Here is a 72089-nt window from a genome sequence, read left to right as displayed (position 1 = left end):
GCCTGGCCCAACGGCTTCTTTCCACACAAAGTATGGCCTCTCGGAGAGAGGGTAAGATTGGTATGTCCCCTTAGGCTACTTTTATGATCATATGCGGCAGGGTGTTGAGTCTCTACCTGGGTCGGTTAGGAATTTCCACCAAGATCTGAGTGCTCGGCAGCCAGCTAGAAGAAGTCTGGATACTATCAGAACCCCTGATCTGGAAGGGGTGGACTTACGCGATCTTGTCTTATCTCATGGAATATTGCAGGGTACGATTCAAACGTTTCAGATCGGGCATGGGTCAGATGTCTGGCTCATTACGATTTTATCATGCTTCAAGAAACTTGGTCGGATGGGCAGGCAGCTTGGGATGGTTACCATAGGTTTGCAGTCCTGGCAGTCTGGCCCCACAGAGGTCACCCCATAGGTGGTTTTGGTTACCCTAATTCGATTTTCCAAAATAGCGAGAGCATTTCAAATAAACTGTAACCATCAGGGCATACGGATTGTTTGGGTATTCCTCCCCAACAATTCTAATGTTCTCTTGGTCAGCTTTTATAATGCTGTCTGGGATGTGGGATGCCAAATCAGGTTCCTTTTCTCAGTTCTTCGGGTATTGAAGGGTAGAATGGAGGAGATGGGGCTGTAATTCTGTGCTGTTGTGTCAGGAGATTTTAATGCTAAGATAGGACGATATAGCACAGTGCTAAACCCCTTTGAGTTTGAGTGCGAGGATTACCCATCTGAGGGAGCTCTGGAACCTAGGGGCATGGTCTTGATTAAGGGCTCAAGGAATATGGGCCTCTTGAATATTTGTGATTTTAAAGTGGTGGGTTCTGAGCAGCCCCCTGCTTTTGTGGGTAGAGGAGCTGGTTCTACTATTGATTATATTTTTGTGTCCCCTTCTCTAAAAGATTTGGGCCAGATGTATGAAAATTGGGGTCTGCGAATCGCAAAATGCGATTATTAAGAAATCGCTATTTCCGAGTCGCAATTAGCCATGTAACAAAATTGCGATTCGGAATTAGCGATTTCTTAAAAATCGCTATTTGTGGTTTGCGAGGCCCATATACCGAATCACAATTTGCATTCTCGCAATTTGCGATTTTTTGGCGATTCGGTAAAAAATCGCAAAATGCGAGAAAGTTCGAGAATGCACACCTGGAGGAGCCTGATGACTCACCAGCAGGAAATGAGTCATCCCAGGCTGTTTCAGGTGCCACACCCAAACCAGCATCCTGAGTGAGAGCAGCCCAGCCACATAGAGCACTGTGAAGGAGCAGCATCACCTGAGCCAGAATGGAGCCCCAAGGTACATCACAGGAGAAGCAGGAGAGGAAGCGCAAACTCAAGTTCAGTGAACAGGAGCTGGAGGTACTGACAGAAGAGGTTGTGAGGAGCCATGACCGCCTGTTTGGGGTAAATCATCACTCCAGGTCCCGTAGAGCGAGAAAAGAAGGCTATGGCTTGAGATCCAGGGTAAAATCTGCGCCATTGGAGTGGCACAGCGCTCCATTGAGGAGATTAAGAAACAGTGGTACGACCTGCGGTCCCGGGTAAATGAGAGGGTGGCAAGGAGACTTGCAGAGGCCAGGGGCACAGGTGGTGGACCACCAACCGAACCACCTGCCACACCACTGGAGGACCTGGTGGAATCGACACTCCTCCCGGAAGCAGTGACAGGGGTCACAGATATCGACACCTCCGCTAAACCGAGTACCAGCCAAGGTAAGTGCAATGTTGTTGTGTGAACCCAATATGTGCATGCATAAAAGCCCCTTAGGATTTAGCATGTAATGTGAAGTAGTGTGTGAAGTAGTCCATTCCACATCTTAGAAGCAGCACAACAATGCATTATGGGATTTGCAGTCCACAAACTAGTACAGACAGTAACATGACAATGTAAGGAAGCATAGTGACGCCCAAGGTAACACAACACACACACCACCATGTAGAGCAGTACCTGTACCTTTATTGCCATTTTCAGACAGAGAATGTAACATACAGAACTGACATGCTGCATATTGTTGTTGCAGGTGGGCCTGGTCCAGCAGCCACTCAAATTCCTTGTGTAGGGGAGACGGACACCCAGCAGCCCTCTGACACCAACACCAGTGGGCCCCTCAACATCTCCACAGTGCGCCGCAGGCCCAGGCCACTGCCACTGCCAGACCTGAGTGGCGACTCGGATGTGCAGCAGGAGGGGCCAAGCACACCATCTGCACCAGATAGGCACAGCCACATACCGGAGGACAGGAGTCATGCACCACAATGCAGAAGTGCCACAGTGTCCCAGCAGCAACCGCATGAGGCAGGTCAAGGTCCACCCTCGTTCGGGGGACTTGAGGCTGCTATGTTGCAGCAACAGCGCCTGCAAAACAGGAGAATAATGAGTTTGGACCGGAACCTGAGAGTCCACAATAGACATATGATGGGCCTGCATCGGCGACTTGACACCCTGAACAGCAACATCACCCAGCTGCGTGAGGGACAGTTGCAGGCCTCTCAGGACACTAGGGAGCTTACCAGTGCAGTGCGTGACCTGTGTGAGAAGCAGCGCCACGAAAGGGTGAGCTGACGCAGACATGAGCACCGCTTCAGGACAAGGTTTGCAAACTACTGCAGGTCCTCAAACAGGATGGCGAACTCTACAGCACTCATCGCCCGTCGCGCTGTGGCGGCCCAGATGGAGGCTGCACACACCAGCAGGGATGTGGTCCAGGGCCTTGAACAAATCACTAATGTGATTGAACTAGTCATGGGACAGAGATCTGCCACTCGCCAGTGAGGTAGCCTTGGGGGACACTGAGGACAGTTCGAGCCTTAGTAGTGTGGCAGTACCTGCATCAGACATCAGACGGCGCAGTGCCAGGTGCAGCACTGCCACTGAGGGTGACATTCAGGGTGCCAGTGAGTCAACTGGGCACCCCAGTGGTATGCGTGGGAGGAGGAAGTGACTCTTGCCGCAGTGACACCAGTGTTCCCACTATGATGTAATAGTGTGGGACTCAGTTCTTTTTATTATTTTTAGTATTTGAATTTACTTGTTTACTTCAATTTTCACCATTCATTACCTGACGTAAGGTAATAAATTTCTATCATTACAGGTACAGTTGTCAGTGGAGTTTTGTCATTCATACTCACATCTGAAATGGTTGTGTGTGATGTCAGCACGCCTTTGCCTTCCCTCTGCTGCACTGTTCCTGTCTGCTGGCTGTAGAGGTGGTATGGGATCGTCATCCTCATCTGATTCAGTGTCATTGATTTCTATAGGTATGCCCCTGGTTGTAGATATATTGTGCAAGATTGCACAAGTAGCCACTATTCTACATGTGGTTTCTGGACTGTACTGCCCCTCCACTCTTGTGGAGACAAAGAAGCGACTCTTCAGGAGGCCAAATGTGCGCTCCACCACGTTGCGGGTTGCTCTGTGTGCTGCATTGTATCTCCGTTCTGCTGGTGTTGTGGGATTGAGGTAGAGCGTCATCATGTAGGTGCGCACTGCGTAGGCACTGTCTCCTGGAAAGGACAGAAGGTGTGATGAGTACCTCAGCCATCTGACATGGATTTGTTATCTATGCGCCAGTGTAAAGAGTGACATTACCTAGTAGATATCCTTCACCAAACTCCCCAGATAGCAGTCTTGTGTGAATGCCACTGTGACGAAAGATGTATGAATCATGTGTGCTCCCTGGGCACCTGGCCACGAGATCAGTTATGATATAGGAGGCATTGCATATCACCTGTATATTCATGGAATGTTGGTGTTTACGGTTGCGGTACACATACTCTGTGACTGATGGAGGACATATTGCCACATGTGTGCCATCTATGGCACCTAGGACGTGGGGGAACTGTGCTATCTGATAAAACTCAATTTTTGTCTGCTGTATTTCCTGTGGGGTGTGGGGGAATCGGATGTACTGTTGGAGTTTGCTTAGCATGGCGTTGATAAATGCATTGAAAAATCTGGAGAGGGTGCTCTGTGACACCCCCCCAGCCGCTGCCATGACCCCTTGATAGCTCCCTGAGGCGAGTAGGTGTAAGGAGCATAATACCTGCACATGGTGGGTATGCTGTGGGTCCTTAGTGTTCTGAGCTGCAGTATGGGTTGTAGCTCAGCTATCAGATCAAGAATCATGGCTGAGTTCAACCTATACCTCTCATAAATTTCCTCCTCTGTCAGGTCAAAAAGTGTAATGTGCACTCTGAAAATGCGCTCCTGTCTCCTCCTCCCACTCCTCAAACCTGCCAGGATCCTCATCCTCCTCGCCATGACGTAGAGTGCAGCCATTGTGGAACAGAGTGTGAGGCATTCTGGGCCTCTTTATATAGGTTGGACCTGGTTACCACCTGCTTTCACTTAGTGGTATTTTGCATGTGCAAAATGCCATTCTATGAATAATCGCTAATTGCGATTTTTTGATACATCTATTTGCGATTGGGATTTTGCGATTCGCATTTTGCACCTCGCAATTTCCTACTGGAAATACCGAATCACAAAATGCAACTCGCAAAACAAGGTCGCAAATCAAAAATTCGCGAAATTTGCGATTTCTTATTTTTGGTCTGCGATTGCCTTTCATGCATCGCAGACTACGTTTTTGCACTCGCAAACGGCCGAATTTACCGATTCGCACAGTTTGCGAGTGCAAAAATATTTCATACATCTGGCCCTTTGTGTTAGGAGGAGAAGTGTTAGAGAACTATCTTAGTGATCATAATCCCCTCACAGTCTATCTTAATTTTTCAGAGTCCCTAAGTGAACTAAGATCGAGTGGGCCTGCAGTGGTGAGGATAAAAGACCAGGGCAGGAGAGCGGGGTGGAAACAAGTAAATATCCAGCAAGCAGTAGAAAGGGTGGTGGGGGACAATCTAAATTTGTTTACGGGTACACTTCTAGTTGAAACCTCCGGTCCGAAGGAAGTAATTGCCGCAATGCTGAGAGTGAACAGAGCTTTTAAGGACTGTTTGTTCTCAGCTGTCCAATCCCCTGGTAAGCATGTGAGTGGTTGGTTCAGCAAAGACTGCTACGATGCTAAGAAAACCCTGAGGAGGGCTCTTAAAGCCCACCCCAGAGATATGGACCATATTAGAGATGTGAGGGTTAAGTATAAAAGTGCTCTGAGGGCAAGAAAGCTCAATCTCAAGGAAATTGCCTGGGGGAAATTGGAACATGCAGTAGAGCTTAAGAACCCTGGCCTGCTTTGGAAGGTGGTAAACCGGGGTCTTCTTGAAACTGAAACTTCAGAGGGTCTGGGCTGTAACATCGCTTGTCATGTCATGTGAATCATTTTTGCAAACTTTTCCAGGGGAGTCCCTTAAGAGACAACTGGGACAGACAATTCAATGTTTCTCCCAATTTAGCAATCAAGTTCACTCTCCATGAGGTTAGGGAGGTGCTCTGTGGCAGCGCTAGCAATAGAGCTCCGGGCCCGGACTTAATTCCCATGGATCTTTATAAATCTTTCCCCTTACGGGCGCCTATTCTGTTAAATGTTCTTAATGCAGAAGTTACTGTGGGAATCCCTACCACTTGGAGATCGGCCTGCATTATTCCTGTCTTTAAAAAGGGGGACCAAATGATCCCAAATCCTATTGTCCCATTTCCCTTCTTGATTCCTCTGCTAAAATCTTGGGCCGGATCATCGTTAGGTGCATTGAGGCTTGGATGGCTGAAAATGAAATTTTGTGCCGGGCACAGTACGGTTTTAGGGAAGGGCTTGGCACTCAGGAACAGTGTCTAAACCTGTTGATGGTGATTGGAAAATATACATTAGCCAGGAAAGGGACTTTATATCTTGCCTTTATGGACCTTAGTTGTTCCTTTGATAAGGTAAATCGGGCCAAGCTTTGGGAGAGACTAAATCAGTTAGGCATGGATCCCCACATTGTGGAGTTGCTTCAATACCTCCACGTAGGAACTAATGCTAATGTAAGGGTGGGGATTAATGTGGATTGTTCGGATACTTTTGAGTTAAATAGGGGGGTGCGCCAGGGATGTGTCCTGGCTCCTACTCTTTTCCTTTTGTATACCAAAGGATTGTTCGACTTTTTAGTGGAACGTTGTAGGGATGCTCCCGAAATCAATGTTAAAAGTGTCCCTGCATTGATCTGTGCGGATGATATGGTGCTTATAGCCCGCACTATGAATGGCCTACATGATGCAGTCAGAGCCTATGATTCCTTTATGTCAGCACTTGATTAGAGATTAATTGTAAAAAATCCCATTTTATGGTCTTTGGGAAGCCTCTTAGTAGGGTGGGGGTCCTGAAGATAAAAGGACAAGTAATTAACAAGGTTCAGGATTTCTCCTATTTGGGGGTTGTTTTTGATGATGAAACCATATATTTCTAGAAGAGGGGTTCTTTTTAATGCTGTAGTTGATGCCACGTTTGACTTTGCTGCAAGGGTGGGAAATAAACATATCAAGCCCCTGAAGTCTATAGGTATAAGGGCCTTCCAGTTCTCCTGTATGGTGCTGCTCTTTGGGGGTATGCGGACACCAGGGCCCCTGTAGTTGCGGAAAATCATTTTTGTAGAAGTCTATTGGGAGTTGGCCAAAACACTTCTAGTTTTTGCTTACACACCGAATTAGCTCTTGAGTTTGTACAAGATACCATGCAGCTTGCTCCGTTCTTGCTATGGATCTCTATTTGGGATAATGAATGTGCCTCCTTTAACAGAGAGATCTTGCGGGACTGTTGGCCTGTGATCAGATGAAGGATATTCCTTGGCTGATGTACATAAGAAAGGTAGCCTATATGTTGGGGCATCCGATATGTTTGAGGCTCCTGAGGGTCTGACTAGCTGTGATAAACATTGGGCCAAAGCTAATTTCCTGAAAATTCTGGGGGTGAAAAGAGAGGAGGAGGCCCTAAGGAAGCAATCAGTAAGGGAGTTTACTATGACAAAGATGGGGGTGGGCCCTGAGCCCTATCTCTTAAAGATAAGGAATGTGAGGGAAAGGTGTCTCATTACGTAATTTCGTCTGGGGGTTGTGAGAAGCAACCTATGTTTTCCGCTAGGTCAGTACAATGAAAAATCTATTAGACCTTGCCCCTGCGATGGTGTGTCTCTGCAGTCTCTGGTTAATTTTACCTTGTTCAGTGATTTGTATGCACCTTTTAGGTGCTGTTTTTTACTCCCCCTGCTGAGGCCGAAGGATTTTGTGCAATATCGCCCAGCTTTTTTGTGGCTGCGCATGGCTTCTGATGTTATTGGTGTGGCGTCGGTTAGGGTCCTTTTTGAAGGGTGCTATTACCTGGCGGAATAGGTTGGAGTATTTTTTAAAGTTTTAAAAATGTTTTAACTTGACAGTTTCACCATCTTTTTAAATGATTTTTATAGTATTTAAATACTGGTTGATTGGCACCAGGTTTTATGTATTGTATTGTTTATTTATCTTAATGGTTGATTATCTTCATACTGAATAAAGCATTGATGATGATGATGATGATGATGATGGAGTTGGTAAGTGGGGTGGGAATATTTGTGAAGAGGTATGGAAAGCAGAGGAGGACCACCATCATAATAATGTTGATATGTCCAGCCATCGATATTGGCAGACAAATCCAGCGGTCTATTTGTGAGGTGAGTTTGTCGATGGATGGTCAGTAATTTAAATGGATAATTTGTTCCTTATCCTGGTTTGACAAATATGCCCAAATATTCAACACTGATGGCACACAATTTCAATGGAAATGAAGAGTGGACTTGGGTTGATGCATCTGTGAGGGGGAATAGGTCAGACTTTTCCCAGTTTACCTGTAACCTGGAGCGGGAACTGAATCAGACAATCTCATGTAGGACAGGGTCCAGGTTGTCTGTGGGGTGGCGGATAAACAGTTAAATGTTGTATGCATATAAGGAAATAAGCATCAGGCCATGTCTGAACTGTAGCCTTCTATGTGGATGTTTTTCCTGGAGGTGGGGCACCAGTGGGTCCATGGCTATAATGAAAAGCAACGGGGACAGTGGGCATTCCTGTCTGGTGCCCCTGATGATTGGGAAGGAGGGGGATATGGTGCAATTGATCATAATCCAGGCAGAGGCTGTAGAATACAAAAGCTTAATCAAGGAGGTGAAGCCATGGGGCACTCCAGGTTTATGGAGAAGTGTCAGTAGAAAAGGCCACTCCAAGGAGTAAAATGCTTTTCCCGCGTCAATGTGAGTTACTGCCGTCAGGCTGGAGTAGCATATTCTCGTGGAAACAGCAAATAATGTGCAGAGGTTGATATGGTGCCATTGATTCTAATCCAACCAGTGGGTGAGAAATACAGAACCTTAAACAAGGAGGTGAAGCCATGGGGCACTCCCAGTTCATGGAGAGTTGCCAGTAAAAAAGGCCACTCCAAGGAGTTACACACTTTTTCAGCATCAAGGAGAATTACTGCCGCCAGGATGGAGTGGGATATTCGGTTGAGAACGGCAAATAATGTGCTGATGTTGATGAATGTAGAGCGATATGGGTCAAAGCCTGATTGGGCAGGGGATTTTATGCTACCCATTAGTAAGAAGAGGCGGGTGGCCAATAGTTTAGCTAATATCTTACCGTCAAAGTTCACTAGGGATAAAGGATGGTTGGATCCACATAATCTATGGTCTTTGTCAGGTTTGGGAAGCAATGTAATCACTGCCTTATGCATAGTTGGAGGCAGGAGTCCAGTCTCCAGCACCTTGGTGTACACCGCCAGTAAGTGTGGAACCACAATATTCATGGCATCTATTGTGAGGATGAATTCTTCGCATGTGAACAGTGCACAGAGGAACTGTTGATGTGCAGAGGTGAGCCAGACCATGGCTACTTCCTCTAAATAGCTTGTCATTGCAGTATTGTTGCCACTGTGTCTAGAGGTGTATAGGTGAGTGCAATAGGAAAGAACTTCTTTCAGATGCCTTCTGTGTCTGTAGTTCGTGACCTGTTTGTTGTGCCTAATTCTGGTATATATGATACGGAGTGGGTAGGCTTAAGGAGACATGCAAGGGTGAGCCCCAGGAGTTCACCCTCTCCATAGCGGCAAGCGCATGCCTATTTTCCTAGATAATTCATCTTGTGATCAGCCAGTTCTCTGAACTCCTCCTTAAGGGAGGCCCAGTTACTTAGGTCGGGTTTGGTGTTCTGTTGTATGTTACTTCAATCCATTTCCTGTAGTACCTTCTCCACCCGGGCCAAACTGTTGCATATGTCTTCAGCACCCCCATTTGTTTTCAATACAGATACCACTCGGGTATGCCATGAATGCCTTTCATAGGGTAGCCTGTGAGGTGACCAAGACTTTATTGAGCTCAAAATGTTCTGTGATCGCAGAGCAGAGCTCTGATTGGAACAGTGTGTCCTGTAGCTTCATTATGGGAAATTGCTAGTAGGGTTCAAGGATGCCAGACTGTGGTATCCTGCAATCCATTTTGACTGGTCAATGGTTCGACAGGATGCTCTTCAAATGTGTGATTGTACTGGGCCATGAGGATGTAGGGGCAGATACTAACCAGTAATCTATGCTCGTCCATGTATTGTGTGGTGCTGAGTAGAAGGTGAATGCTGGTGCGGTCTGCCAAGGGTTGCTCAGTTGGTAAGTGTTAGACTTGGCATCCTTGGCATGGTCTCCTCTAACGTTTTGCCTCTGCTTCCCAGGTTGTTGATGTGTGCTGGACTTCATTAGCAGGAGGGTACTTCCCAGGGAACGTAGGTGGAGTGCAATAGAGCATGAAGCTTTTGCTGTGGTCTGGACACTGAAAAAGCTAACACCCTACTTGTTTGACACTCACTTACGGGTTCAGACTGACCACAGGCCCCTCAGATGGTTAATGCAGATGAGGGGTCAGAATCCAAAAGTGATGAGCTGGTCCATTTCCCTACAGGGGCTAGACTTTACAGTGGAACACCGACATAGCACAGAACACGCCAATGCTGGTGGTCTGTCCAGCTTCTTCTGCTTTAGTGATGAGAACTCCCATGAGGTTGGGTAGTTGCTCCCCACTTTCAGCTGGGGGGAACATGTGTTAGGCTTGGCATCCTTGGAGTGGTCTTCCCTAACTTTTTGCCTCTGTTTCCCAGGTTTTTGATGTGTGCTGGACTTTGTTTTTGCTGTTTTGGGCACTTTACCACTGCTATCCAGTGCTAAAGTGCAAGTGCTCCTATGTAAAATGTATGTGTAATTGGCTTTCCATGCTTGGCATATTTCATTTAATTGTAAGTCCCTACTACAGTGCACTAGACATGCCCAGGGCCTGTAAATCAAATACTACTAGTGGGCCTGCAGCACTGGTTGTGCCACCCACATTAGTAGCACTGTAAACATGGCTCAGACCTTCCACTGCAGTGCCCGTGAGTGCAGTTTTAACTGCCAATTCGACTTGGAAAGTGTACTCACTTGCCAGGCCTAAAACCTTACCTTTTCTTACATGGAAGACACCCCTGAGGTAGGCCCTAGGTTGCCCCATGGGCAGGGTAAAGAGTATGTTTAAGGTAGGACACATAATAATGTGTTTTATATGTCATCACAGTGCAATACTGCCAAATTCGGTTTTCACTTTTGCAAGGCATATCTCTCTCATAGGTTAACATGGGGGCTGACTTTAAATATGATTAAAGCGTAGATTCCCTTTGGGAGCAGATAGACATGTGGAGTTTGGGGCTCTGAACTCACAATTTAAAAATACATATTTTAGAAAAGTTGGTTTTGAGATTGTGTGTTTGAAAATGCCACCTTTTGAAAGTAGGCATTTTCTTGCTTAAACCATTCTGTGACTCTGCCTGTTTGCAGATTCCCTATCTGGATTAGTTTGACAGTTGGGCTGTTTGCACCTCTCTCTAGACAGTGACACAAAGGGAGTTTGGGTGAAGCCTGCATATCCTGATGAGCCATTTGTGCTAGGAGGGAGGGGAGGAGTGGTCACTCACACCTGAAAGGGCTGTGCCTGCCCTCAGACAATGCAGTCACCAACCCTCTAGTGTGTGCCTTGTGCCTGGCCTGGGCAAGGCAGGATTTCACAAACAAGAGAGACTTTCCTTTGAAGTACACCTACTTCAAAGGCAGAAAGGGGTATAAGACGAGCACCCAAAACCCCTTAAAATTAGAACACATCTGGAATCAAGAGGAACCTCTGCCAAGGAGAAGAGCTGAAGAGCTGAGGAGAAGTGCTGCCCTGCCTGTGACTGTGCTTTGTGGGGCTATCCTGCAGTTGCTGCTTCTGCCTGTGAAAGGGGACAAAGGCTGGACTTTGTTGTGCAAGCCTGCTTGTGAAGAATCTCCAAGGGCTTGAACTGAGCTTGCCTCCTGTTGTTGAAGTCTCAGGGCCATCAAAGACTTCCCCTGCCAGTACCTGGACTCTGCTGAGACTCCTGCCCTGCAAAGTGGTGCCATATCCAGTTCCTGGGCCCGTAAAAGGTGAAGCTGGCAGACAAAAACGAAAAATCCATGCAGAGACCACCGTGAGGGGAAATTTTCGATGCACCTTCCGTGACGCAGCTGATAAAAGACGCGCCACCAGCTTCGTGGCTGAAATCAATGCACCACCTACATCACGGCTGAAAGATCAACACAATGCAGCTGGAGAAACAACGTTCAACACCTGCTAATGAAGGCTGATAATGACACAAACACCACGCAGCGCACATTTGTAATACTGTGCGACTGGATTTGCAACGCAACATCGCTGGGAATGGAAAAACAACGCACAGCCTGTCTGGACCCGAGGTGCTTGTTCGGATTGACGCATCGCTCTCTTGCGGGAGAGGAGAAATGACGGACGTCAACCCGACCGAAGGAGGTACAACGTGCGGCCTTGCCTGCGAGTGAGAAATCAACGCATCACTGGCCTTTTCCGATGCACACTCACCTGTGCGGTGGAATTTTGACGCTACCCAGGTACTTTTGTACGCTAACAACATTCTCACTGTTTTCTAAAGAATTTAAGACTCTTAATTTGACTTGTGTATATTGGATTTTTTTCATTTTAGTCTTGTTTGTTTAAATAAACATTCTCTATTTTTCTAAACATGTGTTGTGTCATTTTGTAGAGGTTTTCACTGAATTACTGTGTGTGTTAGTACAAATACTTTACACATTGCTTCTGAAGTTAAGCCTGCCTGCTTGTGACAAGCTACCAATGGTGTGAGCGGGGATTAACTGAGGGTGATTCTCGTTTATCCTGACTAGAGCGAGGGTCCTTGCCTGGACAGGGGGTAACCTGACTGCCAACCAAAGACCCCATTTTTAACAGTAAGTATCACAAATATCTCATAATATGAGTAATGATTTGGGTTTTATGTTGGGGTGTATAGAGGTAGTGTCCTGTGTAGGTTTCAAAAGCATGTTAAAGTCACCGCCTAAGATAATCTGGTCTGTATGTGTGTGATCTAGCTGGGTCATCAATGTCTGAAAAAATTCCGGGTCATCTGTTATTGGAGTGTAGATGTTGCCAAGTAGGACTTTGTGGCCTGACAGGATGCCTGTAAATAGTATATATCAACCTTTCTTGGCAGTGTAGTGTGGGTGAAAAGGGATGCTTTTAGGTATTAATATACAGAACCCGCATAAATGTGATCTATAGCTTGAGAAGAAATGGTGTGGTCCCTATGGGGCAGCGAATGTGTATGTGGAAACCAGTGAGAAGTGGGTCTCTTGCAAAAAGATGATCTTAGCACCATGTCTAGGTAGGCATTGCAGCACCTTTTTGCCTTTGCAAGCTTATTAAGACCCCTGCTATTCTAGGAAATGGAGGTGGTGTCAAGCATGGACCTCCCAGTGTGTCTAGGGACTGTCATCTATATGTATGAGGATGAGTTTGAAAACAGTAGTGTGTGGGGAAAGTTTGTTTCATTTGAAAAATAAACAACAAGTAGGCATAAACATCGAAACGTTTCACAACTCTACCCCTCACCCACAAGAACTTGCCGGGTGAATTCCCAAAAATGAAACAGAAACATAAGAACTTCCTAGAACATTAGTGAGGTATCAACCTTGGTGGGGGGTAGCAATACCACAGCACATGACTCTTCATAATCAAAAATGGAGCTGAACGTGGGAATGAGGAAGAGCAATTAGAATTTAGAATGCTTATATGCCAAAGTTTAGAGAAGTCTGCGGGGACTGTTGAGTCACCGCGCCTGCTAATGTGGTGCATTAACTTATCCAGACTACTCGGGGTTGAACAAATCGATGCTGCCAGTGTTTTGGATATCTGATGGAGAGTGGCCCAAGGAAGTCTGTCTGGGAGATATGTGATCTTTGGCATTTTTCTCACAAAATTCTGAGGCATCAGTTGGATTGTCAAAGATGCGTGTTTTGCCGTTTATGTTGTCCCAAAGTCGTTCTGGGTACATCATCCCATAGTGTAGTCCTAGCTTGCACAGTGACATATTGACATCTGTGAAATTATGCTGGGCTTCTGGTAAAAAAGCAAAAAGAACAGATGATAGACAGAATGCTAAACAAGGCAAACATTCACCCCCAGTTACAAAGATCTGGGTTTAATCCATTGTTTTTTTGCCACCACGCCACCCCAGTTTGGAGCCAGGCTTATGCAAATCAGTCTTGACCCTGTTCCTCGTGGGAATAGTCCAGCCCGAACTGCCAGGCCAGGTCCTCCTTAGAACAGAAACAAGCATCCTGGGACAGCTTTCAGGGTATCACCCTTCATCAGCCAGGCTAGCTTGAATCTGGTAGCATTGCAAGCACGGGAACCACATCTGGGCATACCCTTCCCTCTTGAGGCGACAAATGCAAAAACAACAGAAGATGGACGGAATGCAGAACAAATCAAACATTCACCCCCAGTCACAGATCTGGGTTTAATCCATCAGTTTTTTTGCTTGCTATGCCATTCCAGCTCAGACCAAGCCATATGCAAATCAGTCTTGACCCTGTTCCCCATGGGAACAGTCCCAGCCCGAACTGCCAGGCCAGGTCCTCCCTGGACCAGAAACAAGCATCCTTCTGATAGTGCAGCCTCCATTCGTTCAGGTTAAAGGGCAGCTTGGTAGTCCTTATTCAGTCCTTTCAGCAATTCCAATGCGACCTGGTGGGCAGATTGCCAGGGATGCCATATTAATCCCAGGAAAGTGCCCTGAGGGGACCATGCAGTCACTAGCCAATAGGTTACTGGGTCCCCTCCCTTCCAGTGATGTGAATATGTAGCATCTGGCTATCCCAGGGTGCACTATTCTATCCACTCTCAGTATGTCGGGACCACTGTTTTGTCATCAGGAACTTAGTTACACACTCCTGAGGTGTGGCTATCGGAGGGCAATATGCTCATTGGAAACCTAGCTTGTCTGCATGAACAAAAGGCAGCCTGCCTGTAGAGTGTGGAGTGCTTTCACCATTTTCCCAGCAAAGGAGGCTTCCCCTTTTGAAGCTTGCCTTTTGGCCTTACACTCTGAATGGCCATCCTAGGAGAGGAGGTCACACCTCACTCTGTGACAGCTGCCTTTGTTCTGAATCTTGGAGTTGCTCAAATGTCTCTTCAGACTGGCAGAAAGCTGTTTGTGTGCAACAGCCCATGTGAGGGTACTGAAGCAACTGGAACATGGAGTGGCAACTTTCTAAAAGTTGCAGAACTTTAATAGTGACACTAAATTCGATGTGGGTGTCAGGGTTAATGACACAATTAAGTAGATATTTCACAGTAAGCAGCTGGGTAGTTTGATTCAGGAGTTAGCCAGGCTAGGGTGCCAGCCAGTTACCCTGTGTTAACAAATGAGGCTACTAACTTTTCCCCAGCAAAATGACGATTTCAAAGTGTTCCTGTTAAAACGTATACATTATACATCTCACTTAATAATACATACCTTCCTGCCATACGACCCCATATGCCTTTATTAAGGGAGATTTACATCTAAAGTTAAGTGAATTGGGGGCGTTTCCATTAGTTTAAAATGGCAAAGTCAAACTAGAAGTGTAAACAGTGGCCGAGTGGGAGCAATTTTGATTTTTGTCACACTCAGGATGGCGCAAACAGTGCTCCAGCCCTGGATGGAAACTCTGGGTACTATTTAGAAGCCCTTTGCACCACCAGTGCATCACTTTTTTTATGCAGTGGTGGTGCCTAGTGCTGGCCCATAAATACAAGCTCATGCAAAGCCCCTTTGAATGGGTTTTCATGGCCTTTTAGATATGGTGTAAGGCAATGCAGCGCAAGTCACTGCATTGCCTTACACTATCAGAGAGGAGTTCCATGCATGTTGCAATAGGCTTTACTGCACAACACCCATGGGTTTTGTCGCATTCCCAGATGTACAAGAATCAGTAAACCTGGGATAGCATAAAAATCTTAAGCCTCCCCAGTGGAGCACAATGAGAACAAATATATCCATGGGTTGTTTTGTGCAGGAAGGTGTCCCTTCCTGAACAAAAACACCTGTCAGCAGCACAGGCATCTTTCCACCATTGTGCAAGGGTTTCTGTGTCGACACTAGGTATCTCATTGTGGGACAGGGCAGGTAGAGAGGACAGAAATGCACTATCTTGTAGATAGAGTGAATTTCTTCCCTTTCTCTGTGCAAGGCCACTTGCTGTGCTGCCCTGCACCACAGGGCGTGTAAATAAGTCCCTCTGTCTTACATGCTCTGGGTTGCCTGGGTACCATAAACTACGGACTTATAAATAAGTCAGCACTTGCAGGGCTAAGAACATGGGCACTGACGTCTGGTTAGCAAGCCTCAGTGCACTCTCACAGTCAAAAAATAAGCAGCATCAGTCCAAAAATGTGGGGGTGTTTTTATATATGGTACTGATCTGGGTTTAAAAGTTTGGTTAACTATTCAATATTCACTTACTTCTTGAAAGCTATTCACCAAGGGCCAGGTCTCCAACTGCCACAACTCTCAGAATGACCAGAGCTGTGTTTACCTCCTCTCCGCTCCTCATTTACCTTTCACTGCTCTCTGTGTTTTAGGCGTATTTCATCAACACTTATAGCAGTAAAGGGAAGGAATGATTCTCATCAGATTCGAAGCATGGTGGTCCTTCATACTAAAGGGAAGAATGAAGCAAAGAGAGAGGCACTAAAAGAAATAGCAGTGCTCTACTTGTTGTGAGCTTGGCTTCATCACTGATGTCAAACAATGAAGCACAGATCGGAGCAACTATGGCACGCTACAGTGGGAAGCAATGTCCTCCAGTAGATTGTATGTAATTCAAGCTGGTGTTCATGTAGACTGACCCCCATTCTGTGTACAGAGTTAGTGGTGCTGGAGCACTTTTGTGACAGAATATTAAAGAGAAAAATATCAAAATACACAAATTTCACTTAAAAATGTAGACTACAAAAATATTGGTATCTTGTAATTTAACAAGAAATATACAAATATTGACTAAAAAAATATTCTTGTTAAAATTATTGTCACCATGATAAAAATATACAGAACCAGACAAATATTGGCAAATTAATTTTTCAACAATTAAAGAATAATTATTACCAATAGTACAATAAATGAATACGTTAACATGCAGTAGAATATTAATTTAAAAAGCTACAAAATATAAATAAAAATGTTAGAGGAACGTTTCAGTGAAACTCAGATTTCTCTTGTACAAAACCATAGAAATTCAGCAGCCATAGTTACATGAGCTAACTATAAATTATGCCCCCGCAATGCACTGCATATGATCTCACATAGTATTTCATACATGACATAGTTAATGACATAACTGATGACATCTCAAATGACATCACTGATGACATCATTTTGTGAGTGTGTTTTGAAAACGTTTCTGAAAGTTAAAGATAGATACAAAGCTGCTGCATAAGTTAAATTACTATTCTTTCTGTATTACTGATGAGTGGTACTATTTCTAGCATATGTAATCTGCGTGGCTGTGTGAGTGTCTTAATCTGTGTGTGTAGCTGTTTGGTGAGTGAGTGGGTGTGTGAATGTTTTTTTGTGTGAACGAGTGTCTGTTAGTAGCTGTTTTTGTGAGTGAGTGGGTGTGTGTGTGGCTGTTTGGTGAGTGAGTGGGTGTCTGAATGGTTTTATGTGTGAACAAGTGTCTGTGTCAGTAGCTGTTCTGGTGGGTGAATGGGTGCGTGTGGGTGCTTGGGTGATTAAGTGGGTGTGTGAATAGCTGTATGGCGGGGTAAGGGGGTGTATGAGTAGCACTATGGGTGAGTAGGTGGTTGTGTGAACAGCTGTACTGGTGAGTGAGTGGGTGTGAGAATGGCTTTAAGGGTAAGTGAGAGGCTGTGTGAGTCTCTGTATGGACGAATGAGTGGGTGTGTCAGTGATTGTATGGGTGAGCAAGTGAGTGTTTGAGTCAAATCAAAATCAAATCAAATAAAAAAAAATCTTAAGCGCACTACTCACCCGTCATGGTCTCAAGGCGCTGTGTAGGGGGGAGGGTTTGCCGGCTACTGCTCAAAAAGCCATGTCTTGAGGTGCTTTCTGAAAGTTAGGAGGTCCTGGGTCTTGCGTAGGTTGGTGGGGAGGAAGTTTCAGGTCTTGGCGGCGAGGTGGGAGAAGGATCTGCTGCCGGAGGTGGTGCGTTGGATGCGGGGAACTGTAGCGAGGGCAAGGTCAGCGGAGTGGAGCTGTCGAGTTGGTGTGTGCAATTTTACTCGTTCGTTGAGGTAGGCCGATCCAGTGTCATGGAGGGCTTTGTGAGCATGGACGAGGACTTTGAAGATGATCCTTTTGCTGATGGGCAGCCAGTGTAGGGATCTGAGGTGGGTGGATATGTGTTCGTGGCGAGGGAGGTTGAGGATGAGACGTTTGGCTGCGTTTTGAATTTGCTGGAGTTTTCTTTGAAGCTTGGCTGTGGTCCCTGCATAGAGGGCGTTGCCGTAGTCCAGTCTGCTGCTGATGAGGGCATGGGTGACCGTTCTTCTTGTTCTAAAGGAATCCATTTGAAAGTCTTGCGTAACATGCGAAGGGTGTTGAAGGAGGAGGACGATATGGTGTTGATTTGCTTGGCCATGGAGAGGGATGAGTCTAGAACGATGCCAAGGTTGCGTGTGTGGGTGGTGGGTGTTGGGGGCGGCCTGAGGGTGGTGGGCCACCAGGAGTCGGCCCATGCTGTCTTGTGGCCAAAGATGATGATTTAGGTTTTGTTTGAGTTAAGTTTGAGGTGGCTTGCTGTCACCCATTTGGCGATGTAGAGGAGTCCGGCGTGCAGGTTTATCTTGGTGGTGGCTGGGTTCCTGGTGAGGGAGATGATGAGCTGGGTGTCGTCTGCATAAGAGATGATGGTGATTCTGTGGGGGCGGAGGATGTTGGCGAGAGGGGCCATGTAGATGTTGAAGAGGGTGGGGCTGAGGGAGGATCCTTGGGGGACCCCGCAGATGATCTTGGTGGCTGGAGACCGCAAGGGAGGGAGGCAGACTCTTAGGGTTCTTTCGGCAAGGAAAGAGGTGAGCCAGTCCAGGGCCTTGCGTCGAATTCCAGCGTCAAAGAGGCGTGCACGGAGGGTCTGGTGGCATACAGTGTTGAATGCTGTGTAGAGGTCTAGGAGGATGATGGCGACGGTCTCGTCCTTGTCCACTCTGGTCCTGATGTCGTCTGTGCAGGCGATGAGGGCCATCTCAGTGCTGTGGTTCTTGCGGAATCCAGATTGGGAGGCGTTGAGTATGTTGTTTTCTTCTAGGAAGTGAGACAGTTGGGCTTTGACTATCTTCTCAGCGACCTTTGCAGGGAAGAGGAGAAGAGAGATGGGATGGTAGTTCATGAGGTCTTCCAGGTCTGCCTTGGGTTTTTTGAGGAGCGCGTTGACTTCGGCGTGCTTCCGAACATCTGGGAAGGTTGCGGTGTCGAAGGAACTGTTGATGATGGCGTGGAGCTGGGGAGCGATGATTTGGCTGGCCTTGTTAAAAATTTGGTGGTGGTAGGGGTCTGTGGGGGAGCCTGAGTGGATGGAGTTCATGGTTTTGTCAATTTCTTCTCATTGGTGGGGGTCCAGGTGTGTAGTTGGTTGGTGTGGGAGGGCGTTGTGTTGTTGGTTGTGTCAGTGGTGGTGGGTGCTGATGCAGTGAAGCTGTTGTGTATGTCTGCGGTTTTGAGGTGAAAGTAGTTGGAGAGGGAGTTGCAGAAGTTTTGGGAGTATGGATGGTCGATGGTGCTGGATTTGGGTTTGATGAGTTCTTTGACGATGGCAAAGAGTTCCTTGCTGTTGTGTGTGTTGTTGCCTATGTGTTCTTTGTAGAAGGACCGTTTGGTGGTCCGGATGAGTTGGTGGTGTTTGTGCATGGCTGTTTTGAGGGTGGAGAAATTGCTTGTTGAGTGTTCTTGGCGACAGGCTTTCTCAATTTTACGGCATTCTCGTTTGGAAGCTTGAAGTTCTGTGGTGAACCAGGGGGCGGTCTTGACGGTGCCGGTGTTGTTGTTTCTTTTCAATGGGGCAAGGGAGTCTGCGCAGGGTGTTGGCCATTGTGTGAGGCTGTGGGCCACAGTGTTGGGGTTGTTGGTGATGGGAGGTGGAGCTTGTGTGAGGTTGGCGATCAGGTGTTCTTTGGAGATCTTGTTCCACTTGTGGTAGGGTGTAGTGTGTTGTTGGTGGGTGGGGGGTTTCATGAAGGAGAAGTGGACGCAGTGTTGGTCAGTCCAGGGGAGTTCGGTGGTGTGAGTGAAGGTGATGTGGCTGCTGGAGGTGAAAATGGAGTCACGTGTCTGTCCTGCTGAGTGAGTTAGTGAGGTGACCAGTTGCTTGAGGCCGAGGTTCATGAGGTTGTCCAGCAGGCCTGTGGAGTTGCAGTCGTGGGTGCTTTCCAGGTGAAAGTTGAGGTCACCAAGGAGTATGTAGTCTGTGGAGGTGAGGGCGTGGGAGCTGATGGTATCTCCGGTGGCGTCGCAAAATGAGGGGCGGGATTCTGATGGTCTGTAAATGAGGGTTTCTCTAACGGTGGTATTGGCGTTGATGTGTATTTGAAAGTGTAGGTGTTCTGCGTTGTCTAGGGTATCGTTGGCGTTGGTGGAGATTTTGATGGTGTTTTTGTGTATTATGGCGATACCTCCTTCTGGTTTGTTTATGCAGTCTCTACGGGTGATTTTGTAACCTTCTGGGATAACTATGGCTATGTTGGGTTCTGATGAGGAGTTCATCCAGGTTTCTGTGAGGAAGGCGATGTCAGGGGAGTATGTTTTGAGCAGGTCCCAAAGCTCGATGGCGTGCTTGTGGACGGAGCAGGTGTTAAGGAGGATGCAGTTAAGGTGGTTGCGGGGCTTGGTGTTATTGCGGTGCGTGTTGGTGTTGTTGGTTTTAGTGTGAGTGCAGGAAAAATGGCATGAGTGGCATGTGAATGGCTCATGTGTGTGCTTGGGGTTGGCCTGGGCGCAGGTGGGGTGCTGGCCTGAGTTGAGGGCATGGAGTTCTGTGGAGGAGTAGTGCTGCTTCGGAGGGTCAGAGCAGCGTGGACCGGGGGACGGGCGCTGGGTGCAGTCCAGGCGCGGACAGGCACAGACGGGCTTGCCTCTGGTGCGCCAGCGGTGCAGCCGCATAGCTGGAACCATTAAGAAGGGGAGGTGGGAGGGAGGATCAGCTGGGAGGCGGGACGGAAAGACCAATGGGGCGCGAGGGGGGTGGGGCTGCAGGGGACGCAGCGGCAGGGATCGAGAGAACCAGCAAAAGCTGGCTGGAAAAACGGGCGGTAAACACACAGGGCAAAACTAAGTGGAATTGAAAAAGGGCACAAATAAAGTCAGAAACAGTTCATGAAACGAAAAACGATATACAAAAAACGAAATACTAAGCGTAATACAAAGTGCAGAGTACACTAGCTATGCCTATTACTAGGCACCAGGGAAGAGGCACAGGCTGGTGCCTGCGGGTGGTGGAGGGCCTCGAACTTCCTTCTAGTGGCAAACGGCAGGGTCAGGGGCACAGAAGCAGGCTGGTGGAGTCAAAGTGGACTCCTGGCCAAAAGCAGGTCAGGGGGTCTCACAGGGCTCTGCGCAGCAGCCGCCATTAAGAAGGGGAGGTGGGAGGGAGGAGCAGCTGGGAGGCGGAGGGAAAGACCAATGGGGTGCAGGGGGGGGGGGGCGCAGGGGATGCAGGGGCAGGGATTGGGAGAACCGACAAGAGCCGGCTGGAAAAACAGGCGGTAAACACAGAGGGCAAAACAAAGTGGAATTGAAAAAGGGCACAAATACAGTCAGAAACAGTGCATGAAACAAAAAACGATATACAAAAAACAAAATACTATGCGAAATACAAAGTGCAGAGTACACTAGATACGCCTACCACTAGGCACCAGGGATGAGGCGCAGGCGGGTGCCTGCGGGTGGTGGAGGGCCTCAAACTTCCTTCTATCGGCAAACGGCGGGGTCAGGGGCAAGGATGCAGGCTGGTGGGGCCAAAGTAGAATCCTGGCCAAAAGCAGGCAGTATGGGTGAGTGTGAGCTTGTGCCAGTGACTGTATAGGTGAGTGAGTAAATTTGTTAGTATCGGTATGACTAAGTGAGTAGGTGTGTGAGTATTTGTGAGGGTGAGTGACTCAGTGTCTGAATGGCTCTATGTCTATGACTGCGTGTTTGAGTGCTGTATTGGTGAGTGAGTGAGTCTGTATGTATAAGTGGGTTCATGGGTAGGTGAGTGGCTCTGTCAGTGACTGTATAGGAGAATAAGTGGGGGTATGATTAGCTGTATGGGTGAGTGTGTGGCTGTGTGATTGGCTCTATGGGTGTATAATTCAGTGTGTGTGTAATTGTATGGGTGAGTGAATGGGTGTGTAAGAGCCTGTAAAAATGAATGAGTGTGTGAGTACTTGTATGTGTATGAGAATGGTCTTGTGGGTGTGTGAGTGGGTTTATGAGAGGTTGTATGGGGGTGTGAGTGGCAATGTAAGTAGTTATGTGGATGATATCTGTGGTTCTTTCAGACATTTTATCTGTAGGTTTTAGAACTACACATTAACATTTAATTTAAAAAACATTATTTTAGGTTGCATGATAATTTAAGCATACACTTTTGTTTTTAATTTATACTTACGCATTTGATGCAGTTGTATTTTTAGAAATGTTTGTTGAGGTTTGAAGATTATGGTGCATGTGTCTGATTTTTTCATGAATGTATTATGTAAGTCATATTTCATATTAGTTTAATTCTTAAACTATAGAGTGCATTAGTTTGTTTTACTCTGAATAATATTAATCTACCTTTCAAGTAGTGTTTGTTGTGTTTGGCCTGTTGAAATTATGCCCCCGCCCACTTCTTTCCAGATACAATCTTTCTGCCCCCAGCATAGGCATGGTCATGCCCCCACTCCCTCAAAAATGGGGAAAATGTATTTCTGCTTCCTAGTGTACTAAAGCATTTCCCCTCAATGGCTTGCAAGAGGATATTTGATTTTGTTGGGTGTTGTTTTTACAAATTAGGCCAGGAGAGTTTGGCAAACTCCCAATATCATCCTACTTGCAATGGTGAACTGCTGCACTTTTTGGGCCTTGGTAGGCTTCCACCTGGAAAACCCTACCAGACCCAGACAATTCTGAAAACTAGACATATGGGGGAGTCCAGGGTGGTGTGCTTCGCATCCATCCCACACCATTTTCTTACCCACAATGCCCTGCAAACCTCAAAATGTGACTAAAATCACACATTGTCCTTACATGCCTGTGCCATATTCTTCCAGAAACAGAAATAAACCACAACTTTCCTACCACCCAGCATTTCCCTTGGTCTCCCAATGGAAAGGATATCTCACTTGTGTGGGTGCTCAAAGCATAGTCAGCCTAAACACATATTTTTTTAAAACTGCCCTTTTGAACATGCTTTTGTTCCCTCTCAAACTATACAATTTTTGGCCCTTACCCTTCGTAGGCATTTTGGCCCACCCACACAATCCACTTTGCAAAAAACTGGTCAGGTTTGCATGGACAAAATTATGTACCCATGTGGTGTTTTGTGTCATTTGCTGTCACGGGCAGTAGGCCTAGCCACACAAGTGAAGTACCATTTTCATCAGAAGACATAGAGGAATGCTGGGTGGAATGAAGTTTGTGGCTCCGTGCAGATTCCCGAACGTTCCACCACTGAAATGTGAGAAAAACGTGTTTTTTTAGTCAAAGTTTGAGGTTTGCAAGGGATTCTGGGTAAAACAACCTGGTGAAAGCCACAAAAGTCACCCCACCCTGGATTCCTCTAGGTGTCTAGTCTTTAAAAACATACAGGTTTGCTAGGTTTTCCTAGGTGACAGCTGAGGTGGGGCCAAAAACCTCAGGTTGCAAAAACCGGGTCATTTTTGTGCGAAAAAAAAGATTTATCCATATTGCATTTTAGGATATTTCCTGTTGTATGCACTGGGTCTACCCATACAAGTAATGTATCATTTTTATTGGGAGAGACTTAAAGAACACAGAATAGAAGAGCAAGTGTTATTACCAATTGTATTTAAGTGTATTTAAGTAAGAAAGAAGTAATTTTGAGAAATACCGTCTAATACACATACTAGTATAAGTACCCACAATTTCAGAGATATGAGAATAATCCCTGCTTCTAAACTCCATATCTTGAGTCCATTTCAGATATGCATTGGTTTTCTTGATACCTACTTTTCAGTATTCATATTTTACCATCTGACTTGCTGTATACTCGTACACAATGAAAAACCGTTACAAGGTGCAGCTCAGTTACTGACATTGGGTACCTCAGGTTCTTGGTGAACCTATTAGCCCTACATATCCCTGCAACCTGAAGGGTGTTAGCGATGTATCTGTATATTGCTTCAGAAAATCTACCAAACTTAGAAAAAGATACAGATAAAAACATAGACACAAATGGCTGGTTGTTTCCAACTCAATTTCAATATTTTTGTATTTCAACTGTTACTCTCTATAGGAGAACCCTAATAGATCTACACAAATAACCTCTTGATAAATTCAGAATTTTTTCTACACTTCAGAAATACGCAGCTTTCCAGGATCCCCCATTGGTTTCACACCCATTTCTGTGACTAACTAGAAAGAGGTTGAAAGCACAAAAAATAGGACAAATGGACTATGTCCCTGTAAAATGCCAAAAAGGTGTTGAAAAATGTACTTTTCTGATTCAAGTCTGCCTGTTCCTGAAAGCTGGAAAGATGGTGATTTTAGCACTGCAAACCCTTTGTTGATGCCATTTGCAGGGAAAAAAACAGACACTTTCTTCTGCAGCGTTTTCTTCCCAAACAAACTCAAAATGTAGCTATCTTTTGCCCATTTTCTCCGCCCACTCCTGGGGAATCCACAAACCCTGGATACCTTTAAAAAAAAGTTATGGGACCTAAAAGTGAACTATCCCAGATAACCAAAAATAGGTTTAGCACAGGGGACCTCAGTCCTAGCAGTGGCGGTGTTAAACAATTGTTATGTTATGTTACATTTTGATATGTTATGCTATGTTATGTTATGGCGATTTGTGTGGCACAACTAATCACCCATCCCAAACCCCTACACCAACATCATGCTTCTATAGTATTTAACCATTTTAAACAAAAGATAGCTATAGTGAAAATAAAAGGAAAAATACTTCAAGTATGTAGTTAAAAAATTTCCATACATCAATATCATATACATGATAGTTTTTAAGAAAGTGGAGCTGTACCCAGTGCAGTGCAACTTTTCTTGCACCCCTTAGTGCCCCCCTACTTCCACCATGTGTGCGTCGTATTTAAAATACAGCGCACCATGACGCAGGATAAGGGGGCAATAGGGTCAACATTTTTGACGCTATTGATGTACTGTTCAGGGTTAGTGCCAACATTTTGCAGCTAACCCTGAGCAGTACATAGAGACCCGTTGTAACCAATGGTGTGCCCCCTTCTAAACCCTGTTCTGAGTAGGCATCAAAAGTAGCCGCAAAACATGATGCAGTGGAATCTCTCATGCATAATGTGGCCCAAAGGGTTACAAAGTGGCACAATGTTTTAGGTGATGTAAGGTATTTCTTCATTTTCCAAGCTACAAGATGCTGCTTCGTTCCTTGCCTATGATTCTAACAGTTCAGTTATATTATGCCCAACTTTACTGAACTGTTTCCCCTTTCATGCTCTGATTCATTTCCTGAAGACCTGATGTTCTTGCACTTTGCTGATGATAATACTACTGAATGCTGATCCATTTAGGAGAGGTGTGACCAATGTGCACTTGTCTTTCTTGCAGGTTTTTTCTCCCTTAGAAAATCCAACTGTTTATTTTGGTTAGCACCATAATTTTTCATATTCATTTTTGTCTCAGTTTTGTTTTTGCATGAAGCCCACACATGTTTTCTAACTAGAATAATAGTTAAGGATGCCTGACCTAATATTTGATTTTGAATATTTATTAATTTAACTTTCATGATTTTAACTGCACAAATTAAATGTATGCCGTTTATATTTTTCACTTGATTTGGTTATTGTTCTGCATTATTCTTTTGGAGTGTTTAATGATAAATGCTTTGATTAGATTGAGATTCTTCAGGCCTTTTTGATAGCCTGTGATGTTTCAGTATTTCTATCATTTGGTCTTGCGCATGATTTACGTGATCTTAGCATTGTTAATCTAAAGGGCAATAAATGTTTAAACTTTATTAAACTGGTGTGGTCTTTCATGGCCACATAGGTCAGTGTGTGTTTAAATTACTGACTCCAATTGATTATGTTGATTATTTGATGTTCTATTTGGTGTTCATTGGTTCATAGTGTCTGAGTGGATGATTTCACACTCCTATCTGAGTCCAAGACGACCTCTGAGGGTAATAGATGTCACCTTATCATAATAATATGAAAGCAAATAAGGTTTGACATGCCCATGGAACTTGGTAGCAGAGGGTGGTTTTGTCTCAATAGAAGGGAAACATCCTAGTGTTGATGGTTCTAATTGAGAGATTTGATTTTGCCAATGCTTGTTGAAATTTAGATTTTTGGAAGTTTGATTTTACCAATGCTTGTTTGGGTGAAACTTAGTTTTGCCCGTGCTTGTTTAGATGATATATGTTATGTTCCCAGTGATTGTTTGATTTCTGAGTAGGGTTTGCGCTTGCAAATGCTTTGGCAAATCGCAGGTGAATTGTGATGTATGAGAGTAATAGTGAGTTTGCGTGCTCCAATGTAGTTGATTAGAGAGTTTGTGTACTCTAAAGGGTAAGTGTAGGAAACTCATCATACTTCAAGTGAATGTGGCGCTTTGTGCTCAAAACATGCCGAAGTGGTTGTTGATATACGGACCTTGCATGGTCTAAGATTCCGGAGTATTATACAAATGTATCAGACACTTGGTTGTTGTTGTGACTTGTTTGTTGTGTTAGGTCACTTAGGTGTGGTTGACAAATAGTATTTTTAGTGTGAGTGTTAAGAGAGTGTTAGTTTAACAGCTATCGGTGATTCCTGAGCGTTCAAGGAGGATCTGGTATTAGTCAAGGGTAAAATTTGCAGGTTGAATTTTACTTACGCATGAGACAAAGCTGAAGTCGAACGAGTAGCTGTCAGAGCTAAAGGCTGCAGTCGAAGATTCTGTGAAGCCTCCGAAGTGTTTGAGCCCCTGCCTGTAGTAAGCAGACAAGTTGGTTTGTTGCTTTTTTTTGTCATTGCAAAAATATGCATTTAGTTTTTCTATGAATCGAGTTTGTAGGATGAGACCCGAGGCTTTGTCAGTCGCTGTGTGAGCGAGTGTGACATCCATGGGTCTGTGCTGGGATTGGTTAGTTGGTGAAAAGGAGAAGTGAACGGATTGGTGCACAATAGCTGTTCATTATTGGTCAAGAGTAGCAAGCAAAAAGGATTTTGGGATTTAATTACTTCTTGTTTTGAACTGAATTTGTAGTTTTAGGTCAATTAATGGTGAAAATGAAATTTTTCAAGGGGTTAAAGAGTGCGAAAAGAGGAGATTCTTTCATTCCGGTCAGATGAGGAGAAATTGCCCTTCCAGAAGGTACACCTACATACATTGTAATTGAAGAGAAAGATCCTTCATCATGTATTTGATTAAAATAATGGTGCAAGCTTACAGAGAAGGTACGAACCTTAGCGTTTCCTGCTCATGGAAGTTTTATTATGAGAATTTCTGAGAATTTGAGAAGCATACTTTATGAATTAAAGCCCCTGCCGAGACCAGCACAATTTGAAGCCTTGGCTTTTTGAGAGTTAGTGGCCAGACAACGAGAGAAATTACAATTTGAGAGACAAATGAGAAAAGCTGAGAAAACATTGCTAGAAGCATGATGGGAAAATGAGCAGACATTTTGAGGAACAGAAACGTTACAGGGTATTAGAATGTACCCTGCAATCACACAAGAGAAAGAGAAAGAGGATAGAGTTAGACCAAAGACACAGAAAAAGAATAAGGATCTTGAAGAAATTGAGTCGAAGTCAGATGAAACTAAGAAGTCACTGACTTCTGATAGTGACTCAGATGATGATGAATTTATAACACAGTTATTGCCCCCACCATATGCAGAACAAGAAGTAAAGTCCAGGTACTAGTATAAGTTTAATTTGTGGTTACACAGAATCAAGTACATGTCACAACCAATTTTCCTGCTATTACAATTACTCAAACTCCTATGGTTCAGGCTGAGCTACCTGTGGTTTATTCTACAGTTCCTATTGTGAGTTCTGCACCGCACATTACAGTACTGGTGGCACTAATGATGGTTCAGGTCTAGACTACACCTAATTCAATTACCCCTGGGCAGGTTGTTAGTCAAACTCAGACAATGCCAAGGTATACCCCAGTAACATTAACCCAAACAAGTTATTAGTACTTACAGGTCAGAACTCTGGAGTAATTTACTTGAGAAATCAGAATGCTACATCAAGCTCAGAAGCATTAACAGTTCCTGTCACAACTAGTCCAGTTGTTCCATTGTATGCTCAGAGTAATAATGAGAATAATGTACAGAATCTTTTTATTTCAAAAGCAGAAAAGGAGAAACTCAGTGCTACTGCAAGAATTATGACTCCAATGAATAGGTCTTTTGACAAAACAGGTCTGCTTACAGATTTAACTTATTCCAGGATTTCTCAAAATTTGGAAAAGTCAAATTCAGATATAAATTCAATTCTAAAGACGTTTGAAGAGTAATGGGTCCACCATGTAATACTTCACAATGCGTGCCCAATGAAATAATAATATTTATTTACAAAGCTTGACACTCAGCAGTTAACAGATTAGTTGGAGAAAGTGAGAGGAGCATCAGCAATAAAAACAGTTGCTGAAGGGGAAAGAACACTGAACCTATTAAGATTAAAATTAGAATTCAATTAAATGATTGAAGGAACACTTGATTTAAATATAATTGACTCATATAATGAAGGTGAGTTATGCTTCATAAATATGTAAAAATGTGACAAACGGAGCAGGATTGGCACATCAGAAAATATCAGAGCTTGCAGAAAAATATGAAGTGAATATTGAGAAATCAAAGCCATTGAAAAAGAGCTACAGATTAGAATTGGATTCTAAAGACATTGCGAACATGAGATCACCTGGAATGAAGATTCACATTATAGAATTAATCCAAAGTTTTCAAACATGAGGAGCGTTAGATAAATGGGAAGGCTGGTGGGTTAAGAAAAGAGATCTGAAGAAAAGAGAGTTTGCGTATTTGATCTCTACTGATACACAGCAGACTGATTGTGCAGTAAAGATATTACCAATGATAGAAATTCCTGGAGGGAATTATGTTCATGTCCCTTGGAGCAGGAGTGGTATTTTGTCATTCACAAATGATTGCCCAAGATTGAGAGAGAAACCAGTGGAATGATACCAGCAAACAGATAGGTTTGTGAAACTCGCAAAATGCCTGTGGGAGGATTTAAATACTCTTTTAGAGATAGTGGTCCCAGCTGATTTATAGTTTGAGTGCAAAAGGAGTGTTGACTGACAAGGGAACCTCCATGAGATCCAGTTACAGGTACACCATCTCCTGAAGTAATGAAAAGTTATTACAAAGTGATTGAATTTCTGTAAATGAGAGTTTCTCATAAAAACATTGATTGGCAGATAATTGATAGGACAGCTCAAGAAGCAAAAGAGTCAATACATGCTTAATAAGAAAGTTTGTTGCAAGCATTCAAACATTATAGTGGTATGGAAACATTTGAGCCCAAAGCTATGATTCATTTTGTGTTCAGATTTGTTAATTGGTTGAGACCTGAAGTTAGTAACATGCTTAAGAGTCATTTGATTTGCTGGCAAGCAAAACTCGTTGATGAAGTATTACAGTTTTCTAAATACTGCAGTGACAAGATTGAGATGAAGTAAAAGAGATTGAATGAAATGGCATTTTTTATGCAGATTAGAGCAGGACAATCAGGGATGCAGGGAATTCTACAACAACAGGTAAACCTGCAGAGGAATCAGTCAATGGTGAGAGGCAGAGGATGTAATGGTTTTTGAATGGAAATGGAAATCGTGATGGTGTTTATCTGAATACTAATGTTAATTCAGGTGATATGTAAACAATTAAGATTATGTTACCTTGTCATGCTTGTGAGCGTCAAGGACATTGGAAACAGGAGTGTCCAATGAAGGTACAAGAAGGTGTTGTGTAGATGAATGAACAAAATCATTTTCCAAATTTGAGAGGACCAAGAATTCAAAGACTAATTTAAATGTTCAGAATATGAATAATCAAATGCAGATTCCTCGGCAAATGTAAATTCCCCAAAAGCAGATGCAAGTGTCAAGTTTTCAGGTACCACAGAAAAAGCAAATGCACCAGCAGATGCAAATGATGCCGCAGCAACAAATGCAAATACCTCAAGCTCCAATGGCTCAGCAACAGATAGTGGTTCCTCAGCACCACATGGGCCAAAAATTCAGTCAAAATGGTTCCCCCTACACAGTGAGGATGAATTGAGTGATGAAATTGTGAGTGAAAGTTCGGATGAAGAAGAATGTGTACTAGCAGCTTCATTAGAGGTGGATCAGAGTGGTCCTTCGTTAAATAGAACAGTAATGGGTCCTGAAGTTTCATTCCTGGTTGACACAGGAACTACACACTCTACTGTCAGAACTGCACAGGTTCCTAATGTGCCACTTTCTGGGAAAACAGTACAGGTTTTAGAAGTAGCAAACCAGCATTTGAAAGAAATCTGATTACTGAGCCAATTCCTGTTAAAATTGGTAATTTTGAAGGTATGCACAGATTTGTAGTCTGCGACTCAAGTCCAGTATGCCTTGCAGGACGAGATTTTCTTTGCAAAACAAGATGTTCTATTACTTGCACAAATGATGGAATTCCCATCCAAACAAACAGTGATGATGAAGAATCCAAATTGGACATTGTAATTTGATTTATCAAGAGTTTCCACTGATTACTCTTTATCCTGTATTTACAGTATTGGATCTGCCAACTGATTTAAGAGATATAGGCCCTCATTATAACATTGGCGGTCCAGCTCCATCACGCTGGCTGTGGCGGTAACACCACCATCGGCGTGGTGGTGCTGGACCGCCAGATTATGGCCACGGCTGTGAACAGGCTGCAAAGCAGCCAGTTCACCCCCTGTACCGCCAGGACGGTCGGACAGCCGGGATGAAGGTGGACTACCTTCGCCACTGCAGTCCACCATAGACTGCCAATTCGTAATAGGCATTGCGGTGTTGTGATGACGTGGCGGTGCAAGCAGGGCAACATCCACTGCACTGCCAACCACCAGTATGGCTGCTGGTGGCTCTCTGCCCAAATTCTGTCAGAGAGCCGCCAGCAGTCATAATATAACAGTCGGATGACTGCCATCCCTGGCGGTCTTGTGGCTGGCGGAACTTCGGCGGTCTAGGTTATAGACCGCCGAAGTTATAATGAGGGCCATAGTTATTTCAAACGTTTGGGATCTTCCTGGGAAAGACTTTGGTCTAATCAAAGGAGTAGAACCAGTCAAAGTTGCAGTGAAAACTAATGCAGTTTTTCAGAAAACTCCTCAATATCACATGACACCAGATGTAATTGAAGGAGTTACTCCTGTAATTGCAGATTTTGTTAAGTAGGGAGTCTTGAAAGACGTGCTGAGCAGCCCATGTAATTCACCTATTATGGGTCTGAGAAACAAAGCGGGAAATTTTGCATAGTTCAGGACTTGAGAAAAGTTAATTATATTTTGGTCAAATGTTGTCCAGTAGTACCCAAGAAAGCATGCAGACAAGATACGATTGCCTTGTTGAATCATTTGATTGAGAATGGACATAAATTGCCCCCAGCAAAGGTAGAGTACTATCAAAAAGAAGTGAAATACTTGGGACATCAAATAGAGAAAGGAGTAAGGAACATGTCCAGAGAAAGAGTTACAGATATTTTTCAAAGGAATGCACCTGTTACTCAACAAAATGTCAGTATATTTTTGGGAATGGTGAGTTACTGTCACCGTGGATTGCCAACTGTTCTGTTATTTCCAAACCCTTACAGAGATTGACCCACAAAGACATTACAGAACCTCTTCCCTTCGAAAAAGCTTGTATGAAAGATTTTACTGAGCTGAGAGAGAGTCTGTGAAGAGCACCAGCACTGGGAGTGCCTGATTACACAAAGCCATTTTCACTGTTTTGCCATGAATGTGATTGCTGCGCACTTTCTGTGTTGTTACAGGTACAGGGTGGAGTAAACCGCCCTGTAGCATATTTTTTCAGCTATATTGGATCCTGTCGCCGCAGCTTTGTCCGGCTGCTTAAAAAATGTGGCTGTGATTGGAATCAGTCTCACTTAGTATGAGAGCATCTTGATGGGACATCCTTTAACTGTTCTGGTCCCTTACTCAGTGGAGGTCTTGCTTACCAGGACCAAAACTCAGTATTTAACAAACGCTAGGCTGACAAGATATGAACTGTTAATTTTAGGTTCACCAAAAGTGTTCCTAAATCCAGCAATATTGCTACCTACAGACAATGCTGAAAATGAAAATGTTAATGAAGTTGAACATGACTGCCTAGAGGTTACTGAACTGTGCACCAACTCCAGACCTGACTTTCAGGATATTACATTGGGATATTACATTAGGGGAAAATTATCAAACATTTTTTGTTGATGGTTCCTGTTTAGGAGACAATGCGGTAACTTTGAGATCTGGTTATGCTGTGTGCACAATTTCTGATGGATACCTGTGGATTCCTCACCTAATGAATACTCCCATTGCGCCAGCATTTGACGGAAATCTTCTTCCTAGCTTCTGCACGTCGACGAGGACGTCTCAATTGCCCATGTGACGCCGTCTGACGTCATACAGGCAATAAGAGGTCCTCGCCGACGTGCCGACGTCAGTTCCCTTTTTTCCGTGCCATTCGAAACGGTTATCTTCGAGGGAGCTACTGTTGCTGTTCGACAGTTACAGTGTGTTTTTTTTTTTTTTGGATCTATTTTTTCTTTGAGACTACAATGTCGCAGAGAAAGTCAGGATTCAAGCCCTGTCGTGAGTGTGGGGGCAAAATGTTGGTAACTGACCCACATTCTGACTGTTTGTGGTGTCTTAGTTCCGATCATGATGTTGACAAGTGCGATTCTTGTCAACATATGAATCCTAAGGCCCTGAAAGAGCGCGAGGCCAAGCTTTTTCTGGCAAAGTCGAAAAAGAAGGAAAAGAGACATCATCGAACATCCTCGTCACCGAAGTCTCATCGGCGTCATCGGGACTCCCGGCGTCATCGAGAATCACAGCGTCATCGAGTAGGGAGAGGTCTCGGTCGGGGTCACCATCAACTCAACGTCGGAAGACTTGGGAAGTCAGTCCCACTGTCACTCCCCAGCCGTCGACGCCGTTGCCTTCTCCAGCTTCACCGACTTCGCCCGTGTCATCGGGCCAACCACCTTCAGTGTTTGAGGTTCCGCAGCCTCAGATGTTTTCTCCGTCTTCGCAGACGTCGAGACCAGCGTCGGGGTCGCCTTCGAACCAGGCACCCCAGTACCCGGCTTTCCCGGCCCCTGGAGCTGATAGTACCGCATTTTTAAATGCAATGTTTTCCATCTTCCAACAGATGGCTCCAGGTGGTGGACCGGCTGGTCCTTCGGGCCCTTTGGCTTTCAACATGGGTGCTCCGGCTCCGCTTCGACCAGCACCCTTTATGCCCTTTCTCCCCTTGGGGAACGTGGGCTCGGTGCCGGTTTCGGCTCCGGTGGCTCCTGAGACTTCAGCCCCAACAGCTTCGGCTCCGGCAGCTTCGATGGTTCAGCCGGTGACGCCATCTAGACCTCCTACGACTTCGAGGCAGTCTTCACTTCATCTGGTTCCTCGTTCGGCACCGAAGAGACCTGTGGCACCTTTAGACCCGGCGTCGGACGAATCCGAGGATCGGCGTCGTTCTTCGATGTCCGCTGACGCCATGTCGATGCCGAGAATAGAGGAGAGGCTGCAATCGAGGAGGCTTGCTCTCCGCCTCCTTGAAGAGCAGGAGTACCAGAGACAAAACCTGGAGGAATGAGAGATTGAGGACTCTCGTGAGGGTCTCCATGGGCTGGACACGGCTGGTGGCCTAGATGCCTCCCCCGAATGGGACTTGTCATCTCCTGGGGAGTACACAGAAGAGGCGGCCACTTTTCATTCTGTTATCAGGAAGGCAGCTGGCTTCCTGGACCTCCCTTTGCCGGTGACTGAAGCCAAGCAGAATTTGTTGACAGAGGTGTTGCACCCTGCCTCTACATCGGCAGAACCACTTTTGCCATTCAATGAAGCGCTACTGGACCCTATAATGGAAGTCTGGAAGAAGCCGGTGTCTTCTTCAGCTGTCAATAGATCTGTGGCTAGGAGGTATCGTGTTGCACCGGCTGACCCAGGTTTTCTTACCAGGCATCCAACACCTGAAAGCTTGGTGGTCCAGGCTTCCTGCTCGGCAAGGTCTGCTCCTGGGTCTTTTCCAGCTGTGCCCTCGGATAGAGACTCCAAGAAGATGGACATGGCATCCAAAAAGGTGTTCTCTTCATGTAGCATGGCATTGAAGTCCACCAATGCTACATGTATCTTAGGAAGGTACATTTATGCCCTGATGGACGAAATTGCATCAACGCATACGGAGGTTCCTCAGGGACTATTAAGTCTGGTATCGGACGCTCAGGCAGCTGCAACTCAGGTTATCCAATCTGGGTTGGATACAACTGACTCGGTTGCTAGGGCAATGGGCACTGCTGTAGTTACGAGAAGGCAGGCTTGGCTTCGTAACTCAGGATTTTCCTCGGATGTGCAGTTGACCCTACTGGACCTTCCTTTTGATGGGGACAAGCTCTTTGGTGCCAAGGCGGATTCGGCCTTAGAAAGGTTCAAAGAGAGCAGGGCCACGGCCAAGTCGCTAGGCTTGCAAGCCACTTTTACTTTCTCCAGATTTTTTAGGAGGTTTTCGAGGATTTGGTCGTGGCTCCTCCTCCTCCTCCTTTCGAGGGAAATTCCAGCAACCTACCTCTGCTCTCTCCTATAGATCTTTTAGAGGGAGGGGTAGGGTCCGTACCAGGGGAGCCGCTCAGCAGCACTCTGCCTCTTCCTCTGGAGGGGTGCAGCAGGGGAAGCAGCCTTAGGCTTCCACCAATTCCCACTCACTCCACTCCTGTAGGGGGGAGGTTACTGAATGTTCTCCACAAGTGGGAGGTCATAACTTCAGACTCCTGGGTTACCAGCATTGTGAGAAAGGGCTATACCCTTCCCTTTCGGGAGTTTCCGCCCCCCCATCTCGCCCCACCCATCTTATTGTTCAGAAGAGCACCTCCTGTTGTTAGAACAGGAGGTTCAAGTCCTCCTTTCAAAGGGCGCGGTGGAGTTGGTCCCAGAGCAGGAAAGGGGTCAAGGTTGTTATTCAAGGTACTTCCTGATTCCCAAGAAGGATGGTCGGTTGAGACCAATCCTGGACCTTAGGATCTTGAATTGGTTCCTCAAACAGGAAAAGTTCAAGATGCTGACCCTAGATCAGGTGCTTTTGGCGTTGAACAAGGGAGATTGGATGGTGTCTGTCGACTTGCAGGATGCTTACTTTCATATCCCGATACTCAAGTCGCACAGGAAGTATCTCCGTTTTGTGGTGGGGTCGCAGCACTATCAGTTTGCGGTCCTCCCGTTTGGTCTTACTTCAGCACCTCGAGTCTTCATGAAGGTGATGTCGGTGGTTGCAGCAGAGCTCAGAAGGAAGGGGATAGCAGTATTTCCTTATCGAGACGACTGGTTAATCAAAGCCAGGTCTCCGGAGCTCGTGTTGCATCACCTGCAGTCGACAACCCAGTTGTTGTTCGACCTGGGCTTTTCGGTGAACGTGCCCAAATCTCACCTAGAGCCCTCTCAGCGCCTCCTGTTCATAGGGGCAGTACTGGATACAACATTGAATCAAGCCTTTCCTCCGCCTCAGCGGGTTCAGGACATTCAGGTGTTGGTTCCAATGTTTCAAAGTGGAGCAGTCATTCCAGTCCTCAAGGTCCTACGTCTGCTTGGTCTGTTTACTTCTTGCATACTGTTGGTCACGCATGCTCGTTGGCACATGAGGGCTCTTCAGTGGTGCCTCCGAAGGCAGTGGTCTCAACACAAAGGGGATCTCGAAGGCTCGGTGAGAATCTCGAGAGATGCTGCCATGGATTTGAAATGGTGGATTGCGGACGGCAATCTTTCCTGAGGAAGGTCGTTCTCGCAAGCTCCGCCTGTGGCCACAGTAATAACGGATGCTTCCACTCTAGGGTGGGAAGCTCATCTGGGGGACCTGGAGATCAAGGGGCTTTGGTCTCCAGTGGAACAGGTGTTTCATATAAATCTGTTGGAGTTACGGGCTGTACGTCTGGCTCTCAAGGCCTTCCTCCCATCCCTTCGCGGTCAGTCGGTTCAGGTCCTGATGGACAACACTACTGCGATGTGGTATATAAACAAACACGGAGGGGTAGGGTCATACCTTCTCTGCAGAGAAGCTCTTTGGCTATGGTCCTGGGCAAAGGACCATCAGATTTGCTTGGTAGCAAATCATCTGGCCGGAGTCTTGAACGTACATGCGGACAGTCTCAGTCGCCATTTCTCGCCCGATCACGAGTGGCGTCTCCATCCAGATCAAGTCCGGCTAATCTTCCAGATGTGGGGGCTTCCTCGGATAGATCTGTTTGCCACCCGGAAGAACTCGCACTACCCGTTATTCTGCAGCCTCCAGTATCCGGTACAAGGAGCTTTGGGGGACGCGTTTCAGATAACCTGGTGCGACCAGTTGCTTTACGCGTTTCCTCCCATACCCTTGATTCCTCGAGTGTTGAGGAAAATTCACCAAGACCAGGCCCAGGTCATCTTAATAGCTCCGGATTGGCCAAGGAGGGTGTGGTACTCGGACCTTCTCCAACTCTCGCTGTGCCCTCCGCTCCGTCTCCCTCTCAGGGCAGATCTCCTCTCGCAGTCGCAGGGGCAGGTTTTACACCCCCACCTCCAGAGCTTGCACCTTCATGCCTGGAGATTGAACGGGGCAACCTGAGTTCCTTTTCTCTCCCGCCTGATGTAGTGGATGATATCTTAGCAGCCAGGCGACACTCCACTAAATCTATCTACGCTAATAGGTGGTCTAAATTTGTGGTTTGGTGTGGAGAGAGGCAGATTGATCCCTTACGTGCTCATTTGTCAGATATCTTATCTTTTGCTTTGTCTTTAGCACAGAGGGGTTGTGCAGTAGCTACTGTTAAGGGCTACTTGTCTGCCCTGTCAGCCTTTATTTGTCTTCCAGACCAGCCTTCTTTGTTTGAATCTCCAATAGTGCTTAGATTCTTGAAGGGCCTTATGAATAAATTCCCTCCATCTCCTTTTGTTATGCCTCAATGGGATTTGACCTTGGTTTTAACTTTCCTTATGGGGTCCCCTTTTGAGCCTATGCATTCTTGCCCCATAAGATTATTAGTTCTTAAAACAGTTTTCCTGGTTGCAATTACCTCTGCAAGGAGAGTGAGTGAGTTGCAGGCTCTATCTGTAAAACCCCCTTATACATCTTTTTATGGGGATAAGGTGGTGTTGAGGACCAAGGCTGCTTTCTTTCCGAAGGTTGTTTCACCCTTTCATTTGGCCCAGTCGATTACTCTGTCCACGTTTTATCCTCCGCCTAATCCTTCAACGGAAGAAGAGAGACTCCACCGCTTGGAACCGAAGAGGGCGCTAAGCTTTTATATAGACAGAACAAAGGATTTCAGGCTGGAGGATCAGCTTTTCATCGGATACGTGGGAAAGAGGAGAGGAAAGGCAGTCCACAAGAGAACACTCTCCAGGTGGGTTGTTCTTTGCATTAAAATGTGTTACTCTTTAGCAAAGAAAGGACCCCCTGATGGTATAAGAGCTCATTCCACCAGAGCTAAGTCGGCCACTTCGGCCTTGGCTAGGGATGTTCCTGTGGTTGACATCTGCAAGGCTGCAACTTGGCCATCCCTTCACACTTTTGCGAAGCATTACTGCTTGGACTCTGAGGTCAGAAGGGACGGTCATTTTGCACGGTCAGTGCTGCAGGATTTCTTGGTTTGACCACTCAGGCACCCTCCACCGAGTGCGGTACTGCTTTGGGACTCTATTCATTAGGTGAGGAATCCACAGGTAGTTGTATCCATCAGAAGAACGAGTTACTTACCTTTGGTAAAGACTTTTCTGGTGGATACATTAGCTACTTGTGGATTCCTCACGGTCCCACCCACCTCCCCGTTGCCTGTCTGGTCTAGCCAAGTAATTCTTGAGTGTGCTCCTCTTGGTTTTGAGGACTTGTATATATTCTGTATATATATTCATATTGATATATATTGTTCATATATTTATTGATTTGTTTAAAAAAAAAAAAAAGGATTGAGTTATAGAATGATGTATTTATTTGGAATATCATTAAATTTTGCTATTTGTTCTTTCATCTCAATGGCCTATTATTCTGAGGCACGTAAAAAATGTTGGTACTGACGTCAGCACGTCGACGAGGACCTCTTATTGCCTGTATGACGTCAGACGGCGTCGCGTGGGCAATTGTGACGTTCTCGTCGACGTGCAGAAGCTAGGAAGAAGATTTCCGTCGAATGCTGCCGCAATGGGAGTATTCATTAGGTGAGGAATCCACAGGTAGCTAATGTATCCACCAGAAAAGTTGTTATCGAAGGTAAGTAACTCGTTCTTCTGGTATACTCGAAGCTTCATAGCTTCAAGGAGTATTTTCTGCACAAGTGGCTGAATTGGTGGCTCTTACTAGAGCATGCTGTATTTCTGCACAGCTTAAAATTATGATTTATACAGACAGCCGGTATGGATGTGGTGTTGTGCATGGTCGTGGGCAGTAATCGCCACAGAGAGGTATCATGACCTCTTCTGGCTCACCAGTTAGAAATGGTGATAAAATGTATCATTAGTTACAAGCCCTACAATTACCTGAAAAAATTGTGGTAGTCAAGTGTAGCCCACACCAGAGATCGAGCAATTTCATCCCCATAGGAAAGTTCTAAGTGGATCAGGTTGCAGGTCACTGCATTGAATAGTGTGACATTTAATGAAGAATGGAAAATGATGGTGCTATGTGAATACTGATGAGACAAGTCAAAGTTCCATGTTGACAGCAATTGACCCTTGAGATGAAATAAAAAGACTTCAAGATGAGGTTCCGATGAAAAGAAAAGCAAGATAAAAGTGGGTGCCATACCAAGAGATAGTGATGAAACCTGGGTTTCAAATGAAGGGCAGGTTGTTTTGCTAAACTGTCTACTGATGCAAATGGCAAGATATCATGGTCAAACACACACTGGCAGAGATGCAATGATTAGAACATTTAAGCAATCCTGGTTCAATCCAAAATTTAGACAGGTTGCTGAAACAATTTGTCACAGATGCATTACATGTCAACAAATGAATCTGGGAAAAATAACTTTTGTCAATTTGAGTCACAGTGGAAGAGCTGGTGGCCCATTTAACAGAATGCAGATGGATTTCATTGAGATGCCTTTGTGTGGCGGCTTGAGATATATGTTGGTGATTGTCTGTATATTTGGTCACTGGATTGAAGCATACCCCACACATAGAAATGATAGCCTCAGAGTAGCAAAGCTGTTACTTAGAGAGTTGATCCCATGTTTTTCCAGCCTCTTTAGAGTCAGACTGAGGAAGTCAGTTCAGCAATGAGGTGATTAAATTATATGTTCAGCCTTAAACATTGAGCAGAAGCTGAGAAAATAATTTAACTAACTAAAATCTGTTATCACCCTTCATATGCTCTCCTTTTTGTGACCCTCAAAACATGCCATTTACTACATTGCATTGTAATGGAGTCCATGTCCCAGAGACCTGTAAATGCGACCACAGCATGTTGTCCATGTTGTGACAAGACAATAAGGGGGTGGGTCCATTTGGAACCCCCATAAATGTCCTATGAGGCCTGGGTGTGCTCACCCTGTCTACTTACATATTTTTTAATTCATTTTCAGGATACAGGGACCAAGTCCCCAAATCTTGTGATGGTGGCCAAAACATATTGTTCAGGTTATCACCATAAAATCAGGATATACTAGTCTCCTTTAAATTGGCCAATCATAGTATATCTGAACACAACTGTCCAGATGGACACATTTGCTTTTCCTTTAATATCGCCAAAAACTACTGAACAGACATGCACCAAACCACAAAAGGCACATTTTCTGGACCAAAAGCTAGCCTTCTACCGTATTTGGTGTAATTCCATCCAGCAGTTTAGGCTGTAGTCATATTCAAAATCCCTATGAGAATTTGCATGGGGAAAATGTATTTTGGGACCCCCCTTTTTTCTTGGCCCCTGCTAGACGAATCAGCCCGAAACTTTCAACACAGCAGCTGAACTGACTGTCGTATTAGATTTGAAAATGTTGTGACGATTCATCAAACAGCGTTATTGGATAAACAAAAAACACTTTTCCAATGGAAACTAGACACTAACTTTAGCTACCTTCTGGTGACTACCAGTAGCATATATATATATATTTACATGTATACAGTATTTCTTCATGAAACTAGTTTGCCACTAACCTCAGCTGCTGGCCAAGAAAAAGGGGTGGGGAAGTCCGAAAACACCATGGACAGCTAATTCCTCCACATATTACATCAAGATATCTTTTATGGCATCATTGATATTATCACTGCAACATATGCAATAAAATATTGATGAGAAAATTGTGCATGGTGAGCGTAGGAGTTATAATCACCTTAGGGCCTGACTTCTAGTCACTTGAAATAACTGGCTATAACAGATGAATTTCTATGGTTTTGTGCATGTAAATTCAGAAACTAACTATAAAGTTTCTGTAACCTTTGTTTTTCAGTTAAAAAAAATATATATAATATATATATATATATATATATATATATATATATTGTTTTCATGCTATATATTGTTGGACTTATACTGAGTTGTGTTAATTAACCAAAGTTTGCCCTGAAAGGTCTGCATAGAAACATAGACTTTGGTTGATGTAACAGCATGTGACCTGCGGGAATTTATTATCAACTTTCGGTATTTGTGGGGATGGAAAGTAAGGCAACTTCGTGGGCGGGCAAACTTTTCAGGCCAACAGGCTACATGAAATGCAACGGGTAACACCCTCCCTATTGATACTGTCTTCCTTGCTTTATATTATTTCAAGAAAAGGAGAAGAACGTCATTTGCAGCACGGAAATAAGTCAACTGACCTCTAAAATCCCTTTGATTCTGTCGATTTCCACCAAGATCAAAATAAAACCGCTCCTCCCTCCTGCCCGCTCTCAAAAATCTCAGCGATGCGATAAAGCCATTTTCACGTTTACCTCTCACAGAGTTCTATATTTTTCCATTAGCAAACTGTTCTTTTGTTGCTATTCCGTTCTGGGTTCCCTTTGTTACCGTTCCTTTTGTATGCTGTTTGATATTGATCACCTTCAATGTGACTTATTTTTTTTAACTTCTTAGAAAAAAGGCTGTTATATTGATGTCCTGTAGACACACTTGCTTCAAAAGACTGTTTACGCTCATTTAAGTGGCCTATTTTAAGTTACTAACAAATGCATATTATTTTAACAGCGTGTTTTTCATTAAGGCGTTCTGTAGAAAAAGCACGATATATTTGAGACACGGGGAAAAAAACAGTAGACTTAAAACTCACGATTTCTTTTATGTGCCAATATGTATTTATTTTAAACACTGAAAACAGCGCGACGCAAAACGCGAATAGAAGAATTAATAATAATAAAGTAGGTATACATTTGAAGAAAAAGCCAAAGTATGCTTGCTTAAGGAGAAAAAAAACATTGAAGCACAGACAGAGCAGGCAAATTATGAGTGCAAACATTTTCTTTCACTCCTTGTCTGTTGGTGGCGCTCTTGGCTAACACACCGTCTTGTTACGTTCCAGTCTGTACACAGAATTTATGAAAAATTGCAATAAAGGATAACTAAAAACGATTTTTATGGCATTATATGTATATAATATACCATTGTTCATGCTAAAGAAAAGATTCGAATTTCAATTAGTATCTTCAAAGCAAATGGAATTACTGTGTTTTCCGTTAGCGATATATTTTAATATTTGAATGCAGAATCTATCTTTATCCATAAAATTTCAGTCTACATTCATCTAATCAGGGCAGGTTTCCGCGCTGGTGGCGCCCGGTGCGACTATGACTGTTCAGGGGTGTATCTTGGTCAGTAAGACTGGGAGGTGAAGGGGGGCGACAGGTGCTAGCTGAGCTTCAGATGTTCCTGGCACATCTTGTTGATCATTACATGAGAACCAATGCATGAGAGGGGCTTAAGGGCAAGTGGAAAGGGAAATGAGTGAGGATTGTGAGGGCTACCGATAGCGGAGTTTTTGGTAGAATAGCCATGTTTTAAGGACTTCAAAATAGCGATGCGAGAATATGCGTGTGTGTTTTTGTCACCTCGAGTATTTAAAAATCCCAGGGTGAACTCAGACGCCCACTTTATAATGCCTGACTGAAAGCTCCTGTACCCAACTATTAACTAAGTAGTACATTTATTAGGGGGTATAACACCTCAAACAACCCCCTCCTGAACTACACCCCTATGATTGTTGGTGCCCACCAGTGACTACCTCCAACATTGATTCCCCCACTATCACCCTTTAACCGAGCCACTCAAGTCTCCATAACCATTGTATCAGGTGCACTTAATTAGTTTTATAGCATTGCTCATCAGTGTAGCTGGGTGTCAGCACAGAGACAATCAATCATACATGTGTAAAGCGGTGTATAGGTAATATTACATCAGACACAGAACTGCAAAGTGTATGAGTCACAGGTCATCCATACTGGCAGACAGTATAGTTTAAGAGTACTTGGTCTGGAGAAGCACAAACTCAGAATTTAAGATGTGACACCATGGTTGGGAGTTCTCTTTGGTAATGATAATCAATTTCTACCCAAATGAACGCTTTTCACAATATTAGGATGATGAAGGTCTAGGGGGAAAAAATCCTAATGCTCTATTCTATACCTTGTAGTTAGCATGCAACTCTTTCATGACAGTTAATACTTTACTGTTCCATGTTAGGATTTTTAATTTATAAACTGCAAGTAACAAAAGGATCTCTCTGACAAAAGCAGTAACCCTCTGACCTATTTGCATTATGTGTACTTTGTGAGGCTGGCAGCAGATGCTTTTAAAATCATAATATACTTGCAAACACGGCAACTCAACCGAAGTCAGAGCCTGGTGCAGTAGCTCCGGTCGCACCGCCTTAGAGCCGGCCCTGTCTTTAATGTGATGTTCAGTGGCCTGTTCACTCTAAAAGAAATATATAGTGCAGTTCCATATTCAATTGTATTATTATCCCTTCAGCAGTTATTATGTTTGAAAGAGAAACAGCAAAACAAGATGACTAGATTCAATATCAGACAAAACTAGTCAAGAGGTCTGGCATTCTTCTACTAACACATCCTTCTACTAACACATGAAAACACTGGCATGCACAAATACAAGGTTATAGCTAACCGAGGCATAGCTATCAATGGTGCAGCAGGTGCAGTGGCACCAGGCCACTGAGACCTAAGTGGGCCTTTGAACAATGACCATCACAGTATTTTACCTCTTAGCTACTGTTGAGAGGAGACTATATCATTGCTTTTGCTAGTGTCCATGGTGCCCTTGCTTCATCACTGAGATTATTTGTTCCATACCTCTGTGAAATTGACAATGCTTGTTGTTAATGTGCTTGACATCTTTACTTTACTTTAACATTCTCTTCACCAGTTTAACAGGGAGAGGGTTCATTAACTTTATTATTTTAAAATGAATGAAGAAGTGCTCTGATCTATCCAATTGGAGAGGGTGGAACATGTGTGTGGTGCATCCGATGGTAATCATGTCCAAGGTAGAGTCCTTATTTTTGGTAGAAACGGTGAAATATTGTAGTAGGTGTTTGTCTGGTAGGAAGGGATTGATGAGGGATGAGTGTGTCTTTATCTTTACCCAGAATATGAACTCTCCCAGGAAAGTCTGATTACAAAAGGAGATGATGTAATCAGTGACATAATCAAGAACTCTTTTTTGTTGCCAGGTGGTTGGTATAAAATGTTCAGCTGCACTGGTTTAGATATTGTGCTTGTAACCTCCACATTAAAACTCTGCAACAAGGAGTAATGAATTGACTTAACCAGTTTACGCTGAGAGGATTTCTTGTAGATAAATGCAACTCCCAATTAGTTATTTCCCACTGAGGAAGATTATGTTGTATTCTATTTATTGGTTAAGATCAACTAGTGCCATGGTGGGTGAGCTGAAGCAGGTTTCAGAGTGCAATAGTGCTAAGTTCTTAAGCAGAGAGTCATTCACTGGTTTGGTGTAGCTGGACTGGATTGGAAATATGGTTGGCAGTGAGAAGCCCAACCAAGGGTAGTGGAACCTCCCGTCAGGGCTGTGATTTGATACGTGTGAGTATATTGGTGTGTGTCAGAGATGCTTTTTTTTTTACAGTTAATGGACTAACTTGAATTATGCATGCAATTTGTTATAGGGGTTTAATCCTCAAAGGATTTGTACAGGGTCATCGAGGTGAGGGAGTGGAAGGGGTGAGCTAGTGAATTTCTAGTCAGTTGTGATGTTGGGCATGGTATGGGTATTAACATCAGTTATTATTGTAGAAAATCATAGGGTCTTCAGGATATCAAATTATGTGGGTAAAGCATAGAGACAAACATCTAAGTATTGGATCATGACATCCCCATTTTCATACAAGGTGACGTATAAAAATCTATAAACACATTCAGGTACAAAAATAACATTTAGTAAGAGTGTGGAATCAGGTTAAAAGCCACAAATAATTTAGTTAAAAAACTAATTATACAACTTCACATACTATTTTTAAAAATTTAAATAGCATCTATCTTTACTTCACGTTTAGACTTTGACACTTACGGGGGCATGATAAGGAAAAATTAAAAGTTACATACATCTCATAGTCACAGGACAATAGTGTTAAACAGGTCACAGAGATTTACACTGCCATGCTACTTCTCAATTAAATACAACTTATTGGATCAGATAGCTGATAGTTTTCAACAACCTTTCATGCTAGGGCCCCAGGCAGTATTAGGGGTAATACAGAAGGATTTTTCAATAAAAAGTATGGAAAATCTTCACACTTTCATCAGGTATAATTCGAAACCGTTTTTTCTCACATGTTATACAAAGAATGCCAAGGGACACATGGCATTGTCTTTTTATGTTGGACGACTTCTATTTCAACATGAAATGTCTGTTTTATCAGAATATGACAAGCTGATGTTGCAGACGAGATGATTGCAGTTCTATTTAAATCAGAAATTACAAAATAAGTCATGTAGGGATCAGGAGGCTTATTGCTAAGTTTCGTTACTTGCTACAATATGATGAATTGTGAAGATTTTCCATAATGATACCTCATGAGGTGCTGTGACACACTCCGGTGACAGACCTCATGCTGCCATACTCTTCTGAACAGTGCGCTGCACATTAAAATCAAGCAGAGACAGTGCCAATTTTATATTTGTAGTTACAAATGAAATAGAAATAACTTGCTCTGGACCATCGCTACTCTCTTGGGGCCAGATGTAGGAAGCAGTTTGCACGTCGCAAACAGCGAATATCTCTGTTTGTGTCATGCAAACCGCACTTTGCAATGCACAAAACCTGTTTTGCGATTCAGTAACCTGGCTACTGAATCGCAAAACGGGTTTGCGAGTCGCAATTAGGAAGGGGTGTCCCCTTCCTAATTGCGAGTCTCAGTGCAATGCAGGATTGCTTTGTGACCGCGAACGTGGTCGCAAACCAATCGCAGTTTGCACCCTTTTGAAATGGGTGCTAGCCCATTCGCAAAAGAAAAGGGGTCCTCATGGGACCCCTTCCCCGTTGTGAATGGCACTGCAAACATTTTTTCAGAGCTGGCAGTGGTCCTATGGACCACTGCCTGCTCTGAAAAAATGAAACAAAAACGTTTCAATTTTAGTTTTTGTAATGCATCTCGTTTTCCTTTAAGGAAAGTGGGCTGCATTAGAAAAAAAACAAAACTGCTTTATTAAAAAGCAGTCACAGAGATGGTGGTCTGCTCTCCGCAGCAGGCCACCATCCCTGTGAATGCCGCCACTCACAAGGGGGTCGCAAATTGTGACCCACCTCATGAATATTCCTGAGGTGGGCCCTTGCGACCCCCTTGCGAGTCGCAGATGGTGTCAGGGACACCATCCAACATTCTGAATTGTGACTTGCGAGTTGCTCTGACCCGCAATTTGGTTGCAATTCGGAATATTGCTGGCCCTTGGTCTGTAAAAACCCCATGAATGCTCACAGTAACTCAAGTTCACCTTAATCAGAGCAGACATCATGTTTGTTTGGATTGTACGGTATCAGTGTCTAAGCACTGCTCCCCTTGGAGTTGTGAGATTTTATGTGCTTCCCTATGAGTGGCCTGACACCACCCCCCAGGTTGTCAAAGGCTGCTCCTGCACTCACTGAATTCAAGTGTAACTCGAAGTCCTAGACCCAGGGCCGGCTTCGGCACTGGTGGCACCATGTGCAACAGTCTTTTTTGGCAGTCTCCACCCCATGACCATCTCTTCGGATTCACTCACTACCACCTTGCAAATGTACCCCTTATCTCTCCATAGCCCCCCTTTCATATACATTCATTTGTTTCAAAGCGCTTGTATGGCTGGCTTTCCTAATACTCTCAACTATCTGCATAAATGATATCTCTGCTCTTTGCAGCAGCATATTAACCCTCTATGCTACTTTATGGCGAGTCAAAGCTACTGCTAGACAAAACACCCATCTCTGTCCCTAGCATGAACAGTAATCACAAGAGATATCTTGACATTTAATTGTTTTACAAAGTCTGGACGCACAAGGAACCTTTCAGCAGGTGCTTTTAAATTACAAGTTTCATAAGTCATTGCTAAAAACAGCGCCCCTCTGAGGTCCAGGTCAGCACCTGGTGCAGCCGCACCACTTGCACTGCCCTAAAGCCGGTCCTGCCTAGACCCATGCATCATGGTGCTTCCATTTGGTCCACATTAGCCTCATCCAGGCCTGAGCAACTTGCTGTTACCTATCATCTGTGTCTGTACAGTCCATGCAGCAAAACACCAGTGCATGCCAGTGCATGTCAGAGACAGACCGTGTGGGACTGTTGCTGGTCTGGTCCTGTGGCACAACTGTAAATCCAACCATTCTAAACACTGGACATTGAGGGCCCTGGGCAGCAAATGGTAGGCTAAGGGCTGTCTCTGTGGCGTGCAGCAGACAAAATACTTATTATTGAATATGCTTCACTGCTGACCCATCGTACTTCACATGATCCATGCCCTTCCCCAACCCAGCTTTCTCTAAGCAACATAAATATCATCATCCACGTAAGTGGCTAGGATTCAACCATTGATTTGAATGATGAAGGAGTCGAGCACATAATGATACTATAGTTTGCTCTCTCCGCATTGATGATGACTACTGGTGAACACTGGAATCTTAGCTCATGAGATCTTGATGGACTCCTGCATGATGTCAAATGAACCGACAAGGCTACACAATTAAAAGTGGGTCAGTGTTCTTGCACCCAGATTTTTCAGAGGCGGGAAAGCAGGAACTGAGTTTACTTGATGGAAAATCCATCTAATAAAATCAAAATGGCAAAGGAATGTGGGCCGGTTACCCTGCCTGCGCCTGACCCTATGCCAAAGTTTGGGGAATATGTAGTGCTCCAAGCCAGTGATAAATGTGAGCCCTAAACCACATGGAATTAGTAATACTGCATAGAATGCTAGGCAGAAACTGTGGGTCAACAAATGATTCCACATTCCATGATGTTTAACTTGTAATAAAATGTATTTGGCCGACGCAGAAACTCTCATGACCTGGAATCTCCACACAGGAGGCTATGTTACTTTTAATTGCAACATCTGAACCCAATTTGTGGTCTAACTTACTGATTCCAAGGCTTTTGTGCCGTTCCTGCATTTCTACATTTCTGTGTATTATTGTTCCATGATCTCCAAGCCGTTCTCCCTACCACCTTGAAACATTTCCTCTTATTAATCTCTGGACCATTCCTTTCGAATCGTGAGTAAAATCTGAATTATGGTCTTTGACTCCACTAACTAAGACAACAACAAGAACTGACATTACACATCAATAGCTGCCAAGTAAATGTAACTAGGGGGGCTGCTAAGTAGCGGATGAAGTACAAAAATGTTGTCCATGTAAAATTAACTGACTCACTACTCCTGCTAAGTTCGCATCCCCACCTATGTTTAACAGAACGACTTCGATCCTTGTCATAGACCTGGTTGCATGCTAATTTCTTACTTTTGCTATTTGTTTAAAGGACTTTTAGGGGCAGATTTATCAAGAAGTTCTGCTGGCACAAAGTCATGGAAAGTGATGCAAACCAGTGCCAAATCTTGATAAAGTTGTTACTTTCCAGCCAAAACATTTTTTGTGTTACTTTGAGTCAAGGTGTGCCCCCACACTACCACCCTTATGGGCAGATTTATGGAAAGTGGCGCTGGACCAAGTGCAGCGCCAATTCCCTGCGCCCCTTAGTGGCCCCCTTTCGCCACCATGTGTGCGCCGTGTTTAAAATACGGAGCACCATGGCTCAGGGTAGGAGGCAATAGCGTCATTCAGTGTGACACTACTGATGTACTCTGCAGGAGGAATGTTGGCACTACTCCTGCAGAGTACATAGGGGCCATTGTAAACAATTGAAGCCCCCTTTCAACGTCTGCTCTGAGCAAAGCGTCAAAAGTGCCATATAAAAATGGCACAAGGAAATCTCTTAGATTTCCTTGTGCCATTTTTTCAGCCCCTTTAATGGGGGAATGCCCCCTTTGCATACATTATGCCTGGTGCAGGCATAATGTAGGGCAAAGGGTTACAGAGTGGTGCAATGTATGCATAGCGCCACTCTGTAAATATGGTGCGGGGATTTCGGCCTCGTTGGGCGCATAAAACATCAGAAACATTATAAATATATCAAAGTATAGTGTTTTGTACAGGAAGGATACCCTTCCAGTACAAAATCTATGGTAGACATCACACATGCATTTGCACTATGGTGCAAAATTGAGTGTGTGGGACTAGGCTGCCTTAAAAAAGATCTGTGCTGGGGAAGAGAGAAGCAGTGCCATATTGTTGGACCTGGCTTTTTGACAGGGACATCCCCAAACTTTTTGCCTCCTTCCTCCTATTTTTTTCTGACCTGTTGTTGTTGGCTTTTGACCTCTGGGCACTTTACCACTGCTAACCAGTGCTAAAGTGCATATGCTCTCTGGGTAAATTGTACTACTGATTGGTTTATCCATGATTGACTATTTAATTTACTTTTAAGTCCCTGGTAGAGTGCACTACATGTGCCTAGGGCAGGTAGATTAAATGCTACTAGTGGGCCTGCAGCACTGGTTGTGCCACCCACCTCAGTAGCCCCTTAACCCTGTCTCAGGCCTGCCATTGCAAGGCCTGTGTGTGCAGTTTCACTGCCACTTCGACTTGGCATTTAAAAGTACTTGCCAAGCCTAGAACTCCCCTTTTACTACATATAAGTCATCCCTAATGTGTGCCCTAGGTAACCCCTAGAGCAGGGTGCGGTGTAGGTAAAAGGCAGGACATGTACCTGTGTAGTTATATGTCCTGGTAGTGTGAAACTCCTAAATTCGTTTTTACACTACTGTGAGGCCTGCTCCTTTCATAGGCTAACATTGGGGCTGCCCTCATACACTGTTGAAGTGGCAGCTGCTGATCTGAAAGGAGCAGGAAGGTCATATTTAGTATGGCCAGAATGGTGAAGTCGGATTTAATATTACTATTCTAGAAATGCCACTTTTAGAAAGTGAGCATTTCTTTGCACTAAAATCTTGTTGTGCCCTTCAATCCACGTCTGGCTAGGTTTAGTTGACAGCTCCTTGTGCATTCACTCAGACACACCCCAAACACAGGGTACTCAGCCTCACTTGCATACATCTGCATTTTGAATGGGTCTTCCTGGGCTGGGAGGGTGGAGGGCCTGCCCTCGCACAAAGGACTGCCACACCCCCTACTGGGACTCTGGCAGACAGGATTGAGCTGAAAGGGAACTTGGTGCATTTCTTAGAGACTCTTTGAAGTCACCCCCACTTCAAAGGCACAACTTAGTATAAAACAGGGCCTCTGCCCTACCTCATCAGACACTTGCTGGAGAAGAAACCTGAACCAGAAACTACATCCTGCCAAGAAGATCTGCCTGGCTGCTCAAAGGACTCACCTGTCTGCTTTCTACAAAGGACTGCTGTCTTGCTGTTGCCCTGCTGCCTTGCTGAACTCTTGTCTGGCTGTGAAAGTGCTCTCCAAGGGCTTGGATAGAGCTTGCCTCCTGTTCCTTGAAGTCTCAGGACCAAAAAGACTTCTCCCTTTCACTTGGACGCTCCGTGCGCCGAAAATTTCGACGCACAGCTTGTTTCGCGGCGAGAAAAACGCCGCACACCGACGCTGATCGACGCGACGCCCTCGGGACGATCGAGACTTCGACGCACAACCTCGCAAGGACAAAGCCGCCCGACTTTCCAGGAGAAATCGACGCGACGCCTACCGTGAGCGCGAAACTTTGACGCACGGCCTCGCAAGGACAACGCCGCCCGACTTCCAAGGAGAAATCGACGCGACGCCTGCCGTGAGACCAAACTTCCGACGCACGGCCTCGCAAGGACAACGCCGCCCGACTTCCAAGGAGAAATCGACGCGACGCCTACCGTGAGATCGAAACTTCGACGCGCAGCCCCGCAGAACGACGCGCAGCCGGAAAACAAGCAGGAGAATCCACGCACAGACCCGGGACATCTGTTAATCCCCGCGATCCACGAAAAGAGACTGTCTGCGCGCCGGAAAACGACGCCCGACTTCCCCGCGTGGAAAAGAACGACGCAAGTCTTTGTGTGCTGAGGAGAAATCGATGCACACACCCTTTTTCCACGCATCTCTCCACCCGTGGCCCTCTGAGGAGATTTTCCACCAGAAACCAGGTACTTTGTGCTTGAAAGACACTGTATTGCATTCTAAAGACTTAAGACACTTTATATCACTTCCCTGTGATATTTCTACAATTATCCTGATAAATATTATATATTTTTCTAAACACTGTGTGGTGTATTTTTGTGGTGCTATATGGTGGTATTGTATGATTTATTGCACAAATACTTTACACATTGCCTTCTAAGTTAAGCCTGACTGCTCGTGCCAAGCTACCAGAGGGTGGGCACAGGATAATCTTGGATAGTGTGTGACTTACCCTGACTAGAGTGAGGGCTTTTGCTTGAACAGAGGGTAACCTGACTGCCAACCAAAAACCCCATTTCTAACACATATCTTAGCTGAGCATGGCACTGCCATGCTCTTTCCTCCTATGGCAGCAGAACACAACAACTTTTGTTGCTGTGCTGCTTTGCACTATAAAGTAGTAACTATACCCCGATATATTGCTTTGCATAAGCACGTAAATATTTTCCAAATTGGAATTTTGTGGAAAAAATTATTAGTGGAATAGTTAAATTAATTGTAATGCTGTATTGCTTTGGCTAGCATATAATTTCCTATTTTTGTGACTGTGCCATTACAGAGAATTATCAGTCAAATGCACAACTGTGAGAAGACAAACAAAAAACGAGATAAACAGAATGCTTGAGTGAATTAGAACCATTGTAATTTCTCTAGGTATAATTGCACCATATCTTTTTGTTTTGCTCACTGCGCCTGATTTAGGCTCTAACCGTAAGAAAAGCTACTTTGAAGAAACTCTAGACTATGGGGGTCATTCTAACCCTGGCGGTCCGCGACCGCCAGGGCTAAAATGACGGAAGCACCGCCAACAGGCTGGCGGTGCTTCCCTGCCCATTCTGACCGCGGCGGTAAAGCCGCGGTCAGAAAAGGGGATCCGGCGGTTTCCCGCCGGATTTCCCCTGTCTGGGCTGAATCTCCATGGCGGCGCTGCAAGCAGCGCCGCCATGGAGATTCCGACCCCCTTCCCGCCATCCTGTTCCTGTCGGTTTTTACCGCCAGGAACAGGATGGCGGGAACGGGTGTCGTGGGGCCCCTGGAGGCCCCTGCACTGCCCATGCCACTGGCATGGGCAGTGCAGGGGCCCCCTAACAGGGCCCCAGCATGATTGAAAATCGCGACGGGTGCAACTGCACCCGTCGCACCCCTGCAACACCGCCGGCTCCATTCGGAGCCGGCTTCTGGGTTGCAGGGCCTTTCCCGCTGGGCCGGCGGGCGCTCCCTTGGCGGGCGCCCGCTGGCCCAGCGGGAAAGCCAGAATGGCCGCGGCCAAGTGGCGGTTCCAACTTGGCGGGCAGCGACCGCCGCCCGCCAATGTAGGAATGACCCCCTATATCATTAGCAGATGGAGCTATGCATTGCATGCCGACCCATATTAAGAAATTGTTGGGGCGTGGCTACTCCAGGCAGCAAGATGGCGCCTTGGTAGAGGACTCTGCTGGCCGAACAAAACATCTGTCATTCATCCGAAAACAATCAGGATGCCCAGCTCCTGTACCTATCCTGTGTGGGATCCCTGAGGCGACCTCGGCCAAGGCCTCCCTTCTTCTCATTAAGTGGTGCTGGGGAGCTGAATTTGGAGGAATGCATGAAGCCTCTGAGGACCTGTATGCTGCCTGTCTGACGGCACTGTGGGAGGATGAAGACCTATGTGGCTGGAAACTGCAGGTGCAACGTGGCTGCCTCTGCTGCCGCAAAAGCCTGGCACCTTCTGCATGCACCTGGGGAGGGCAGACATTTATCCTTGTGCGGCTTCGGCTCTGAAGTTGGGACCTGGGCCCGCCTCAGAAGGTGGTGTATCACCAGGCACGTGACAGTGGCTGTGGCCATGCGGCACCGACCCTGAGTCTTGGCCTGCGTTGGATCTGACGCACGGGGAGCAACTAGATTGCTCCCAGCCCAGCGGATGTGTGAAGTGCGCTTCAATGTCAATTGGTGAGTAGGGCCTTGGCCCGTAAAGTAGTTACTTACTACCATTCCTAGACTGAGGCACTATTAAACACCCACGCTTCTCCCCCGGCCCCATCCCACGCTGCTGCTGGCGCAAAAGGTGGATGGCATAGACTGGGACCCCACCGGTGGGAGGCCACCGTATGGCCTTATTGTTTTCTAATAGGCCTGCACACCCGGGCTCCCTATGGGTGGCAAAAGAAATGCTGCAGCCCATGTGGATCTCCTGGAACCCCAATGCCCTGGGTACCTAGGTACCATATACGAGGGACTTATAAGGGGGGTCCAGTATGCCAATTGAAATTGTTAAATGTAGTCACTAGCCTATAGTGACAAATTTAAAGGCAGAGGGAGCATGAGCACTGAGGTTCTGATTAGCAGAGCCTCAGTGACACAGTTAGGCACTACATAGTAATACACATTTAGACCACAAACTATGAGCACTAGTGTCCTGGCTAGCAGGATCCCAGTGAGACAGGCAAACACATACTGACATATATGTAAAATTGGGGGTAACATGCCAATAAAGATGGTACTTTCCTACAGCCCCCAAGTCTGCCACTGACATCGCTGCCCCTGAAAATCTCTGTCACATGGACCAAAAAACCGGGGTGTCCATCCTGCCCTTCTAAAGAACAGTCATTGCTGCCCCCTCTGCTGGAACTCATCATCTGTGCTGCCTATGAAGGATACAAACACATATTTGCCAATAGTGAAGAGGGTAAGCCCCTTGTTTTTTGCAACAGGATTGTCTGGAGGGGTGGGGAATCGGTGGGCCAGCTGCCTTGTGAGCGTACTCATCAGCAAGCTACACATTCATGCTAATGCTCCTTTGTGAGATGTCCAAGAGACCCTCACTCAAAACCTGCTCATGGCCCAGCATACCTACCTCTCTGGGGCATTGAGGGGCTCCTCCAACCTGCAGTCCTGGATCCTAGAGCTGGCACACATATGCCTTCCAGAACATGGTCGTCATCACTGTGGAGCTTCTATGTGGGGCTTGTTCATTCTAGTCCCAGAAGATTACCCACTGTCTACCAGTGACAGCAACCACAAAGACCTGGACATGGACAAACATGAGGCTAAGCAAATAAAACTCACCTTCGAGAAAAAAGTGAACCCGACAAGCAGAACATTACGGGGGGCCTGCACCTGCAGCGGACCAGATGGCAGAGGATGAACAATAGAGAGATTGACCCTTAAGAAACTGCTCCTATACATCAAGACAAGCCTTAAAAATATAGATGTCAAACTGGACCTGCTTACTAGTTGTTTAGACCAGGTTAGACACCAAGTGGTCAAACATGAAACACGTGTGGATCACTTGGAAAATCAAGTTTCCGATGCAGATGATCTCCAAGCAGACTCCAATGAACATCTACTTCGAATGGACAAGATACTCGAATTGATTAAAGCAAAGAACTAAGATCTGGAGGCAAGATCCCAGCGTAACAATCTCCATATTGCGGGAATCCTGGAATTTACTGCTATCTCCAAAATGGAGGACTTTGTAGAGTCATTGTCAAAAGGAGCTCTTCCGAGAAGGCTTATCACCGGCCTTCATTGTGGAGTGCGTGCATCGTTCACTCGGTTCAAGCCCTCCCATAGTACGCCGGCCCGACTAATATTTGAAAGACTGCTAATTATCAGAATTGTGACATGTCCCTACGGCTGGCAAGGAAGTGTGGGTCAGTTCAATACCAAGTCAATAATACCTCCTTTAACCTTGACTTACCGCTGGTGGTGCAGGAGGCACGCCACAATTTCCTGCCTGTTAAAATGCTCCATCAGAAGGCAGAGATCCCTTATGCTCTCCTGTACCAGGCCAAACTAAGAATTTCTCATGGGGGAAAGCCACACTTCTTGACGGATGCCAAATCAGCTTTGAAATTTTCTAAGCAGCCAGTAAGAGGACGGCAAAATCTCAGGGAGTCAGCCAGTGCAATGGAGGAGACCCCGCTGAGCGACAATGATTGAAAATACTGTACGGACTCAAACTCCTGTTTAATCCCTTTTGCTCACACTTATGTGTCTTGTGTTGTTCCTCCTTGAATCTTGGATGCTGGAGGCCTCGACCCGTCAGATCACCTGCAAAAAGCACTTCATATCCTATGCTAATTTACTGATGCAACTACATATGCAAGGTGTCCTTTCCACATCTTGCACAGCCACCCTAGCTGTATACAGCAGGGTCATCACCTGGTGTACCCCCACCCATGGGATGTTTCCTGATGATGACATATTGTGGGTTGGGAGCGTGCGAGGAGGTTTTTTTTTTCTCAACCTATTTGGGGGGTTGGAGTTGAGGGGGAGATGAGATGAGAGATTTATTTTTGCATGTGGTTTCTTGGTGTTTTTTTAATTTTTGTACTGTCCTCTCCACAGGAGACACTTTACCATAGCATCACCTGGTTGCTGTAGTCCACACATCATGTGCACGTCAACTTTAGTGCCCCTTCCCCTCATATAACATGACCACTTGCATAATTTGAAATATCTGAGGTCTAAATGACCCCACAAAGCATGCTTGCTACACTCCTACCTAAATAAACACAACGTGGATATATGTTTCCTCCAGGAAACCCACATGCACAACACATAAGTCCCAAACCTGCAATGAGGTAGTGCAATGTTTCCTACTCCTCCACTTATTCTAACTATTCTTGTGGTGTTCCAGTTCTGCTGCATAAGGGGCTCCCATGGCAGCTTTTTCACTCCCTCATTGACCCTGAGGGTCGATAGGTTATCCTGGTGGGCTTCCTTAAAGACACCCAGTGACTCTGGCTGCAGTGTATGGTCCCAACACGAAAATCCTGAGCTTTTCATTGACCTTCAGACAAAAATAATCAGACTGGGCCCCTGCACTCTCTTCTGGAACGGGGATTTCACTGTGATGCTGAACCATCAGACGGACCAATTACGGTCCTCTGGACATCTTCACTTACGTCCTACACAAACTCCCAAAATGCTGATGTGGGACAGAATGTCTGGCGTCTTCCGCATCCCCAGGCAGGTGAGGGCACTTGTCATCAGCATCTCATAATGCATAGTCCAGAATAGACTTTTGGCTCCTATCCAAGGATGTCATAGCCTGGACTTCTATGGCAGCCCACCTACCACACACCCTTTCAGATCATGCCCCAGTCCTATTGTAGACTAGGGTGCCCCAGACAATTCCTTGTGCATATACCTGGAGGCTACAGCCAACTGCATTGTAGGATGCGGTATTCCGTGAGTAAATCCACATGGAAATTATGAACTACTTCACTCACAATATAGACTCGATAAAATCACCATCCACACTCTGGGAAGTCTTTAAGGCAGTAATATGAGGCAACTGTATCGCAAAGCAATCAGGAGTCTTGAGAGCAATCCAGAGGTCTTTCACTAGACTGTAACAAATAATATGTACCCTTGAAATAAACAACACTTTCACTCCAAGGATGTGGGTACCCTAGGTTTAATCCATGACAAACAGTTGGTATTCCAGGAGGCGGCCCTCCGTGAAACTCACTATTTATACTGGGAAGTGCAAGCTCAGTGCTACGGTGAGGGGGATCGGCCGGGCAAAGCACTTGCAGTCCTACTCCATCCACAGAGGGCTTCAGGATACATTACGCAACTCTATGGTTCTGACTCAAACCCAGCATACTCCTCACCAGACATACTGAAAGTAATGTCTACTTTCTATGCTGAACTCTACACAGCCGCCCCAGTATTCAGCAGGGAAGAGTTCACTAAATACTTTGATACCATACAGTTGATATGGTTTGATAATGCCCACTAGGCCTCCCTAGACATCCCCATCACTACCAAAGAGATTATTCAGGTCATAGGCAGTCTCCCTGGAGACAAGGCATCTGGCTTGGACGGGCTGACCGCTCCCTTATATAAGGAATATGCCCCCATCCTGGCCCTACATCCCCTGGTGATTCATCAAGAATCCTTATACACTGTGGAGAAGTGTGGCTCAATGGTTAGAGCGGCAGACCCTGAAGCAAAGATCTGGCTCAAGACCAGGGTTCAAGTCCCGCTTTGGCAGGTCTTGGGCTCAATTCCTCTTGACCAGATAATTCTTGCCTCGGTGCCTAATCTAATTCATGGGTCCCACTCTGCAACTCTGGGCAATAGCTTGCTTAATCTCCACAACGGCCCCAACAGCGCTTGGATGCCTGGCTTCACCCTGGGGGTGCTCAGGAGTGGGCGCCTCACAGGGAAAAGCCAGGAGGGGTTCCATAGCGGTATGAGTACAGAACCTTGAGACCCTAACGGGTGGGTAGTGCGCTATACAAGTGCTAATTTACAATTTACAATTTTTACTGGCTGGCTCCCGCTTACATTGTGGGAAGTGGTAATTATCACTATCCTAAAACCAGATAAACCAGCGAACAGATGTGACTCATCCAGCCCCCTTTCACGTCAAAGTGCTAGCCAACCGCCTGCTGCCTCTCTTACCCAAAATAGTGAGATCCGACAAGTCAGGGTTTGTCCCGGGCAGGGCCACGTCTCAAAATCTCTGAACTATCTTTGCTCTTATGAACCACCTGAACCCCCAAATATTGGCAGTTGCTGTTCTGCTTGACGCAATCAAAGTGTTCGACTCCCTGGACTAGGCTTACACCTTTCCACTGCTAGCGTGAATTGGCCTCAGCACTCAATACATCAAACAAATACAGCTTCTCAATACATCACCAACGGCCAGAGTGCGACTTAATGGCCTTACCTCCGATCTCTTACCAGTGACCCGGGGTATGCATCAGGGTTGCCCACTCTCTCTGCTACTATTTGCAACTGCAATGGAGCCCCATGGCTACCAGACTGCACCAATGTGATGCTAATAGAGGGATAGGGTTCACACTAGGAGTTTAGTGGTTTCAATGTATGTCGACGATCACCCTCTATGCTTGTAACCCTCGGGAGAATTTAGCCCCATTGACCTGAGAGGTGGTGAAGATTGGAGGCAACACAGGAACACAAGTTAACTGGGCCAACTCAATAATATTTCCTCTCACTGACACAACACTCCCATTTCCCATTGAATACCCTATGAAGTGGGCGGAGAAACTGACCAGATATCTAGGGATGTGGCTGAGTCGCGCCCCAGAGAAAATATGATGTGCGAATTACGGCTGCCTCATGTCCTGGCTAGAAGATAGGATACCTATATGGTCCAAACTTCCCCTCTCTCTTTGGCGGGTCATAATGCGATCACCAAAATGATTGTTCTTCCTAAGTTTCTTTACTTTTTCATAAATATCCCCCTCCCTCTTAGTGCCCAATTTCTCAGGTGATTGAAAACTAACTTGATCTCACTGGTTTGGGCTGGCAGGCAGCCATGTATTTCTTGGGAAGTTTTGTCCTTACCACTCGCGTAAGGCCAGCTAGGAGCCCCTGATATGACTTTGTATGCCTACTGCGCTCAGGCCCACTTCCTGCACCTCTGGCTTCATCCAATCCCTTTCCACCCCCACCTAGCCGTCGAGACTGACTATGCAACCCCCTGCCCTCTCTTGAAAGCCTTATACCTGCCCTACAAAGCTCCTCGGGCTGAAGTCAACACAGTTGAATGTATGAGATGGGCATGGGGAGGAATAAAGAGGAGGCCTTACAGTGCTATATGCACCATCCATCACTCTCACCAATAATCCCATTATGCCACCGCTTATAGAAAAGGGTGCTCTTGCTCATGCAAGCACAAACTTAACATATTTTGTATCTCTTAACTTTCTAGACATATTATACTATCAAATCCACGCCACCTGCCACACTATACGTGACACCTTCCTGTCCACTCCACCACCTTTTCTGACATTGAAACACATCATCCCCTCCACCTCCCCACGCAAACCGATTACTCGTTTACATACAATCACACAGAATTCATCTCTGGTAACTCCCTTGCACGAGCATTCACAATGGAAGGAGGATCTGTACCTATCCCTCACAGACAAACAATGTTCCTTCTGCTGTGGTTAACTAACACAACTTTCCCCTAAATATAGACTCTGGCTTATTCATTTCAACTTCCTGCACCATCTTTAACGCAGTACCCAGCAACTTTTTCACCTGGGGCCGGTATCCGACTCTTGATGTTTGCACTGCAGCTCCACACTAGTATCCTTTACACCTTGCCTGGCTCTGTCTGAGCCTGGCACTCTTTTGGGCAGAAGTCTTTCAAACTATGCTCATGTTAACCAGTCACTTTCCCTCTTTCTCTCCCTTGGTGGGCCTGCTGAGCTAAGTCAATGCTGTACTCAACACATACCACTGTCTAACTGCCATGCTACTACTCCTGGCTATACACAGGGGGGCTGTTCACTGGGGAAGAAAAACAACCCCTTCCACCAGGGTATGGCTGAGTGATGTGACATACTGTCAGGAACAACCGCCAAACTTTTAGGAAACAATGCCTCAGAGATCCCACCCTCGTGATATATGGGAGGCCTTTATTATCTTTCTCACAACAGACACTCTGATACATCACCTACACCTGCTTCAGCTGTGGTCACCGGCTTGGATAGATAGCCCTCAACTTCTTTGCATTCTGAATGCCTGGTAGACATCCTAGGGTCATTACAATCCTGCTTACATCATTACTCTGCAATACTTAGACTGTTCCAACACCTTCATTGTAAGAGGAGTGCTGCATGTACTCTTTGGGCCTATGTCATCATCCCTTAACTGGTGATATTACACTCATCACATCTTCAGAGCCCACTGGAGACTATGGTGCCTTATACTGTGTTGTCAATAATCACTGCATACTGTGGCAGCTTCTTGTTGTTGTTGCACTGTTTGGTTGACAAATGCCAAAAAAGAAATTTATAAAAAAAGAAATGGCTCAAGGTATGTCATCCAATGCTAAACCTTTGTTCTGGGTCAAACCTGATACCAACTTTTTCAAACATAAAGTTTGCTAGAGCAAGTGGGAGGTCTTTTATGTGGCTTAAGGCACCAGAAATACCTTAGTTTAACCACAAGAAATCTGAAAGCACTATCCATTATCATACATGTTTCAAACATATCAGTTGTTTTAATGTAGTCTTTTCTTTCCCTGAAATCTGAATTTTTGTGCATCATGATACGAGGAGCAAAAAGAAACTCAGTTTCCGATTTACAAAATTCAAATTGGAACACTACATTTGAATGAATGAATGTTCTTTATTCGAATATTGAGGTAATCATAAAAGAGCAATACAGTAAAAACAGAAACAGAAACAATACAACAAAAAATAGATAACCACAATCAGAAGGCACAAGAAACATATGTTACTACTTAAAAAGATAACATTGATCATATACATATGCTCTCTGGTGATTAAAAATCTAGAATTTTATGATATACATAATCAAGTATTGCAGGAGTAACCTTCTTCCAAAGCAGTCCAGAAGAATAAAAACGTTCACAGCAGCAATTTAGACCAATTAAGTTAAAACCAAAAATATATGAAAAAATAGTTGATTTCAGCCAGGATAAAGTGCTTTTTAAAAAGGCCCCAAAAGCAAAACAGACAGTCGGCTCTGCTAACATTTGGAGAAACTAAAAAGCTGGTCTATTTTGGCACAGACACCTCTGTGGCCACCCCAACTACAGGTACACCCGCCACCCCCGTACCAACACTGCCCTCCCAACAGCCCCTCAGCGTGTTTCCTGTGCCTGCTCACCCAGGATGGTGGGCATCTCCTTTGCCCCAGACACTTTAGGCCCTGCCCCAGTCAGCCATGCTGCCCTCAGTGAGGAGGCTATTGACCTCCTGTGATCCATCTCTGTTCGGCAGTCAACCATCCTGAATGCCATCCAGGGTCTGGCAGGGCATTTGCAACAAACAAATGCATTCCTGGAGGACAGTCACTCTGGCGTGGCAACCCAACCAAGATCATTCCAGGCTCTGGCCAACTCCCTGATGGCAGCCATTGTCCCTGTCTCTAGCCTCCCCCCTCCAACTTCCTCTACCCAGTCCCATTCCCCTCAACCCCAGCCTATCCCAAGCACACCTTCAGGCCAGCATGCACCCAAATCAACACACAGAAGTGGCTCAGGCAAACACAAGCACCACACTTCATCCCACAGGCACTCACACAAGCACTATCCAGATGCAGACACACCAACATCCACTGCCTCCACTGTGTCTCCCTCCTCCTCATCGTCCACCTCACTCCCAGTTTTGTCTCCACTCACACCTGCATGCACTACATCCACACACACTGTCTCCATCACCATCGCGCCTATCAGTACACACCCCTCACTGGCAGTCACCACCCCCACATCCATGCACACGTCCCCTGTGTCCTCTTCCACTGTGTCTGTGCCCCCTTCTCACAAAGTACACAAACGCAAGCACTCAGAACCCCAACAGCCATCCACCTCACGACAGCATCCAGCCCATGCACCTGCACCCAAACACAACAGACAAACACCTCCTACCACCACTCCCAAACCTTCACCCTCTTCAAGCCCCAGTGTCCCTAAAAAGCTTTTCTTCCCCACCCTTGACCTATTCCCTGCCCCTCCCCCCATCCTTCACTTCGGGCCAGCGTGGTCAGGACCCAGCCTAGCACCTCAGCCACCAAGTCCATGGCCACTGTTGTTTTTGCAGCCACTGCAGTTGTGAGAGGCTCCAAAAAGACACCCGTCCACACAGCCAGTGTGCCAGCACCAGCTGGCAAGGGCAAAAAGGGAGCACCAGCTGCCAAGTGCTAAAAGGGAGCACCAGCTGGCAAAGGCAAGGAGGCACCACTAGCTGGCAAAGGCAAGGAGGCACCACCAGATGGCAAAGCCAAGGAAGCACCACCGGCTGCCAATAGCAAGGAGGCACCACCAGCTGGCAAAGGCAAGGAGGCACCACCAACTGGCAGAAGCAAGGAGGCACCACTAGTAGGCAAGGGCAGGCAGGGAATAACAGATGCCAATGACAGGAAGGGAACACCAGCTGCCAAGGTCAATGAGAAAGGCACAGATGCTGCAGCCACGATGGATAATGAGCCTGGTGCTGGAGCAGCATCTGGGCACACAACACCAGCCATGGCACTTCAGCCATCCGAGGATGTGGAGGAAGGGCTAGACCCCCCCTCACCGCCGCCAGCACAGCCGTCAGCCCAGCCGCCAACACCGCCGCCAGCACCACCACAAGCACCGCCGCTAGCACTGACGCCAGCACTGCCACCTGCACTGCCACCTGTACTGCCAGCAGCCCCAGTGGGCAGCCATCCGAGGCTGTGGGGGAAGGGCTGGTGCCTACCCCCACCACAGGCAGCACTGCCGCCAGTACCACCACCTGCACCGCCAGCAGCACCACTGCCAGCAGCAGCAGCACCAGTGGGCAGCCGTCTCAGGCTGCGGGGGAAGGGCTGGAGCTTACCCCCACCACAGGCAGCACTGCCGCCAGCACTGCCACCACCGAGCAGCCGCGACTGCCGGCAGGCAGTGTGTAGTCGTGCCTCCATGGGCTGCAGTGCGTCCTGGCCCCTGCAACAACTGTAGGTGTGATACCCAGGTGAGAGATTGTGACTTTGCACCCTCCAAGATCTGTATCACAGGGCACAACACCCCCTCCAGAATCAGTGGAAGAAGGCATCCACTCATCCCCTCCTTGCCAGGATGACCCCAAAGACCCCTACAGAACCAGTAGAAGAAGATATCCACTCACCCCCTCCTTGCCAGGATGAAGCACACTGGGCACAAAGCCCCCTCCAGAACCTGTGGAAGAAGGCATCCACTCACCCTCTCCCTGGCAGGATGAAGCACACTGGGCACAAAGCCCCCTCCAGAACCAGTGGAAGAAGCCATCCACTCTCCCCCTCCTTGCCAGGATGAAGCACACTGGGCACAAAGCCCCCTCCAGAACCTGTGGAAGAAGGCATCCACTCAGCCCCTCTTTGCCAGGATGAAGCACAGTGGGCCCAAAGCCCCCTCCGGTACCTGTGGAAGAAGGCATCCACTCACCCCCTCCTTGCCAGGATGAAGCACACTGGGCACAAAGCCCCTCCAGAACCAGTGGAAGAAGGCATCCACTCACCCCCTCCTTGCCAGGATTAAGCACATGGGGCACAAGGCCCCCTCCTGAACCAGTGGAGAAGCCACCCACTTGAGAGACTGTGGCCTTGCACTCCCCAGGACCAAGCAGTGGGCAAATCACCCACTAGAGAGACTGTGGCTTTGCACTCCCCAGGACCAAGCAGTGGGCAAACCACCCACTGGAGACTGTGGCCTTGAACTCTCCAGGACCAAGCAGTGGGCAAACCACCCACTTGAGAGACTGTGGCTTTGCACTTTCCAGGACCAAGCAGAGGGCACACCACCCATTTGAGAGACTGTGGCTTTGCACTCCCCAGGACCAAGCAGTGGGCAAACCACCCACTAGAGAGACTGTGGCTTTGCACTCCCCAGGACCAAGCAGTGGGCAAACCACCCATTTGAGAGACTGTGGCCATTTTTGACCTGATGCCCCAGCAGTGTTCTCTCCGTATTGAGGCAGGAGTCAAGTTGCGCCTTGGCCCATGTGATATGGCCCGGTGGGCCAAGGACAATTTGGACTGCACAGTGTACCTCCATTTGTATATATTGTAGATACTGCTTTGTGCTTTGAAGACGTATTTACTGAAATGTATCTTATTATACTGACTTTACTCACTTCCTTTTGTCCTTGCATTATTCCTGAGGGTTACGGGGTGGATATGTAATGTTGTTGCATCTGTTTTTGTGTATGGGGTGGGGGTGGGGGTGTTGCGGGTGTGTGTCACTCTCTTCCCCCCCGTGTGTGCTAGGTGTGCTACTCACCGTGGTCATCTTCGCTGCCGTTTGTGTTCCTGGTGTAGGAGGAGGCATACCAGCATGGGAAACACATATAGTTCGGGCTCCATGGCGTCGTGCTTCTTCCTTGAGTTCCAGAGGTGAGTGGTTTCGCTTCTGTGTACTGTTTTCGCCGTGCTTTTGATGGCGTTGGTACAACCCCGGAAAAGGTGGCGGATTGGTGTGTCATGATACAGTGGGCGGAACCTTGTCTTCCGCCTGGCTGTTGGCGGTTACTGCCACGGTGCTTGTTGCTACCGCCGTGGTGGTCAGAGTGTTAAAGTGTCTGTCTGTGTTGGCGGTTTACCCGTGGTTATAATTCCTTTTTTTTTTTTACTGCCGGCCTGTTGGCGGTATTACCGCCGCTTTATCACCGACCGCCAGGGTTGTAATGAGGGCCTTAATTCTTGTCACTTCCAATAATGAGAAGATGGATTGCCATCAACACTTGCAACAAATCTAAATAAAACCACACAGGCACCGATTAGCAACAGAGGGTAACCAACTATTTTGTGAATCGAAGGTGACCCCTAGCAAAGGAAACTCACTAACTCTATCAATGGAGTTCCCCATATAGATAGCGGCCTGATTTTGGAGGACTGCCTTCCACATACCATATAATGTGTCTTAGCTATATTTGTGTCCAGGTCCAACTCATCCATGAATTTAACAAATGGGTCAATAAGGTCCCTGAGACCATTGGTGGTGCTGGAGAGTAGCAACACATCATCAGAAAATAAAATGGTAGGAATGGGTGCAGATTTCACTTTAGGCATATCTGTCCCATTTGCAATCAAAAATGAGTTCAAGCCATTTACATATAACAAAAAAAGAATAGGGGCCAGAACAGAGCCGTGCCTAATATCTCAGGGGAGGCAAAAAGAATCTGTACATCCCCCGTACCACATTTGACAGAGGCATCAATCCCTGATGTAAAACTAGTAAAAGGGTGATCAGAGGCAGACCAATAGAATTTAACATATTTGACTGCTTAGATCTATTGTATTGACCCAGTCGAAGGTGCTACTTAGCTCTATAATTGCAAAATAGAATGCCCCTTACTTTGCTGTTCCATAATTTCCTATGATAAGGCTGAAATTCAAACAATGATCCTGTGTTCCCATGCCTTCCCTGAAGCCGTATTGCACTAGGGAAAGGGTATTGTTAAGCTGAATCCAGTCCTCAGTTCATTTGAGCATAATATAGCCAATTATTTTAACTACAGAATTTAATAAATATATGGATCTGTAACACCAAGGGCCTTGTCTGTTACCCTTCTTAAATGCTGGAACAATGGTCGCTGATTTCCACGAATTGAGGATTTTAATGAAGACAGTAGCATTTAAAACATTTGTGATTAGAGGGGCCCATAGTGGGATATTGGCCTTATAGAGATCCATAGGTACCCCCTGACATCTTGTTAGAGGTGCTTGCCTCAACAGCAGAAGATACCTCATCAAGCTCAAAAGAAGTTCCCAAAGGGAACAATGAAGGATCTGCTACAAAATCGTATGCCTTGTTGTGCACTGATGAATAAATCTTCAGGAAGTGAGCCACCTAATTATCAGGTTGATGTTAAATCCTAGGCCATTAAACAAGGGAAAAGATGCCTGTTTCTCGTTAACCATATCCCAGAAACCCACAGCATCCCTGTCATTACAAGTGGAGACTAGGGGGCATATGTAAGAAAAGTGGCGCTGCACACAGTGCAGTACCACTTTTCTTGCAGCCTTTACTGCCCCCTACCGCCACCATGTATGCGCTTTATTTAAAATACAGTGCACCATGGTGCAGGGTAGGGGGCAATATCATCATTTTTTATGATGCTATTGAGGTACTCTGCAGGAGTAGTGAGCAGGCATTAAAAGTGGCAAAGAAAATGATGCAGGGAAATCTGTTAGATTTCCTTGCGCCATTTTTTTGTCCCCCCTAACAGGGAAATGCCCCCTTCGCATACATTATGCCTGGCACATGTATAATGTACTGCAAAGGGTTACAAAATGACAGAATGCATGCATTGCGCCACTTTGTATATACTAATTTGTCGGTAGATGGCGTAGGGGATCTTAAATATGTCCCTAGGGTCTCCTATGTCTCCTCCTTGACAGCTTGCGTCCTCTTTCTGATAGCCTCTTTATAAGCCGCCCTTGCCAAAGTGCTGTTCTGCTGATTCCTTAGTCAAGCATTAAGGGCTTCATGGAGTTTGCAGTTGGCGACCATGCATGCCTTGTCAAACCATCCTGTTTCCATGTCCCCCTAGGGCCAGATAGCTCAAGCATGTTTGTTTTGGTGGCATGACTAAGAGTCCGAAAGGCCTCTAAGTTTATCATAGACAAGATAGTAGAGATTAAGAGTATGTCCATCACCAGACCCAGGTTGGAGCCAACAAGGGAGTTGGCCAGAGAAGGTATGGACATTCATTGCCACTTATCTTTTGGCATCAGCACAGTTATACCAGGGTAGGTGACGGGGCCACTGCTATCAGGTACACAGAATACGGCCTCAATAGAGTTATGATCACTATAATAATTTTGGGTTCCCCCCACCTAAGCAGGCTAACAATTCCTAATTCCTAGATATGAAAACATAGTCAATGGTTGTACCGTGGCCCCAACTGATAAAGGAAGAGGGTTGATTACAAGAGCCCTCCAACATATCAATCACATTAAGGAGGCCCACATGAAAAAGTGCATTAAACACCTCCTACCCCTGTGGGCAAATGATCTAGAACAAGTGAAAAAAGCACTTGTTAAACAAGGGTCTGGTAAGGACAGTTCAGGTCCAACGTGGCATTGAAGTCCCCTCCTACGATCAGGTTAAAACAATTAAAAACATGAAGGGCCAGATTATGACCATTTCATTTTCCAAGTCTCCAATTGCGATTTATCGCAAATCGCAATTAGAGACTCGCAACATGAAATGTACAAATGTGCCTGAGACATATTTAGTGATTCCCAGTGGGGTCACAAATGACCGACCTCATTAATAATCATGAGATAGGTTGCAATTTGCGATCCCATTGGGAATGGCTGCACTCACAGGGATGGTGGCCTACTGGGGCCAGCAGACCACCATGCCTGTGATTGCTTATTAAATAAAGCAGTTTTTTTCTTTAAACGCAGCCCGTTTTCCTTAAAGGAAAATAGGATGCATTTTAAACAAAAATATGACAAATTTTCTTTCCCTGGGACCACTGCCTGCTCTGAAAAAATATTTTTGCTTACACTCACAAAGGGGAAGGGGTCACCTAGGGACCCCTTCCCATTTGCAAATGGGCTAGATCAATTTGAAATTGTAGTTAACTGCAACTGTTTTCAGACCGCATTCACGGTTACAATAGAATCATACATAACACTGAGACTCGCACTTAGGAAAGGGAGATCTCGGGACCCCCTTCCTAATTGTGAGTCGCAATCCCTATTTTGCGAGTCGGTAACTGTATACTGAGTAGAAAATGGATGGTATCTAGACATTTGCAACAGTGTTTTTCACCTTTTAAGACTGCAAAAAGGCGTTGTATATGGACTCCAGTATTGACATAACTTCAAACTTCAAACAGGGTCTCAAATTGACATCCTTAGTCATACACAGAATTATCAAATTTAAAAAGTAAAAAAATCCAATTTATTAGGCAAAACTGTCCTCAAGATCTGGATCCCATTGTGCTTGAACAGAACCTGCATGACCTTAAAGGATTTAGGAATACAAATTATGAAACAAAGGTTGTGCCCAAGCTCTCTGCCACGTGGGGAAATAGTAAGGGCATCAAAATTCTCAAAGTCATCCCACTTGAGTTTCATGGAGAATGATTACATCACACTGGGTAATGAAGTCAACCCACTTAGGCCCTGATTTATACTTTTTGACGCAAACCTGCGTTAGCTCAGGTTTGTATCAAAAGGTTTACCTCCGGCTAGCGCCATTCCTGGATGCCAGCCGTGGTCATATTTAAGGAATGATGCTTGCCGGCGGTAAGGCCCGGTTAGCATCAAAATAAATGATGCTAACCGGGTAGGGGAGGCGTGGGGGAAACAGGAGATTGTGCGTCGAAGAATGGCGCTAGTCAGGTTAGAGTCAGTAAAATGACTCTAACCTGACTAGCGTCATTTTGTGATGCACAACCCCCATGGACATGACTCCTGTCATGGCCAGGGGACTTTTGGCTCCTGGGCATGGCCATTGGGCACCTTGCCATGTTGGAGGGCCAGGTTAGACCCCCCTAAGGTACTTTAAAAAAAAAAAAAAGTACCTGGTCTTACCTAGGATGGGTCCCCCCATCCTTAGGCGTCCTCCAGGTGTGGGTAGGGGTGGGTGGGTGTGTCCCTGGGGGCAAGAAAGGGCACCTGTGGGCTGCTTCCATGGTCTTTGAACATGGAAATTAGTCCACAAGTCCCCTAACCTCTGCCCTGACCCAGGAGTTAAATAATGGCGCTAAGCAAGCTTAGCGCCATTATTTGAGGCCCTCCTGCTCCAGTGTGTGATTTTTGCGTGGGCTAAGGCCTCAGAGTCATTTTGTGCCCGGTAACGCATACCTTGCCTTTCATTGACGTAAGGTAGGTTTTCACTGTAAATAATGATGTTAACTCCAATATTTTGACGCTACATGGGTCTAGTGTCAAATATATAAATATGGAGTTAAGTTTGAGCCGGATTTGCATCAAAAGAAATGACGGAAATCCGGCGCAAACAGAGTATAAATATGCCCCTTAGTATATGATTCTTTGGTCCTAATCCTGTGCAATAGTCCAACAGGTAAGCCAAATATCAAGGTCCTGGTCAGGCTTCGTAACACTATCGGGGAGAGTGGCCATAGGTAGCTCCCCTGAGAGGGGGCTGTTAGATGGATATTGTAAATGTCAGTCATTGCAGTCTAAATCTGACAAAGGGAGAAATCTGTTTGAAGTGTCGATGGGCGGGATCCCAAACACAGATGCTAATGGGGGGGATGTATGAGGCCCTGCCAGTGCCTGTGGCCGCAGGTGTCTATAAAAGAACACTAAAGGGAGAATGTTGATACCCTGGCTGTGGTGATGCCACCTGCTAGTGGTGTGGATCAAACGACGGTCAAAGTCAGATGTTTGCAGCTGATCACAGTTAGGGCTCTGGGCTTTATGGTATTTTATTTTAACATTTCCATCTGTATTTATCCTTATTTATTATTTAGCCATCTTATCAGTTTTTATCTATATTTACTTTGTGGTCTGTGATTAAATTAAGTTGTAAAATGGTATATTTCCACATTTATTTAACTAATAAATGTGCACTCATACTTTGACGCCCGTAGTGTTTTAGCAAATTAAGCATTCAACTATAATATAAGAATACACTCACAAGTAAATATTCACGAGATTATAAATGGATGCTGACATATGTTGTTATTTGATTAAATCTGGCCCTGTTTTTTTTAACTCTCACACCTTCTATCTGCTCAGCTGTTAGCCTGGAATTGATTAAATATTGTATGAAAAGTCACTGAAAAGAAGCACAATTTTCAGTATTTTCCATTTTTTTCAAATAAATGCAGCCAGGAAATAAATTGCTTTCTGGCTGTATTTATTTGTGAAAATCAATTGAAACGAAAAACTCAGAGCCTCAATTACAATACAATCCCCCTCAGATGTTTCTTAGTAGGCCCCACACACCCAACCCTCCTCAGGCACAGAATGTCATTGTATTTATTAATGTTGAATGTTGAGTAATGAGTTAGCCAATGACAAACCTTGTTCTTTAACTGGGAGGTTGACTCCTCCTCGAAGGTAAGGGTCAATTTGGGACACCTGTCATTATGGCGACATAAGGGCAATACTCTGGGGGCAACTGAAGGTAAGGCATACTCATATCAGACTGAGAAGTCACCCATCCCCTGAACAGAGACAGCAATGTGGTCCTTAGGAGAGCTGCAAGTACCCCCCAGTTAACGGGGTCACTACAACATCAGCATGTGATATAGATGGCAAGATAACAGTAGGGGTCACATCAATGGCATTAGCAATGGCTGGTACCCTGCTCAAATCTTCACCCCCGCAAGAGTTCAGCGCTCTAGGCTGGGCTGGAACTGAGGGTGAATGCCTGATTGGGTTAATTTTGGAAATGGCCCTTTTTGCAGGGTCATCCCTAAATGTTTTGCCTCCTTCCCCCTATTTTTTCTGACCAGTTTTTGTTGGCTTTAGGACCCTGGGCACTTTACCACTGCTAACCAGTGCTAAAGTGCATATGCTTTCTGTGTAAATTGTATTGGTGATTGGTTAATCCGTGACTGGCATATTGATTTACTAGTAAGTCCCTAGTAAAGTGCACTGGAGGTGCCTAGGGCCTGCAAATCAATGCTACTAGTGGGTCTACAGCACTGGTTGTGACACGCACATGAGTAGCCCTGTAATTATGACTTAGACCTGCCACTGCAGTGTCTGTGTGTGCAGTCTTGTACTACCAATTCTTGGCAGGAGTACCCACTTATCAGGCCTAAACCTTCCCTTTTCATACATGTAAGGTGCCCCTAAGGTAGGTCCTAGTTAGCCCCATTGGCAGAGTGCAGTGTATGTTTAAGGTAGGACATATACTAATGCGTTTTATACGTCCTAACAGTACAATACTGCCAAATTCGCCTTTCACTGTGCAAGGTTTATCTCTCTCATAGGTTAACATTGTGGCTGCCTTTAAATAGTATTAAAGTGCAGCTTTCCTTTCGGAGTTGATAAATATATTTGGAGTTTAGGGTCTCTGAACTCACAATTTAAAAATACATCTTTTGGTAAAGGTTGTTTTTGGACAGTGTGTTTGAAAATGCCACTTTTAGAAAGTGGGCATTTTCTTGCTTAAACCATTCTGTGACTCTGCCTGTTTGCGGATTTCCTGTCTGGGTCAGTTTGACAGTTTGGCTGCTTGTACCTCTCCTCTAGACAGTGACACAAAGGGAGCTGGGGTGTAGTCTGCATATCATGATGAGCCATTTGGGCTGGAGGGGAAGGGGGAGTGGTCACTTACACCTGAATGGGCTGTGCCTGCCCACACACAATGCAGTCTCCAACCCCCTGGTGTGTGTCTGGGGCCTGGCCTGCGCAAGGCAAGATCTTACAAACAAGAGAGACGTTCCTTTGAAGTTTGCCTACTTCAAAGGCAGAAAGGGGTATAAGTATTGGGCCCCAAACTCCTGAAAATTAGATCACTTCTGGAATCAAGAGGAATCTCTGCCAAGAAGAAGAGCTGAAGAGCTGAGGAGAAGTGCTGCCCCTGCCTGTGATTGTACTTTGTTGGGCTGTACTTGTCGAGACGGGGCCCCTCACCTCAAAAGCAGGATGTCTGCAGGGGCGATGGTATGCCCCCGACCTCCTGGAAGACCTCTTGGCCCTTCCTTGTGAACACAGAAACCCTGGCAGGTGTCCCAAAAGGAAAGAGGGAGTGGAAGAGAAAGAGACAAAACACTGCCACATCTTGCAGGTCCAGCCAGGCACCCTGTAGCTTCAGGGGGGCAGGTCGTTGTTGACAGAGTGATAGTAGAGTTAGTGCACTCAACTTCCTTGAAACTGAATCTCTCTTTCTGATATGGGCACAGGAGCAGTAGAAGAACACCAGGATGCTCCAGCACTTTTCTTGGATAAAAATAACTGTTACACAATTACTAACACTGCATTACCAAAAACCCAAACTGAGTACCATACCAATGAGTACTGCGACACTAGGGCTGGTTTCACAGAGATTCACTGTTGCACACTGCAATTAGAACAGTGGTTGCACTTATCATGCACAAGAAAAGTAAACAAGGGCATTAATTATATCACATATACCTTTCCTGCATGCATAGGTTAAACTAAAAGGAACAAAAACAATCCAAGAAATACAAATATCCACTCTCGGTTCAAACAGTTAGGGTGGCACAGTTTGGTTTGGTTTCACTGTGTGTGTGTGAAAAACCCTTCAAAAAGCAAATTCCTCAAACCTGAAACACAGGCATGAATGACACAATTTAAATCCAAGAGTTATGCTATTAGAGAAAGAAAAGTCATGTAAATGCTCTTTTAAAATTGCACTGTCACTTTTTGAAGTACTTGAGCTCAAGCAGATTTCCTAAAGCATATTAAGGCAAGTAATATAACAAATAATGTAAAATGTTCAGAAATGCATTCACCTCTTCAAGATAAGCACTCTGCCAAAAATACGAGGTCTTAAATACACCAGCTGTTCTAGGAAAGCGCAGCGCTCAAAGAACAAACTCCCTGGAGAATACTAGTCACTGAGCTGCAGTCTTTTCCAAAGTGCTGGAGGAATGCCTGGTGTCAGCTGGTACAGGAACGAAGAAAAGAATTGCCTCAAAAGTCCTGAATACGAGGATGACAGAAGGGGCTGGACTGCCAAGTCAGATGCTGAGATCAGGAAGCAAAACAAAGCCAAGCAGGGAGGCATGCTTCACTCTGCTATTTATAGCCAATCAGGAAAGCAGTTGAGTTCCACATGTGGATGAGTCACCACACCCAATTAGAAGCACATGTCAACACCTGCTAACATTAGCAAACAAGTATTAGTAAAAAAAGCATTGATAAGACCAATTGTATAACAGCACATTATGTTTACTTAGAAACATGAAGGTTTAACCAACAACAGAGATATGATTTAACCCTAATCCCTGGGGATGCTGACAGATAACACAGGAGGCACCTTGGGATTCCCGACAATACTGCAGTTGCTGCTTCTGCCTGTGAAAGGGGACACAGACTGGACTTTGTGGTATATTCCTGCTTGTGAAGAATCTCCAAGGGCTTGAACTGAGCTTGTCTCCTGTTGTTGAAGTCTCAGGGCCATCATCTGGATTCTCTGGTGAGACTCCTGCCCTGCCAACTGGTGACCTATCCAGAACCGGTGCCCTTGAAAGGTGAAGTTAGCAGACAAGAACTGAAAACCCATCCACAGAATGCCTGGCAGGGAAATTTTCGACACACCTTCCGCAATGCAGCTGATGAACAAAGCGCCTTCGGCTTTACGGCTAAAATCAATGCTTCACCTGCATTGCGGCTGGGATATCGACGCATCACGGCTGGA

The sequence above is a fragment of the Pleurodeles waltl genome, chromosome 9, assembly GCF_031143425.1.
Source record: "Pleurodeles waltl isolate 20211129_DDA chromosome 9, aPleWal1.hap1.20221129, whole genome shotgun sequence".
NCBI classification, from domain to species: Eukaryota; Metazoa; Chordata; class Amphibia; order Caudata; family Salamandridae; genus Pleurodeles; species Pleurodeles waltl.
This window is presented reverse-complemented; position numbering follows the sequence as displayed.